We start from the raw sequence: 60,948 nt of genomic DNA on the forward strand, positions 1-60,948 counted from the left end.
AGCCTGATTTTCACGCATTCACCGCTGCCGATTGAAATGCGACCGCTCCGACCCCGAAGTACACAAAACCCCCACCCCCACCCCCGTGTAATTGGCGTTTGCTCTGCAGTCTCAACTTCTTTTGCCAGTGTGAGAAATTGCTTTATCCGCCATCAGGAGAGTTTGTCAGCACAATTGCCGGCAGTGGCGACACAGCACTTTTGCGTCAGCTATCAGTCAAATACGCAAGAAAAACGAGCGGCGGCGACATTTGCACCTCATTCCGACAACAATTAGGCTAATGTTGGCGCAGTGTTCCGTACGTTAGCCCGTGCCAAAAAAAAAAAAGGTGTAAACACGAGGTTTGGAATGGCGCCAAATGTAAGCCATCCAAAAGCGCCTCAGGTGATTTTTGTTGAGTTTTGCTGCTCTTTGACTAATGCTCAGTATCCCAAAGTCGAACGGCTGACAAAAGAGCGTGACTGAAGGGAATCCGCCGAAATTGCAAGTGAACTAATTTGGTCGGATCACTCGTATGTAACATAATAAATACGGAATCAAATCTACCCTTTATCCATCCGTCCCTCTGTTTTTGTACCGCTTGTTTCAGTGGCGGTCGCAGGCGTGCTGAAGCAGGAGGCGGGAGACAACCCTGAATTAGTTGATCTACAATTTATATATGTTGAAATACAGTACAGTAATCCCTCGTTTATCACGTGAAAGTGAAAGTAAGTTTGGTCATAAACAAGAAGTACTGGGCAGGCTAACGAGGTAGCGGAAAGACGCTAATTCGTAATCGCGCTAACACGCGAAAACAGACTTCTGAAGGAATATAAACGAACATTTGGAGCAATACTGCGTTGTCCTAAAGGTTAGACATATGTTTCCTAAATTTAGAAGTTTTATTTTGACTTTTAAATGTGTTATTTTTAATTTGGAAGAAAAATCTGCGATGTAGTGATGCCGCGATAAACTGTATAGCATTATAGTGTCATACTCTTATTCAAAATAATCTTACCATATAATGCAGTGCTAATTGTTGAACGTAACTCAAAACATTACACTAATTTTTTAAGTCGTCCCACATTGGAGTGATGTGTTTTGAGTGTGCGTTTCAACCACATCAAGTCATCACTCCCCCGTGTTGACACTTGCTACCCAACCAAACTCCTTCCCCCCCCCCAAAGTAATGCACCCATAACTTATCGTGCACTTGAAATAATAAAGCCATTAATAACGTGGTGTCAGGAGGCGTGCTTCTGCGTTAAGTGGCTTAGACAGCCTCAAGTCATTTTCCTTGCAGACGAACCACTCTGCTGATACAAATCAGGCCCCCGAACGGCCTTGAGCGGGTTGCGGCCCATGCAAATTCAGCCGGTGCGGGGGCGGCGCCGCCGTCTGCGGCCGGCCCTGACCCACTCTCCGCTCGGCCAATGGGAAGACGTGCTGCCGGGCTGTGATGAATGGTTATGATTACCTGCTGTGAAAGTGTGCTTTTCTGGGCCATCGCTTTCACACTTGGGACTTTGAGCGTGAGCGGGCGGCAGGCTGGCCTGCCTATCGTGCTATGCTTACAGTTGAATCTATTTATATAGGCAATTCTAAACATTATTAGGGGAACATCGGTTACTGTAAACGCAGTTTACAATGAAGGCGATGAATAAACCGATCGATACCATCTTTACTGTTTGCGAGGAAGGGGGGGGGGGATTTGGCACCGCCTCCCACCGATTGTTACTTGCTTAGAGCAAACGTCAATATTGGCCCGGAGAACTCGCACACCTGAGAGGGTTGAAGCTCAGGTCCCGTCTTATTGACTCTCCCGCCACGGTCTGCACAAGGCATCCTGTTTGGAAGAAAATTGCACTTCAGGAAATTGAACCTTCATCACGTGATGTATTTTTCAACACGATAACCCCCAAAAAAGGCATCACTGAAACGCTTCTGGATATTTTAATTTTAATATATGGATTAAAAAATACTGGCAGTTTCTTAAATGGAAACACTGTGAAAATGGCCTCGACGGCGGCAACGGCTGCTTCTTTAAGGACACCTCCAAACAAATGTGCACCCACTGCTGACTACTTTCCTCTTTAGGGATTAATAAAGTCTTATTCTGTCTTATCTTGGGCGCCGGAGACGGGGCGAAGATTTCTTGCCGCCTATGTAAATGTAAGAGCGGCGATAATGCATTGGTGCTGTCACTGTGATAAGGTTACAAAAACACAAATGCCGCAAAATGGCTTCATTGGCAAATGGACACGACGAGCAGGTTCTGAGTGCACGACTAAGCAGCGGCTGATTTAGACCGGTCCAATGGGACGTTTGTCCTCCCAAGGTTCCGAACCCAAAATGATTTTTCTCACAAACGCTTCATTGACTCCGCCCCCTGAGCATCGCTCTCCATCTTGCCACTCAAAGGCCAGCGTGTGGAAAAGGTTAGCGCACCCTGTGACATTTCGCCCCGATGACTTAGCTGACCCTTTATTTGCGATAAATACTAAAGCTGAGTTGATGCCGCCGCGTGTGATCGCTCAGTCACTGAGCCGTCACGGCGGCGGCATTTTCGGAGAGCTCCGTGTAACGCCTCAAATATTTTGGAAATATCCAAGTACCAATGCACCACATTGCATAACAGTAATGAACATAATGAATACGCAGGAATAAAATGCATTAGAAGACGGGGGAAAAAAGTCATGAAAGTACTGCTTTCACTTGGCAGCTGCACTTTATGACCACGGATGGCTGTCATAGATTAAACCATTAAAAGTCGCATTCATTACGGAGCGGTGTCAAAGTCCTAAGTGCTGCGCTTATCTTCCATTGGCTCGTGAAACAGATTGAAAGTTGGCTACTAACTGTGATTCCTTTTCAACCAAGGCCAATTTTGAGAACAATGTACTACTTTCCTATCTAGATATGGCTTTGGTGCCCTCATCTACCTGAAGATATGAAACAAATAAAGAAAATTACAATTACAGCGAATTTGTGAGTTAAATTCCAGAGAAAAACAAAAGGTGAATTTGCAACTTGCGGGGTTACACTCTAAAGCACAGGTGTCAAACTCAAGGCCCGGGGGCCACATCCGGTCCGCCACATCATTTTATGTGGCCCGCAAAATCAAGAGCGTCAACTCAATGTTTCTTGTTAAAATGCCCAAACTCTAAATTGGCTTTTCTTTTAATAACAGTGAGATATTGCAACATAATTTCAAAAATAAATTGGACATTTTTTCAACTTTTCTGTTATATGTGATAACATCCAAACCCATTCATTTATATTTAAGTCATTAATAGCCCTACAAGGGAAACCGTAACCCGTAACAAAAAATGTCTTTGACACCTTTGCTCTAAAGAGAAACAAAGTGACTTCAAAATGGCTAAGAAGAAGCCAAAGAGTCTGATGAACCTGACCTCACAAATGTCAAGTCTGCCATCGTCCATGAAAGAGCCTGTGGTGAATTTCCGCCAGCTTTCTCTTTTTTTTCCAGACAATTAACACGCATATGTTCGGCGGCACAGATGTGGCAAGATGCGACGAGCTGCAAATGATGACGCCTATTTGCAAGGCGGCGATGGCGGCTTGCTTCCAACACGCTTAGGAGGAAGTTGCTAATGCTACTTCTAAATAAATTAAACGCAACGTTCGAGGAACTGAAATAGCTGTCGCTGCTGTCGAGGAGTTTGATGTACATTGTAATTGAGCCTTTTTATGGTACGTCTCGGACGCTTTGGAAATGAATCGAATGTGACGCGAGCGCTCGGCCCCCGCTATTAAACGCGTCCGACAAAGTCATAAAACCGATCGACAAATCCTCAGCGGAAATGGTGAAACATCCAAAGTGCTCCCGCTAAATCTTTGATGAGGGCCTCCGTCTTGTCCGAACATCAACGCAAATCAGCGGCGCCGGGCGGGGTCACGTGACCCCACGCCATCATGTGCAAGGGCCATCGCGTGGGGGACAAAAGAAGAAGATTCATTAAAATCGCTTATGTTGCCTCAAGGGAAATCAACAGCGACAGTGTCTGGGGGCCTTTACCTTAATGCACTGCGGCCGGATATGAGTAATAGGATCGGCGCGGCTTTATGACCAATAAAGTGGGAAATAGTCGTGCTCTTTAGGGACCACCCTGAGAAAATGATTCAAATGGACAAAAGCCATATGTGAGCCCTGCAGGGGACTTAAGTTGAAATGTCACCGAGCATAAACCCAAATTAAACAGTGCAAAGACTCAAATCACCAAGCAAATAGCTTATTAAATGATTTTCTTTTCTTCCTTGAATGCTCTTTTGTCGGAGATCCTGGAGGAAATAAGGCTCGTAATGGCGGTAGTTAAATGTTAAATATTGGTTTCATATATGATTATTAATTAAAAGCTAAGGCTGGGCTTTGTCTGCCGCTTTTAGTGCAAGGCAGCCAGCCTTCTTGAATATTGGATGAGAATTTATTGCAATGGCTCTCTTCTTTTCTTGTTAGTCGTTATTTAACCTGGAAAGTCCCACGGCCGCCGCCTTGGTTTGTGTTTTCAATCTTCGGCAAAAGCACGGCAAAGTAAAGACCACGCTTGTGAAACTTTTCTTTTTTTTAAAGGTTTGGCTGCGAGACAATTAGCCCAGCCGGGAATGCAAATTGAAAGGAAAACGCTTGGGAAAATCAACAAAAACAAACTCAACACGCTTGTCAAGTCGAAGTCGGAGCATGCTGAGACATAATTCGGCAAATTTTCAATGCGGGGAATAAAGAGTAAGCTGTGAGAGGGCTGCCATGCTTTTGTTAGCATTGTCACTTAAAATGAGTGTTTTCTATTGCTTACTAGTGTTCTATAAAAGTTGCCATTTTGTGGGCACAAAGAATAATTTTCAGCATCACATCAGAACAGAGGGTTCAGTTAGTTTATTCCACTTTGCTGAGTAGGCACTGTTCTGGGCTTTTCTCCCCAGCCGGACGCCTCCGCGCACACTTTCCCGCCGCACATTTTCCTGCGGCAGCTTACTTATTTACTTAGTCACCGCCAGAAAGGCCTCATCTCGACACCGGGTGGCCTCCCCTCCCGGCGCTTCCAATTCCCCGCGACGTGAGAAGAGCGGCACGTGAGCGTGCCAATTGCCGCGCCGGCTTCCGCAGCATCCGCCGCCGGCATTTGGACAAAAGGCTGAGCTGGCGCCCAAACGGCTGCTTAATTTGTTCATTCGACGTGACGCGTTTCCTGGCGACGACCTAGCGTGCACCAGGGAAGGAAGGCTTTGATATCTGGCTGCTGAATATTCATCGGAAACCGCGTACCGTAAACACGCGGTCGGTCGCTCTGCTTTGATGTAGCGTGCTGATTAAAAACGGGCTCCCGCTGTCCCGCTAGCATGGCTAACATCCACGATTCACCGACAATTAGGAAAATTGGGATTTTGGTGGCAATTAATTGGACCTTCTCTGAACCTCCTGGATGACAAAAATGTGAATTGCCGTGTGTCCTTTCCCAAAACTTTGAGGCTCATTTTTCAACGTTTGTTTTTCTCCATAATAATCACGTTAACAAACGGGCAAAGCTCACCATTTTTATCTGTTGTCACTTAAAGAAAAAAGGTCTGTTATCTGTTCGGGATTGACTTCCTTGACACGCAAATAGTCATTACAAACCATAATGACAAGCGACAAATCTCGATCATAACATACAAGTCGGGTAGGAATATCTGTGGAAAAATTCCCGAGACCCGACATCCATCAGTCTTTGTTTGCGGGGAAACGTGCGCCGGATGTTCTTGATGTCTGTTTGTTGACGACTTGATAAAGACAAATCCGGCGTGTCTCTCTGGCGTTGGTTCCTTCTCAACAAGTGAAATCCAATCAAGAAAAAACATGATGCAACTGCGTTGCAATAGCGGTACATTCATTAAAGTTACCGGATGAGATCCCCCCCCCCCCCCCCCGTTGAAAAATGTGCTCATATTTAGATCGCTGGCTGTAAATACTCGATTTCAGTTGACGAATATAAACGTCAACGGTAGTCAATGAAAAAAAATCCATCATACACTTAAGAAAGTTGTACTTTAAAGTCGATCTGTCAATCCCGACAGTAGACGTCCCGAGGGTCCGTGGAACATCTTCCCGAGATTCACACGGCTGACCTTGAAGCAGCCGGCGAGAGGAAAATGTTTATGATTAACCGCCGCCAAAATGAAGACGCGCTTGGATGCGGTCTGACTGAGAGCTGTGATTAACTTTCAGCCCTCCCGCACTCGCTCACAACCTCTCCGATGAATTAAATAGAAATGATGGCATGTTGGACTCGCTGCTTCTCAACACCGCCCGACTTTTGATTGATCGACTCAACTTTATTGGACGTCATCATTTTTAGCCACTTTTCGGGCCCCGGGATCGATTCTTTCTTTTTTGTTGTTGTTTATCTCAATGGAGAGGGAAGCGGCCGCCGTGACAGCATGTCAATTCCTCGCCGATCGATGCTTGGCTCAGAGCCGCCGGCCTTTGCATTGTATTAGCATAGTAATGCCCGCTTGACCCTTCCTTAAGAGCAACCTTTGGCGGAGACAAATGGCAGGAGAGCTGGCGTTGTAATGAATTATTCCCTCTTGGAAGATCACATATCAAAGTGCTGAGAGGTCGTGATGTAGCAAACGGGAAATGTTCTGCATCAACTGGCCACGTCGGGACTGTGAACACACAAAGGCGCTGCAAAAAAAAAAGAAAAAATCACACAAACGTCGCCTGTTCATCAAAATGTCACTTGTGATTGTGTTGAAATGAAACACCACAGACAGCACTGAGGCCAGAAGAAAATAGTGCAGCAGTTACTATGATATATATTGTAAAATATTACCGTATTTTCCGGACTATAAAGCGCACCTGAAAACATTTTCTCAGAAGCCGACAGTGCGCCTTATAGTCCGGTGTGCCTTATATATGGACCAAATTCCTAAATTGAAACTGGCCCGAAGCATTGTGTCATGAAATCAATCATAAGTGGCCTGCTGAAGACTATGAATCATGGATCAAAAAGACTATGATCATTATTTTGTGATTATAAAGTAAAGTGTTGCGTTTGAAGTTGAAATAAAAAAGATAAAATGGAGAATGATTTGATTTGGATTAAAAATCTGACACGATGCATTAATGGTGCGCCTTATTGTCCAGTGCGCCTTATAGTCCCGAAAATACGGTGTGTATATATATATATATATATATATATACATATATATATACACAAAATGGTCATTTAAATTAGGACTGGTTTAAGATATGCCGAGAAATTGTGTTGCGTAACAGACGGTCGGTGAGCTGTCATGCTGACATTTAAGCACAGGAGGACTGACTTAGTCAAGTACTTAATATATGTATGGCAAAAACCCAAATGTCTAAAATCCTGCCAGGCGCGATATCCCTCCGGATGGATGTAAATTGGGATCCGCTGCCGTGAGACGAGTGTCAGGAAGCCTCGCTGGGCTGCCACGCCGCATCGCGCTAATATCAGCCGTCACGCGGCGGCAGCACGAACATGGCCGCGAGGAAACTCCTGTCTGGGTGAGGTGCGAAGGGATGAGAGCGAACACGAGTTCGCGCTAGGACGCTCTGACGCCGTCACGATTTTGGCAGCGCCGATGTGCTGTCGCGTGATGGAATTTCTGGAACTGTGGCTTAACATGCGCAAGGAGTAGTGGTTAGCATGTCCGCCTCGCACTTGTTCGGTTCACCGTTCAAATCTCGGCTTACTGTACAGATTCAAGTACGGTACTAGAACCGGTATCTTGCTTTGGGACTTTCAAATGATCTGGCAGCCATTTGTTATTAAAAATTCTAGAAATGGAAAATACTTGTAGGCCATAACCTTGAGCTGCTAAAGACAAAATGAACGATGAATCAAATGGTTGCGATTTAAGGCGGGCTGTTCTGATTTTCTGCTTGATACTTGCATAATACGCCAAGAATGAAGAATTCTCTTTTGAAACTTTCATTTCCTTAACAGCGGTGACTTTTGTGTCGACATTCGAAAAGAGAATCTCATTGCGGTGACGTTGACCTTGCAGTGGCTTCGCCCGTCATCAAAAGTAAAGGAAGTCCCCGCGGCGGTCGCTAATGAAGCAAGTGAGACGAATGTTAATGAAACACCCCCCACACCTCACCCACCTCGCCACAACATACAGGCACCAACCAAGCTTACGTGAGCATGTTTGGTTGAGCATAAATTGGGTTGAAATTTCAATCAGAAAATATTTTGAATTGTCATTCTTTGAAACGCCTTACTGCCATCCAAGTGCACGAGTATTTTTTTTTTAATGTCTGGTCTAATTTTAGAACTCCAGCAACTCTGGGGTAAATGACACTCGTGCGACCGACTGGATTCATTCGGCTAACGAGCAGACGAGTGCATTCGTAAGATGTTTGCGCTCATCCATCCTAATCATTAGCGCGACGTTCATTTCCTGCGCCGTGACATGCGTACATTTTATCAGTTGACGATGATGTTCAAATATGCCTCTTTTTATTTGTATTGTTATTTTTGGGGAGCCGCCGCCAACTCCGCTCCGAGGAGAACATTTGGCAGATTGCCATCTCGCCGGCGGCTTGCTTAGGAAATGAAAGCAAAAACCAAGAACAAGATCTGCCATTTGAAAAGATGCCCGGAGGTAAAGACCTTCCGTCTTTGTGGACAAAGTAGACTTTTTATTATTTTTTTATTATTGCTTGTTTTCCGGAGCTGCGATACGAGCAATTGTGTGTTTATTTTGTCGACTTGAGGACTTGAAATCAGGACTCTGTCCACACAAGGCAGAAGCCAATAGATCAGAGAAGTTCCAAACAAAAGCAAGCCGGCTGGAGTCACCGAAGGTCCGTTGATTAAAAGAGCCTCGCCATGGATCACGAGCGAGGGCTATTTAAAAGCTCATCATGAAATACGAGGCCGGGCGAGGTCATTACTGCGAGGTGGAGGGGGTGTGAGGGGCTTCATTAGACCAAACGAGGACATCTAATCGTCTCCGTGCAATTGACTCCCCGCAGTTCATTGACTGATTCGTCGACAGCTTTGATGGAGACGCGAAACGCCAGACGCGTTGGCGGCGGGGGATGTTGATTGTGTTGATCGTCAAGGACCTTTGGCTCATCCGGGCTCGATTGCAAAACTGACGAATATAAACGTCTACGGTTCGCGAATGTTTTTCAGTCAACGCCGCCAGACGACAACAAGTCACGCTGCGACTTGTTTTCTCTGCGTCGGCTTTTGTTTTACGGGAACACCGCCGAGTCCAAATTGACTTCACGCTGAGACGTGACACACACGCAAAGTTGATTTTCACCTGCGTATTAAATGGAGTCCCGACTCCAAGGTGGCGCGATGAGGATGAGCCATTTCCCAGCTCCAATTTATTACCCTGGTCTCGAAACCCTAATTTGTATTTCTTACCCATGGTGAAATTAAAAATAATGATTTGGAAATGAGTCATCCTTGTGGAAATTGTGAGTGAGAGAGCATGAGAAGGCCAGAATGGAAATGAAAGCATCTCCCTGAATGACCCAGCAGGTCTCGTATGAAGAAGCACACGCACGCCTACGTGCGCACACACAGCGTGGGGGTGGAGGCTAAAACTAACTAGTGTTCCTGGGGCCAAAGACTACAATGACAAAGGAGAGTGGCGGCGGCGGTAAGCCCGGAGATGGAGATGCTAATAAAGGCTCTCCAGTGGATACAATAAAGACAAATAAATAAATACAAAGCGCGAGGCGAGAGCAGCAGCCAAACATTTCAGCGGCAGGCTGCAGGAAACAAAAAAGGAAAGTCTGACTCCGGAGGTCAAATGAAGCATTATGGCCTTCGCTCAGTGACCTAACCTCAAGTCTGTTTTGCTTTCGAACGCTTAAAAAATCGGAGCCACTTTGAGCGGCGTGTGCCGAACAATACGATGTCAATTGTAAACGAGGACAAAAATCAGGGATGAGGTGTGCACACTTTTGCAACCATGTTATCCATGGGTGTTTTTTCCCTGTTGAGTGGTATATCCAACCTTGAAACCCTAAGTTGAAATGATACCAGGCCTAAATAGATGAGGAAGTCTGGCCAAGCCTCTTATTGATGAATAAATTGATCTGGAGGAGGTTGTGTATATTTGAATAGCTCCAAATTGGCTTTAGTCGGCTATCAAACGAAGCGGATTGCTTCTCAACAATGAAGCTCATTTCTACCTGCAGGCAAAAGGACGGCAACCAAAAGTGTGTGTTTGCGTGTGGTGCTAATGAGTATCATTAGCACCACACGCAAACACACACATCTGCAGCAGATCCTTTGTCATGATCATGTTGGCAAAATATTACTGAGGGTGAGCAGACAATGAGAAAAAAAAGGATTTCAGCGCATCCGGGAAACCGTCAGTCGCTTCGGGCGGTTCCCAAAAGCGATTTCCCCCGGGCGGGACGTGATTTTTGTCTTCTTCTCCAGCTTGCGAGTTAGCAAAGAAAGCAGAATGAACAGGGACAGGGAAAGTCTTTCCACATGCTGAAACGTACGGAAGGGAAAAAAGAAGTTCCTTTGAGTTCCTTTGTTTATATAATCGAAGATCGCAACATTCGGGATTCTTTCATCTGAAAACGTTGACGTTTCTACGCCTTTAGCTTCAGTGAGATATTCTCTTCCAGCCTCGATTCTCATTTGCATAGGCCGCACGTACACGCGGGCGGGCGGGATGCTAAATATAGGAAGGCAAACAATATCCGGGCTCTGCACGTTTGCACTCAAACGCGTCCGGCCTGCGAACACCCCACACCAAATATCAACTCACTCATGTGTTCATCAATCTGCGGCACGGCGCCAGCCGGTTGGGCTTAAAAAAAATACCAACAACATTCTTTCCATCTTATTTTTTTTTAAATCAAGGCTCAACATCACTCGGCAGGGACGACAGATGGCAAACGTGAGATTTATTCGCTCGCCCGAGCCGGCGCGGAGCCGCGATGTGACGGATATTTCAAAAGGCGGAGCTGTTAATCTCCCTCGCGGCGGCCTCGGAAACAGCTTCAAGGGGAAAGCGAAAAAATAAAATACCATGAGGCGTTTAAATCTTCCGCATGCTAGCATGGAGGCTAGGCTAGCTCGGATGAAAATGACGAGAGCCTCTGCCGAGAAGGTGTAAACTAATTAAATTGGTCAATATACAAAAAAAGAAGCACATGTTTGGACGTTAAATGCATCAAAATGCTTTATTTTAAGTAAATTCTTTCTTCATCAGGAATTTTACCAACCTGAGCCAGCAAACAAACAACAGCGTGGCCTTGAGACGATGGCGAAGGGTCAAAACGTTTTCAGATGTTTTGGCTCCAACTAAAATGTCAAAGCGGCGGGAAAAGATTGTTCAAACAAAAACGCTTGCGCTCCCCGACGGCCACGATGAGATTCCTAATCGTCGGGAATGGCGAGCGTCCCGTGAGGAGCCGACAATTTGTACCGGAACAGATGTTCCCCGACGGCCGCATGCTAATGGACCGCTCGAATATTCTCCTCGGCGAGCTTTTATGTAGCGATGGCAAAACACGATAGGAAGCATTTTTCGTGTTTGCAAACGTCTCTCTGTCTCGCTTGGCAACCAATGTCAAGTTTTTATTTTGGAGTGAGTCATAGAAATCATTAGCTTCCATTTGCTAAAGAAGACCCCTTGCATATTCATTGAAATATGCAACCGTGGGTGTTGAAAGGCTTGACTTTTTTTTTTCATGCCGGCAGGGCGCCTATTATTTGCTACTAACCGCTGCATTAGCATGCAAATGAATGCACACATGAATAAAAACCAAAATCACGCTACGCTTTAGCTAACGGCGCCGCATGGCCACGTCAGAATGGTGACAAAGCAACTGTCTGTAATTGCTTTGCCGTGTGCTGAGATTGGCCGTCTGCGTCATACTTGGAATATTTCGGGTGTTATTTACGCTAGTGCATCATCGTCATCGTCGGCAGCCACAAATTCATCCAAATGCAAAGCAAGATAGCAAGAAAGTCAGAATGTCATCTTCCACCAAAGGTTTTGTTTCCTGGAAATGCTTTGAATGCGGATCCACAAACTCCATTTTGGATGTTTTGTCACTGCAAAGACATCGAGTCAGCATTTCATTGAAGTCGACTTGGATTTCTTTTAGTTTGAGCGTACTTGAGTCATGCCACTTTGGCTTGCAGATGCCCGAGCGAGGACCCCGGCGATCGGCGGCTCCTCGGGCGAAACCTCGGGCGTCCGCTGATGTCTTCTGACATTGATGGATGCGACCATCGAGGCGACTGACACGCTGGGCTCCATTACATTATATTCAAAGTTTTTTTTGCCGCCTTCCCGTCAAGGCTAATGCTGCGAACGGATGAGACACGTGTCAGCGGGACGGCCGCGTCTCCAAGACCCGAGGTGACGACGTTATTTTTTTCACTTTTTTTCCAATTGTGACTGGATTCATCTCCAAATTGTTGCGTCTTTGCTTTGAGATTGAGGGCCACTGTTTGGGCCCCGAGCTGCCCGCTCACTAAAATCGCTGTCTTGACATCGATCGGAGTCTTCCTCGCATTTTGTTGTGCCTCTCTGACGAATCATGAATTCACATTTGTAATTTTGTTGCAGTTCAAAAATGGCTTCTGTCAAATTATATGATGTGAGCCGTGCCGCGTCGGACAAAAGAGTTGTTTCCAAGCGTGCAGCCGAGTGGAAGCATTGTGTGTGTGTTTCATTCAATAACAAGCCAAGGTCAGGGTGTCCCCATCTTGGGGGTTTTCCTACCCGCCGTGCGCTAAATGGCAGCCAGCCGACATTGTTTTTCCTGTCAGTCGATTCCACTCCCAGTGACCCATCACAGCGAAGGGGGGGGGGGCCGACATGCTGATTATCTGCGATTGGGAGTAAGATGGGAAGACTTGAGGGGGCACGGGGGTGCAGTTGCAGTGTGTCGCATTCATTTTGTCATACTGCTGACTGGTCAGGCTCTCTATTTGGCCCGAGGCGTGTTAGTACGCACTGACATGTCCCCTCGCTCCACCTACCTCTCTCCTAAGTGGCTCATGCAGCCAATGATGCAAGGTCACATCTCAGGTCGTTTGCAGGCGGTGTCACGGAGCTGAGGTGGAATCCAATTCTCGACCTTTTTCATTTTAGGGCACATAATTACAGAGAACATATCCAGTAAACAACAGGCGGCTCGGCGCGAGGAGCTTGTGGGCCAGAGCGTGATGGAGAAGTCGGAAAACCGACAGATGAAGCACGTGATGTTCTGGCGATCGTTGATTGGTTACGATGGAATACAAGATCGGACTCTTCTTCTGTTTCAGCGCTTCATGTCGATGACCGGTAATTGTTTTTTTTTTTACTTTCCTGTAATTACATCTTTACAACTGCGTTAGCATAGGGCAATGATAGACGGCGGCACCTTCAAAAGCAATTTAGGAACAGACGAGGACTTCCATGTTAATTACGCAGCCACCTCTATTTTTGTTCTGCCCTTTTGGTGAGTCTCCACTTTGTGAGATTGTGTTTACATAAGTGCTGACCGAATTATGCTTGAAAGGTTTCTTAAATTAAATATTTGTATTTAGTGTGTTCGGGTCAGTTTGGACCAAACACAATATTTGGGGGGGGGGGGGGATCAAATGTTGAAAGTAAAGAGCCAAATTTTAGCTTTCAATAGATAACCTCGGATTTAAGGCCATGCTGTCTCGCCCGGTGCTAAAATAAAAAGAAGCCGAGTTAGCGCGGCCGGCCGTTTCGGCCATTTTGGTTAGAAAAGGTCGTCCCATCCATCACCGCCACCCATTAAAAATGAAAACAACTTACTTTTTGTTCGTCTAATCTGAGACTCGTGTGTAGCAATGTGAGACTCCTTGAAAAGAAACAATTTTGAGACATCCCCGCTCATAAAGTGAGCACTCATACAAAAACAGACCCAAACAAGCTGAGAGGTTCGCTAAAAGTGTCCCGAAGGTTTCAAAATTAGAGAAAATAAAAACCTTGTTCCGCGGAATGCAACAAAAGTGCTTCCATGTTTGCTCGGCCTTCATGAAATGTTCAAAAAAATTTGGGGATTGGTCACCACCTGCCTTTGTTTCATCGTCCAAGCAGACTTTACCTGCATTTGTCCATCTCCACCTTTTGCAAAAATCCAAGTGCGCCTCGGGTAAGAGCCGTGCCCGCGGGGTGCCACTTTTTCAGCCGGCGGCAGCACTTATGGGCACTAAAGCGGCCGTCGCGGCTCTGCTTGTTGCTAGGCGACCGAGACGGACCTGTTCCAAGCATCTGTGGACTTTTAGTCAAAGTTGAATTTCAATTGCTGTTGCTCAGCAATAGCAAACGACTTCTTTTTAATCATCTCTTGCAAGGTTCAAGCGTATGCTAACCTGGCAAAATCAGACTTGCTCAAAATCAGGTCACATTTTTTACAAATGGAGAGTTTAAAAGATTTAATGTTAAATGTGAGCATTGACATCGGGTATGGGTGAAGTCTTGGCTTGCACTTTTTCTCCTTGATTGTCACCATTTTGTCTTGTTATCGTTTGGCAACAGCTGCCGGTGCACTTTGCTTCTTCCCATTTTAGCAGGCTGCTTATGTGAACAAGGGTCAATCGGAGGACCTCAGCGCTGAATTGTCCATAGATGTGATTGCTTTTGTCCGCTTTTTGCGGTGGGTTATTTGGGCAAACGCGTCAATGCGACCCCGGCTCAACTCTGAGGGCCCTTCGCGGCGCCGGCGCCGCACTGCTCGGCAGCTCATGCAAATGCAATCTGCCCCCCTGTTCTGCTTCACTTCCTGCACACAAAACGGTGGTCAGCGGCAGGACTGAGCCAGCGCTAGATTGGACTTTTTTTTTTTTTCCCTGTTGATGCTGCAGAAATAGCTCAGAACACAGAAAATCAATGGCGTGCTCCTGGCTGGCTCCGGTTGCACAACGACCAAAACAAAGAGGTCGGAGATGATCGCTCGCACCCTGTGGCGTAATCACGGCGGTTCTTGTACTTTAAATTGACAGTTGACTTCTTTTTTGATAAGGTGCAAAATTCTATTTCAGCCTTACGAGAAGTAAATCGGTTTTCTGAGTTGTTGTGTGAACACAAAAGTATTTACTGACGTCAGCTGAGACGCTAAGGAGCTTCGAGCTTGACTTTTGCTTATCCCAATGACCGCTCGGCTGTTCCTGCGCCTGTTCATGAGCCGCCAGATGCTACTTAGGAAAGCTAATGATACTTAATCTTCATTTCCATTGGATGCAATTAGGAATACGAGGAAAAACTCAGTCCAAGCATGCGTGCTGCTCCAGAAGCGGGTCGTCACGCTCGCAACGTCAGTCTAGTTGCTTCCATTGAGCGGTTACTACCAAACGCTGCTAGCAAATTAGCCCGTGGCCTTTACGTAAGCTTAATGAGCACAACTAATCTGCTTTGCCGAAACACACCCGCTCGCAGTTTAATGACAATTTACTCGATGGGAACATTTTGTTTCTTATTAAGTGCGGATGCCGCTCCGCCATCTCTCACTCTGGTTTGTATGAAGCATTTTTTTTTCATTACACTCCAGTTTGCCCGTCATATACGAAAAACTCAAGGCTGTAGCCCGGCAAAGGTGTCTGTGAAGGCCGAATGCATGAAATAAAAATACAAGTGCAGGAAACTCACCGTCCTTGTCAAGATAAGATGTCGTGTTAAAAATGCTGTGCTGTGTCTCGGAAGAGCGCTCGCACTAAAATGCCGCTCGACTGTGTGACGGGAATGCAGAGTGGCAACGGCAAAACAATTGTCAACTGTATCAGATGTGACTGAAGTGCGGGTGCCGTGGCTAACTGCAGCAAGACCGGATGCTGGAACAGGTCACCATGAGCAAATTGTCAACAGGGGAGGGGGAGGGGGGGGTCTCTGCTCTGCTTGCTTCCGCTTCCCGGCGGTGAAAAATTGGAGGAAAATAAATTCACCTGGCCAAAACGGTGGAAAAGATGACAGCTCCCGAAAAAATCTCATATCCTCATAGTTGATCCCAAACTTGCGGATTTCGCAAGAGGGTAGCAAAGCAAAGTGAAACTCCTCAGCTTACGTTGACGTAGTTCCGTGACACCAAACCATGAGTAGCTGACTCTCTCAGCCATTAGCAGAGGATTTGTAAACGAAATCAGTCTGCAGCCGAGCGCTAATTGCGGCGCGGCTTAATAATGAGCGTTATTACAAAGAGCAGATGCTCGCCTCGTAACGGGCCATGGCGTAATTGGATTAGCAAATCGGTGAAATGCAGAGCGATGGGGTCCTTTGGGAAGGGACGTCGACAAGCAGCTTGCGGGGTCGGCGGGTCGCCGGCCCGCGCTGACTCGCTCGCCCTTCTGCCACGAGCGGCCGGCGCACGCCACAGCAGGAAGCGCGTCTCGTTTATTAGTCTCGTCATTAGGCCGAGGGCACCGCGGCGAGACGCCCAGCCCGAGGCCGGCCTGCATGACTTCAAATTGGCTCTGGCCGCGATCGCCAAGATGAGGCCGGAAAATAAAATCGCTTTCGCTCTTTCACATTCATCAAGAGGTGTAGTATGCGCCGCCGCCACCGCGCTTGGCTAGCAGTCAGACGTCGTCAATTACAGGCCACCTAAACAACACTCGGCGAAAAAAAAATAAAAAAATAGACATGATATACAGCGGCCGGCCCGTACGCGACAAGATGGGACGTCAACTTGCCGGCCAGAATGGCGCTCGATGCCGCGTAAACGTCATGGCCGGGTCCAAACGGGGCCGTTTGCACTCGCTGATTGATGGCGGCTGCAAGCATGCACGGAAGCGACACAGTCTTTTAACAGCAAAAAAGTATTGTTGCTTTTCAATTAGAAAAAAACAAAAATAAAAACGAGAATAAAAAAAACAACCTGTTTTAAAGGATGTATTTAAATTACAATAAGTAGAAGCCTTGTTAACATCCCTGTTGCATTCTGGGATGTCACTGGTTACGGCAGAGTGAAGATGAAGAGCAAAGCGATTTTTTCGTTTTGTGGGACTTTTTTTGCGTGATGCAGAAATGACAGCTGAGAATTTATCTTTGCTGCGACCCCATTTGGAATCAAACAATCGCAGACAGACGCTTGGTGTGCGCTTGATGTTTGGCCGCTCGCCGTTTTGGCGGGATGAAAAGGAGCGACACAGTGAGAGAGGAAATAAACAATTAGCCAGGATGCTTTGTGCTGTGCTACTTTAACAAGCAGTGAGTCATCACGCTTCAGCCTCCAGCGTAAACGGACCCGTCGTCCAGTAATGTAACATCTGGGCCAATAGCCTCCTGCTTTATAGGCGTAAGCAAAAGTTTGGGCAAGTTTTTCGTGATTTTCCTTTATAGATCATTGGTTGTTTGGATCAGCAATTTCAGTTAAATATATAATATAGCACACAAACACAGTGATATTTGAGAAGTGAAATGAAGTTTATAGGATTTACAGAAACTGTGCCAGCATCCAGACTCTCATTGGAAGCTATAGGAAGTGTTTAGCGGCTGTTAATTCTGAAAAAGGAGGATTTTTCTGTTGGGGTGCCCAAATTTATGCACCTGCCTACTTTTGTTTAGGTAATGATTGCACACTTTCTGTAAATCATATTACCGTGTTTTCCGCACTATAAGGCGCACCTTCAATGAGTGGCCCATTTTGAAACTTTGTCCATATATAAGGTGCACCGGATTATAAGGCGCACCTTCAATGAATGGGCCATTTTAAAACTTTGTCCATATAAAAGATATACACATTTGGCCGGACTTTGGACACGCCTGCTGTAGTGGCTCAATATTGGTCCATACACAAGGCGCACCTGATTATAAGACGCACTGTCGGCTTTTGAGAAAATTGGAGGTTTTTAGGTGCGCCTTACAGTGCGGAAAATACGGTAACTTCATTTCACGTCTCAAATATCAATGGTTTTGTCTTGTATATGATATATTTAACTGAAATTGCTAATCCGAACAACTAATGATATATAAAAGAAAATCTTAAAAATGATCAGGGGTGCCCAAACCTTTGCATACAACTGTATCTGTACTGGCACGCACTCTAAACGTGAATACTCATGGCAAATGGGCGATCCACGCGAAGACCGTCGGTATGCATCCTTACAAGAAAATGGCGAGCGAGCGTGATAAAGGCGGCAGATGCGGCTGCGCTAAGCATATGTGCTCGCTCATGAATCCAGATTACCTTCTTCTCGTGTCCTTTCTTCAGCCATCTGCTGCCTGCTCCAAACCATCTTTTTTTTTTTTTTAATAACCTGCCGAACGCCTAGTGAGGTTATTTGGATTCCTCTTCCGTCAGATTGAGAAGAAGTGATTTTATTTGCCCGTGCGTCAGCGTGACCTGCAATCACCAATATTTGTCACGCTGCCGCAGAACAGCTCCAACCCCGTGGTAAGCTGTCAGCCGCTCCCATGCTTAATTGGCAGGAGCAGCAGGGGCAGCGGGATGCATTAGCAATCATTCACTGATAAGGCCAGTCAGCGGCGTGGCCTTGCCTCTTCTCATTGTAGCACTTGGAGCCCCCCCCACCGGGAGAGGTCTGGGATGCCAAAGCTCTCTAATGGAGCGAGCCTGCTTTGTTTGGTCACATCCTCAGCAGACGTGATGTGTACCCCCGCCGAGCATGAAAAACGCAAAATTAGCAAGTCATTGGCATTTCATCCTTAGGAGACAGAAACCAAGTCTACAACATGGCACAATTAATAATAAATAAATAAATAAATAAATAAATAAATAAATAAATAAATAAATAAATAAATAAATAAATAAATAAATAAATAAATAAATAAATAAATAAATAAATAAATAAATAAATAAATAACGTATTGGCCCAAATATAAGTAAATATATTTGGGCTGATACAGTAAATAAATAGAAAACAGTCAATAAATAAATAGATAAATAGATAATGTCAAATATTTCAAAACATGTATTGAGCGATCATACGGAGCAGTTGAACATAGAAAAAAATATGCTCGCATGAGCAGTCCATCGAGTACTGAGGTATCAGAAGGAGCTCAGTAGGCCATGACCGCCAACTTCAGGCCTGGAGTGAAACAGCACAGAACCTTCGTGACTCTTAAGCCTTGAACAAGACAAAGTCGAGCTGGCTTCGGATCTCGTTCGCGTTGCCGTGCCTACTCCAAGCGGCGACCTTAAACGCAACGACGACCGATAAACGGCTTTACGCGAGAATTTGTCCACCGCCGCGGACGTCTTAAGAAAAGACGACTCGGGCCCTTTTTTTTCGAGTAATAAAAGCACGCGTGATAACAAACGTGTGAAAAGCAAATCTGGCATGTTTGTACAGCTAAAGCGATAACCGAGGATTAGGCGGGTGCACAGGCGGGTTTACTGCAATGCGGAGTTGACGCTCCGCAGGTGGGGCGGGAATTTTTACTGCACGCTAAACACTTTAAAAGATTAAGACGTTGCGCTGTCAGTTAACACAGCACAGTGCAAAAGCAAAGTCGAAGGCCTCCTGATGAGAGGGACGGCGATACCCACTTCAAGGCTTTTTTACATTTTTAAAAAAAAACCTCACAATCGTCGCATTTCCAAGGTTGTAATTGAGCGAGTGTCTGTTACAATGCACCAAAGTTACGATTTTTTCTCTGGCAGGAATCGAGGCCTGGCAGCGTTTCCAAAGGTTCGCCCCCACGAGAAACTTTTTGCCCAGATTTTCTGCTCAAGTAAACGCGGCGTTAAATCTCGGGTAGACACCCAAGTCTTGAATTTTATTTTTTTTTTTTTTTTACTGGCCGGATCTCCCCACTTAACTGGCATTGGTTTGACCTCGTAAACGCAACGCATCGATCACGTGTTATTAAATGTTTACAAGCCTTGCGAGCGCGGCACTCTTGCGTAAATTTATCACCCTGTTTAAGAGAGTACAGAGCTCCGGAGTGGACTTGAATAAATCTCCTAGGTAGCGGCTGGTTAGGGCAGGCGAGGCCGAGAGAAATGGCGACGGGCACAACAGATCGTTTCCGCTGGTGTAAAAATATATAAATAAAAATGAAATTCTTAAGACCACAAATTGTGATATGGTTGACTCGGTAATTCAATTTTGGAGCTTCAAATGGTCCGAGGGAAGTCGGAAGAAGGAGTCAAGCCAGGAGCATTCATCCAGGATCCCAATAGCTAATGCAGCGCCCACCTCTGAAATCCACCTGGCCGTCACGCGGGTCCGGTTCGGGCCACCCGACTCCCCCTCGCAGGAGTGGGCCATCAGCTTATCTCGCCGGCCGGAGAACATATTTAGCCTCAGGTGTCGACCTGAGCCAGCGAGACACGTAGACGCGTGGGTGGGATTACCTGCACGCCGCTCCCCATTTGCTAATCCCAGATCTGTCCCGCAAAGATTAGGAGTGAGGAAGTCAGCCACACGCAAAGCAAAGAAGTGGCACGCCGCCACCACTTCCTGCCGCACACCTGAATCCGCCCCATGTTTGCTCCACACGAATAAACATCCACGGGATCCAATCGCCTTAAAACGTTGCGCTATTTCCAGCATCTGCAAATGTTGCTCTCATTAGATAATAATTTGTCCCTCAGCGAGGGAGGCAGGAACTTGTTTCTCTTCCCCGTCTGAGCGCAAACACAGCGAACGTGTCATCCCCAACATTTGATCTATTTGATCCCGAGCCAGCGCCTCTGCTTGAAATAAACTTTCTCGGGGATTCCACTCCCTGCGAGATCGAGGCGAGACGTTATCAGTCAAGTTAGCGTTGTGTGGTTGGTGTGATTGGTCTAAAAAAATAATGTCATGTTTGTTTGTGCTGTTTATAGAAATCGTTTCCCAAATGGCATTTTGGAAAGGCGAGCGAGCCGCTAATAGCCAGATTAGCTTTCTGCTGCCATGATCTGGAACAGGAAGGCTGACCTCCAAATTTCTACCAGAGATGTGCCACAACTTGAAAATATTTTCGTAAACGAAAACGTGGTTCCAAAACTGATTATTAGACGAAGCCAACGAGCCTCTAATAGCCCGATTAGCTGCTAAATGAGCGGATCAATGCTGCTAAAAATGAGCTATTCATTTGCTTGTCGGTGCAGAAAGCAACCGGGCCTCCAGAGGAGATCAAACGATCTAAAAAATGTAAACAGACGCCCGACGGTCAAGCTTGCCATGTTTTTTCTCGGACGCAAACAAAGCTTGGAGCTAATGCGCTGGGCCAAACTAGCAGGCTACGCCGTGGGACTCATGCTCCATGAATTCCGAGTTAGAGGACGTAATGAGGCCTGCGGCGCCGGCAGCACTGTGTGAGCCATGAGGAAGCTTGAGGTGGACCCGCATACAGATCAAGGCGCTCGCCGTGTTTGGGAACAATAGCGCCTCTCCGCAGGGGAGCGTCTTGTGGCGGCGAGATTACGCCGGCTGACTCTGACGGATAATAAACGTGAGGAGAGACAGAGCGGGCGAGAGAGGTTGTTTTGTGCCAACCGGAAATCAATACTCTCGAAAGCGCGTACGAGCAAGAGTCGCTCGTAATTAACTCAAGATTACCTCGTTCCGTACGGCTTTTATGGATCTTGCCGGACTCCGTGCGAGTGTTAAATACGAGCAACGGCTGCCGACATCTGAATATAACGGGAAATGGCTAGCGCGAGAGCTTCTGCTTTTTTGGGGAGCAATGCACGCATTCTTTTGATGAAACTCAATTTGGTTGGTTGCTAAGAGGCGAAAAAATTAACGTAATTAGGCGCCGAGGTAACCATCCGTCTTTGTTTATTCATAGAAGCTATTTTTGTTCCGCATCAAGTGCAGAACGAGGTCAGTTGGATTAATACAAGAAACCTTTTTCTGCCGATAGAACGAAGCTATTTACAATTCACAATATTGACACAAAACGACAAAAGCTTTCTTCTCTTATTTGCTATCTGACATCGCCGAAAGGCCGCCCGCCAAGTAGGACCGTGAATATTTCAGCGTGCTCGGCTTGCCCTTGTAATTTCCGTTGGCGTTATTCCTGTTGTCGAGGACGCAGGTGCGCCTCTCCTTCACGCCGATGACACGCGACAATGTCAATTCCGACTGGGCACGCGCTGCGGGCACCGTTGCTACATCGTCTCTTGCAAATTCCGCTGATGGGAAAAAGCCTCACCTGTCGTCTCGCGTTTGATCTAGCACCGCCCCCGTCGCTTAGCGTGGGGGGCTTTCTCTTGACTCACTTTGTGTTAAATAGTGCACTTTATCCTCGAGCGCAACTGGAGTTGACGGTGCGCGTGGGACCAAAACAAGGCACGCTTATGCAGAGTTCAGCAGTAAAAGTTTCATTTGTTTAATTGGTCCCTCTCAATGCATGCAGGAACAAAGGAGAAGAAATTGGAGGAAGACTAAAAAGGCCTTTTTTTTTGTGCTGAACAAAACACCCACTGAGGACTTCTTTGAGAAGAGATAATAGCTGCTAAACAGCCATATGTCACCACAGTAAGCGGGGTCATTTGGCCATCCCATTCAAGCCTTAAACCTCAATCCTCTAACCCTAAGCATTTCCAGAACCCCAGACTCTAAAACGTCAATCCCTGAAGGCTCCCCTGAAGTCTGTGAAGCAAGAGCTGTACGTCACAAACGCAAGTAGGGTCATTTGGGTTTTCGTCGGCCATTAAAATGTGCTCATAAAATTGCATTTATTGAGTGTGAAAAAGGTTTCGAGAGGCTCTGTTACAGCTGGGCCGGCCACCCAAAGAGCCGGCGGCAAATGCCGCCTGCCAGCAAGTGAAACCTTCAGAGCCGTGACTTTTCGTTATGTTCATCCATTAATCGCAATGCTTCTTTTATTGGACCTGCCATTCCGTCGGTAAAACGTAATTTGTCTGTCAATATTAGAAGTTAGCAACTTGGGTACAGGGATAAGAAAATATGCAAAAGAATAAACGGAACCCCGTTTGTAAGCTCCAAAGAAAATCCCGATTTAAATGGCCGTTTGTCATTCGAATGAGTAGCGTTATCTGGATTTTTGTCAGCCGTTAAATGACTGTGGTATTTTGTTCCTAGTCATGTTTATTGAGTGTGAAAAGGTGAGGAGAACGCGACTAAGGTCGAGCCACGGACACAGCCGGCAGCAAACGCCATCTGTCGGGAAGCCGAAGCGTTTGACCCGTGACTTTCCATAATGTTCGTCCATAAATATCACTTTACTTTTCCACGGCCCAAGATGGTTGCGCAGGCGGAATACGGCGAGGCTAGAAAGGTGCATAGGCGAATAAATTTCAACTTTTGCGCTCCCGTTTCACACAATGGGCAAAAGTGAAAAGTTGTCAAGGCGGCAACGGAGCAGCTCCATCGTTTGCTCTGAAATATGTACATCAAATCCATCTTGCTTCTTCCCGCCCTGTGTATCAAATGTCGAGCTCTTCTGGCAGCTCGCTCGGTGCCTCGCGGTCACTCGGCACAGTCGGAACGTCAGAGGTCCGACTTGGATTTCATGCGCGGCTGCAAAAATACACGATCGACCTCATCAATGATTCAAAAGGGGCGACGACACGCAAGCCGCTCTGGGCGTAGAAGAATGGCAGCCGACCATCGCATTCACCCGGACAGAATCGGAGTTGCCATCAGTTTCACAACCACCAAGAATTATCTATCTATCTATCTATCTATCTATCTATCTATCTATCTATCTATCTATCTATCTATCTATCTATCTATCTATCTATCTATCTATCTATCTATCTATCTATCTATCTATCTATCTATCTATCTATCTAGTATCTAGTATCTAGTATCTAGTATCTAGTATCTAGTATCTATCTATCTATCTATCTATCTATCTATCTATCTATCTATCTATCTATCTATCTATCTATCTATCTATCTATCTATCTATCTATCTATCTATCTATCTATCTATCTATCTATCTATCTATCTATCTATCTATCTATCTATCTATCTATCTATCTATCTATCTACCCATCTACCCATCCATACATCCATCCAATTGTCTACATTGTGATGGCCAAACAACCGAGCTAACCAGATGTCAAACACTGACCCAAACATCAACCTTGACCAATAATCCTAAACCCTAGTTCGCCCTGGAATCGAACCAACAACATGAAGCCCTCACTCTATCCCTAAACTGAATTTTAAAACCCAACCAATAACCTACGATCCAATCCCTAGACCCCAAATTAAAAATCTTAACCCAATCCCAATTTTGTCCACCCTTAATGAATTCACAAACACCACCTCACCCTCATCGAATATTCTCCCCAGTCCGCATAGCGACTCGCAGGGGTGCCCACCATGATCACATTTTCACAGCAAACGGATCACAAAACTCTCACCAAGCGCACACATCATGGTGGGAAATGTTGAGACTTGTGCCGCCCCCCCGCCTTCTCCCGCCTCTGGCAACGCTGCGGGGATCGTCCGTAGACACACCGCCATACTCTTCCCCTCCGTCCTTCCACATGCAACTCATTCGAAAGACTGACAGCGGTTACAAATCATTTCAGTTGATGTCCATTTTCTGAAGAAGCCTTTTTCTGGTCTCAATGGAAAGTAACAAGTTATTTGCATCCGCTCGGAACAACAGAGGCAATTAGCCCCGCGGCAGCGATTTTCATAGCTGTCGTCAACAAGTCGTCAGGTAAACCGTCGCGGGAGCAACCCTGCGATCGATAGTCGGCTAACCTTTCCGGTCTTGTTGTTGTTGTTGTTTTTTACCTTAATGGGGAGGAGGACTTGTGCGAGTGAGATCTTCTGGCGTGCATTAATAAATCATCTGCGGGATGGATCCGTGCGTGTTTAGTACCATCATCCGCCTTTATAGGCTTGTTTACTGTTCTAATAGCACTTCAGCGCCTCTCGACGGAGCCTTTGCCCGGCCGGCCTTTATTCAAGAGCTTTGTACTTTTTTAATGGCGGACTTCGGCAAGTTCCTCCCACTTGACCTGCCGACATAAAGAACGGGAACGTCGACGGCAGGAAAATCGCAACGAGAGCTGAAACTGCCGAAGATGGGGGACTGCAAATGAGCCGGCGCTGACCGCAAAAGAAGCTGCAGGAAAGATTATAAAGGCGGGAGGAGGGGGGAGGGAGAGTGGAAGTGGCTGTTTTCGAATTGGACAAGGCCACCAAACAAAACTCTTGTCCTCACTTCGTATTAGACAAGGCATTGGCCTGATACTTGAATGAATTTGTCAATCCGGTTGTGCGTGTTGCTATGGCAACGATGCGCAACCAACCTCACCCCCCCCCCCCCTCCCTTCCAATTGAAGTGGCGGCGGTCAGGGAAAGTGATGTCAACAATATAGAAACCGCACTTGCATTTCCTGGTGAAAAAACCTTAGCCTTTTACTCCGTCCCTCTTTGAGAGTCCAATTAAGCCATGTAGAAAGCGCGGGCGTTCATGTTCCGTTGCTCGTCCGACCGGTTGCCGTCAATCAATTAGTCAGCCAGTCGTGTCCGAGCCGCCTCCGTCGCCTTAGGCCAGCTGTTGAGTCTACCCGTGAATTCGGCCGTTCCTTTGCTCTGCCTCGCTGGATCCGAAGACTTAACTCCATGAATAATGAACGTTTCCCTGGAAAAAAGAGAAGGATGGAGAGGAAGGGAGGGAGGGAGGGGGGGAGCGAGGTCCTTAAGGAGCAACAGCATGATGGAGAGCAGGGAGGGGAGGGTAACTTGTTAGTGTTCCCTCATCAATTAGACCGTGGAGGAGAAATCAACAGGATGGAGAAGCGATGCGTCATGGAGGCGAAGAGGATGGGGGGAATCATTACAGAGAGCCGGGAGGGAGGGAGGGTAGTATGGGTTGGTGGTGGACAAGATCTATAAAGTAGAACGTGCCGGTTGAGGTTGTTGAGTAGACACTAAAGGCGAGCAGGAAGCGAGCCATCTTTCAGTACGACAAACACAATGTGAGCTTGTCATTGCACACGCGAGCAGATTCTCCGGACAACCACAACCTGATCTGAGAATGGCGCCGACCATTTCCGAGTTAGTCGAGATTGCTTTGAATCTGCGCAACTTTTGGCGGCTTGGTGCTAGTCGTGTTGACCTGCATTGCCGTTGCGGGTTTTCCTGTCGCTCTTGCATACCTGTGTCCATTTAGTTTTTTTTATGCGACATTGATGTGGCACAATTTCAGAATTCAATCTTGCTTTAGGGATTGACGGCGTGCTGATTTCTATATTCCCGCAATTACTAAAATTGTCACGCTTTGCGTAGGACGAGGACGACGAAGCTTTCAGCTCACACGGCGAGACCCGGCCTGTCGTTCTCACCCAACATGTTGACGCTCAAGGAGGGAAGTGTTTTTGTCAGCGGTTGAGGCGTTGTTGGAAATCAGCGAGGAGTGCCAGGCGTGAGCTTCAAATGCTGTTTACGCTTCCCGCGAACAGAAGCTCCGTAGGCAGTAGCGTCCGTACGTGATTGGATCGGGTTGTTTGTTTGCTTTTTTAATCTTCTCGCCATTGAATTGTCAGCGTATCTGTCACAGCCGGTTATTTTCTTCCACGGAAATAGATACGTTGGTGGGATGCGATTTTTATTTAGCAATTTAGCAAACAAGTAGACCAACAATCTCTTTTTGTAGATGTGACCAACGCAGAAACCTTCATGCATTAAATCAGACCCACTTGCTGAATAAATGCTCAGACAATTTTTTTTTTTTGGCATGCGGTGAGTTTTTAGTCTGCAGCAGTTGTAGTACCACAGCTGACCTGTGAGAGGCACCACCGTGCCACAGGGTTTGTAGACTGCTGGGAAATGCTCGCAGAAAGAGAAGAGAGTCAGGTTAGAGGGCGCTCCCTGAATGAGTAATTTTTTTCCACATTGCGGTCCGCCGTCGCAGTCGCAATGACAAAAAAAATCACACCTTACGAGAACAAAACAAAATTGGTTTTGGTGAACACTTGTGCACACTACACTACTGTATTTTTGCCTACTCTATTCCTTGATGTGCTACTCGGTGTAAAAAGTTTGTTTCGGAGCGTTTCCCTAAAAGTCTGCAAATTGGATTTTGTGTGTGCGTGCGTGTGCGGAAAATTAGAAAGGGATAACATATCATTTGCTGATCACTATCTCATATCATCACGTGTTAACAGAGAAAGCGACGAGCAGATGAGGGAGGAGATAAAGGAAGAGGTGAGGGAAGATGAAGAGGAGGAGGTGAGATGGAGAGAAGAGAGGAGAGGGAGAAAGAGGCGGGGCTTGAGCGCCGATTGACGCGAGAGGCGACCAGTGAGGAGCCGCAGGAGCCTCTGGCTGGACTCGCTCGTCCCGCAGCCGCCATCCGCGCGCGCACACACGCGGGGAACCAGGCAGAGGACCACCGCAAACAGGGAGGTGATGGACAATACCCTGAGGGGGGGCGTCTTCTGGCTTTTTAGGCGGGACCTCGCTGAGGTAAGTTTATTTTCCCAATATTTCAAGTTTTTATACGCGTGCGTCTGGGAATAAAATCCAAATGTTGCGCGGGAGAACTTGAGGGATGAGGAGGGCAGTGCGCACTTTTCACACCTCATGATGATAAAAGCAGACGCCCCTCATTCTCGTCCTCAGAGTGCGCGCACGCGTGTGTCGAAACGAACGAAAGGTGGGATGCTGACCGCGGTTGCTCGCGTGGTTGGTTGGTTGTGCGCGTGCACGTCGGGAGTTGGAAGATGTCCCACGTCAATTGCTGCATGAAACCAAAGAAGAGTGAGTGAATGCTGCAGCCTCCACTGCAAAGGAGAGAACGCCTCAGTGGGTCTGCGCGCGCGCGCACGCGCTCAACCGCCGTCCCCGGTAAATGTCACGTTGATTGGTTTCCACTCGCTCGTGCGCGTTTCGGCGCAGCACGCAGAGGAGTTTGGTGACTTTGGCGAACGTGTTACATGTGCGCGGACACTCATGCGCACCGCACGCACACAGGACACTCCATTAGGTACACCCGCATCACATCGCAAATTTTGCCTTTGCAAAGAGTCGGTATTGGAGGTTGAGGCTTTTTGTTAAGGCAAAAAAAGAATTCAAACATGGCATTGACAACATAAAAGCAGAACAATCACGTTCAAATCGCATAATCGCACCTTTGATTCGCACTGTGCACAAAATATTATGTAATGTTAGTGTGAATGCTGAAATGTTCAATATAATGGGAGGAATGGGTGTGATTTTTAGATACATGTGACGGTGACGCCATCCATCCCACCAAAATAATCGGAACAGTTGCTTTTAGTCACATAATAGAGATTTAATCAATGCCTGCGCAAACAGCGTTTTGTTAAGAGCTTTAGGCATTCAAAATATTTGCATGACAATTGTTGGGTTTGATGGGTTGGGTTCGGGTTTTGCAACAAAAGGCTTGATTTCATAGCTCAAGCCTTAATTGCTTTGTATTCATTAAAAAAAGCATAATCATAGAACAGAAAATTAACAATTGCCTCACTGTCTCATGTGCTAATCGAGCAGCCATGCTAGCTTGCATTAGCATCACTAAGATTAATTTACAAAAATGAACTAATTCCCAAACTTTTCTCTGTTCAGTTTACTCATGTGTGAGTTTGGGCGAGTTTGCCAATCCATCAGTTTGCCTTTAAAATGCTGGTTGGCAATTTTTTTGTTAGAATAGACAAAATTCACGCAAATTCATGGGGAGAGTGAGGGATACTTTTGGCAATTTTATTTACTTTTTGGATTCCAAATGTTCACGTTTGACTTTTCCGACGCTCGAACAAAGATGTCAATGGTAGAAGATAATCAATTGATTGTGTCATTGACACCCCACCGCCCCAAAAGTTTTGAATTCCCTCTTGATGTGTTTGATGTGACTTATTTCCTTGGCACGGAAATGCCACAAGATGGCGGCCAAGCGCTGCTCACGTCGCCACGATCAGCAAATATTTGAGCAAACGTACTGGCGCCACATCTTCAACTCGCTAAGATCTGCACTGAGGGGGTCAATCAGCAAGACGGCCTCTATTTCTCCTTTCTTGCTTCTCCTTTTCACATCTGCAGAGAACGATCGTCTTTGACATGAACGGCCCTTTTGACTCGGCTCGCCCTTTCTGACAATGTGGGAGATCTTTTGTGAGCCGGCGCGCTGATATAATCACCCGTGAACATTCTCTTGCCTGCAAAGGCCGGCGGGCTAATTAGAGCCCTATTAGGCTTAACCAAGGCAAGGCAGGATGGAGTTGGACGAGTAGACTTGGAGAGTGGAGACTTGCTGAGCGCCGGTGACGTGTGGGAGGTAAAATGTTACGCCGGTGTCGCAACGAGCTTATCCCATTAGTTTTGCTTGCGCGCCCGAGCTGCCGCGAAAAATTCATTTCACTTGACTGGCTTCAAAATCGTCAATCGTCTATGCTGGCGACGTCTACCTGTTGCTATTCTTAGCGGCTAACGTTAATTTTGTGTCCTGACGTTCACACAGAGAAAATTTGTGAGTAGATTGAGATGGTCATCAAATCAGTGGTGGGAATTCCCTGCATATTTGTAGTTTGGTTGAACAGCAAACCACCGGAAGGGTCTGGCTGAACTTGAAAGAGCACGACGGGGAACTCCCGCTTAGTTGTTTCGGTAGCAACGAGCCGAAAATCTGCAAACTGTTGTCAGGCAGAACGGAGTCAAGCAATCTGACAAGGAGATCTTCAGCCAGCAAAGCTCAACCATTGACTCCCTATACGGAAAGAGGACAGGATGGCCACCAGAGAATGCACGTCACGGCACACGGCGGTTATCAGTTCCCATTTTACCGCAACCACATCAAAGGTTTGAATCATTTGGGAAAATCTGCCGAGGCATAAGCGGCAGCACTTGTCCAAGTCGATGGCTTTCATGTCTCTGCTCAAAAGGGGGCATGTTAGCACGCTGTCTGGGGATCTCCAAGCTGTGACGCTTCTTTTTTTGTTGGAATTGCATTCTGGAGTTCATTCCTGGGGAATCGCTGCATTATTGGTTCTGTGCATTAATGGGCGTGCCCCGTTGGGTCGCTGCATCGTGGGAAGAACGCATCAATGCATTACCGGAGTCAGTTTCTTTTCGGATCGATGCGTCACGAGATTTGAGGCGTAATGGACTTGTACCTCTCTGCGTTTCGTCTATTTACAGAGCGGAGACGCCCGTCACCTCAATCCGGTGTCAATGGACTCCGCTTTCAATTTGGCAATTTCTGATTGACATGGCGACAAATGACACTATTTGTTGAATTTGTCTCTCTGGTAAATGTCAGTCATGCAAACTCGCAACTGCTTTTGTTTTTTACTCACAACTAAACCAAGGAGCCCCGGGACCATCCGCCGTCGGGTCGATACGGCTCCGAAGCCACGCTGACCGATGATCAATGACGCCAGCGTGTAAACAATACGTGGCGGCTCCATTTTAACACGGAACTATTAGTGTCACGTAAACAGCACATGCTGCTGATGAGCCTCCTCGCTTTCTCTCTGCATAATTGCCCCTCCCCGTTTTTTTTATAGCTTGATGTGTGTCTTTTCCAAACATGCAAAGTGAGACACAGCCCGACGCGCTGCATTAATAGTTAATGTCCTAAGAGATGAGCCTCATTGTGTTTTTTGTGTCTCTCATTGCAATTGAGGCCTTTTAAATGACTTAAAGGATTTGCCGTCGTTATGTAACCGCAGCACATAGCTGCTCGCCATTCTGAAAGCGTGAAGACGTGTCCAGCGTGTTTGTGTGTGCGTGTGTGTGTTTATCAATTTCAGCACTCCTCCGGTCCAGGAGAGTGAGAACTATTGCATAAACTGCTCATTTTCATGATTTACATGTTTCATTTCCTTTTTAAGAGCATGAATAAATTGGATTATGTGGTGGTGTCGTCCCAACGCAGCAGAGGCGGAAAATTGCAATTATCAACAAATCACTTGAGGAAGGAAATCATCATTTAAAAAAAACTCTTCACGAGGATTCCGCGTATCCATTTTCAATAGTGCTGATTCTGTAACGCTGCTCAGTAGGAGCCAATGGACACGATCTATTGCGGGGAAAAAAAGGTCTAGTGCTGATCCAAAACACAACCCTCTTTTGAAATTTTTATTCCAAACCTTCAAACTGTAGTTCTGCCCTATAATCGGAATGCTTAATTTGCAAACGCTAACCGGAAATTCCAACCCCATAGACATCCGGTCTTGTCTAGTAATCTTAATCTCAGTTGATTTCCTGCAAATTACGGTTTTGAGCAAGCAACGTAGCGCGGCACAACGCCAATCAAACCTGTCACTGGCCGCCCGACTGGCACTCGACACGCAAGAACGAACGGAGGCGGTGTAATTGGAGCAAAGCCGGCGCTCCGTAATAGGGCGTGGGAGAAGCAGCGAGCGCCTGCACTAATTCAAAGATGGCCGAGGGCGACGATGGCGATCAGGATGAGGATGATGAGAGCCAGTGAGGGGCATCCACTCCCTACTCATTCCATCCTTAGTCCAGTTCAAACGACAATGACATATAAGACGCTGGACTGAGCTGTTATTTCCTACCAGTGTAGCCAACGTCTTAACTCCTTCACTGGCAGCCATATTTTAAAAAATCCTACAAAGTTGCTTGTTTAATTATTGAAGATGTCATCCTGACCCAGAGAGAGGTTCCTGCCATGTGAGATGATGCACATGATGATCCAGAGGTGCACCTTCACATGGCCCAGAATAGCAGGTGTGATGTTACACCTTGGATCAGGTTCTGGAAGGACATTTCAAAAGCAAAAAAATCCTAAACTTCTACCATCCATCCCCGAAAGTGTTAATTGTCTCATCAACCCTTCTCCGCCGCATGCGAGGTGTCGGATTAGCGGGCAAAAGGCGGGATTTGGGTGCCGCTCTACCTTTGCGGACGACAATCCGGACGCAGATTACACGTGTTGTCGAGTGTTTATCCCCGGCCGCTATAATCCCACGCAATTTACCTTCCGTCAGGCCGCAGCTGGCGTCGGCAAATGGGCCTTCAACAGGCGAAGCGGCGCCTCCTTAACGTCGTTAACAAGTGTCATCCGGGATTAGCCGTGGTGTTTAAACCAAAATCTAATCAACACATATATGAATTATTTATAAACACAGGGAAATAATTCAGCCATTATTGCCGAGCAGCGTGTGGCGGTTGCAGATTACGTAGCAGTCGACATTTGTATCTCGTGACAAAATAAATATTATAATACACAATATTTTTCCAAAAGAAGCAAAGAATTACCATATCAAAACAAATTCTGCATCAACAACATTCTACTGACAATGATTTGTAGTTTTTGCTTACTGATGCCGTTTGATGATGTCACTGTCCATTATTATGGGATGCAAACATCAACAGCCTTGGCGCCTTACCTTTAATAGAGTGGCGTCAGGGATCATTTGATGAATGACCTTGGCCGCAAGCCATCAGCCAGCGAGACCCAAGATCTCGGACATCTTCACTAGATACCGCCGCGCCGGGTTCGTGACAGTCCATGAGATCTGGACGAGACTTGGATGAGCAATCGTGTGTTTTTTTTGCTCTCTCCTGCAGGATATCCATAATGCCGTCTGGGATTAACCGTTGACGTCATCTGGGAAATTCCATAATGTAAAAAGTACTTTTTGGACCATGCCCTCTCCTGGATTTACTAGGACCGCTCTTCTCCTCGTTGGGATTTAAAGTTTTGCCTTGGGAGAGTTGGGCAGCGGTGGCGGCCGCGCGGAAATTTGGCTCTGGGAGCGCCGGGCTAATCTTTGGAGACGCCACCGCCATGAGGATAGCCGGCGGCACGGGTGGGCTCTACCCCGTCCTGGTGGTCTGCCTCTGCTTCATCCAGAGGGCCCACGGGGCCAGCCACCACCCGCCCATCAGGGCGCTGGCCCGGAACCAGAGCAAACTGGCCAACGGGGAGACGGAGGTGCACCACAGGCCCAAAAGGGGCTGGATCTGGAACCAATTCTTTGTTTTGGAAGAACACATGGGGACAGAGGAGCAGTACGTCGGAAAGGTAAGCCTGAAAGCTTGAATCTATTTGAGTAGCTAACAAGGCTACGCTAACTAACGAGGCATTTCTCTGTCTACGAGCCAGTTGTCGCCATCACCATGCAGGAATTGTCAATCACGACACGTACATCCTGCACTAACAGCCCCGAGTGCTTTGTGCGTTGTTTCGGCAGATTTATTTCGAGGGCCAGAAGACTTGCGATTCGCTGACGTCTTTTGTTTTTGTAGAAGTGGCCCGCACGCTGTGCTCAGGTAGCTTGTCAGCATATTCCACCTTCTTCTCGTCCTGTGATGTGGAAATGCGACTCCGCTTTGTCGAGCTTGTCATTAGGACGAGCGGCAGAATAGCCATGTTTTATTCCGCATGATTAATGAAGTAGCTCCTCCACGTGATTAGAACCCGGGAAACAAAGTCATGTTTGCGCTCTCGCTGGCAAACGAAGCAGAGGACATCGACATTGCTCGGAATGTCATTTCCAAGTTGTCCGCGGCTGTGCTGGAAAGACACTCGTGGCTCCTGACTCGGGCTGGCGAACCACGGGGAGTCGCTTAAGTCCTCTTGCTTTGCAGATTGCTCGCCCTTATCTTCACCCAAATGTGAAAATGTGTTTCTCCACTGCACTGATCATTATTGGAGGCGCTCAGGCGCAGGCTAATCCCCTCAACTGCGCCGCCAGAGCCGGAGAGACAGCACAGCCATTGCACATATGTCTGTATTCCAGCACGCTTTGAAAGCCGGGAAGAAAGAAAAGCGGCACCATGTGCTTGGCAACTATCACTTTGCGCCTCAAAAGTCTGTTGATTGAATCGACGGATGCCGGGCATCCTTGCCAGCCGGGGAAAGCCGGAAAGGAAGCTGGAAGCCAGTTTTTTGTTAACGCCATGGGAAGCGCAGAGAAAATTCAGGTTCACCACAACAAGCCAATTTAATTCAGGAATCAACATTGAGTCAAATTGTCCTAATGCTTTTGCAGCCAAAATAACTGCCAGGTCAGTGTGAATAGTCCAAAAACAAAATGAAACATCAAAAACATGAAGCAGGGGTATTCACGTTTATCCACAAATGCTTTGCCAGAGCCGTGCAAAAGCCCGCAGTGGATACAGCCATTAAAAAAAAAGAGGACATCGAATTGCATTTTGGCCAATCAGTCCACCCGTGTTCAGCTAATTGCCGAAAAAAAAGGAAACACGACAAGATTGCTGACCAATGTTCCCAAAATGAGGACAAACGCGACATCAGCTTTGATGTAAGACTTGCAAGGTTTGGAGTTGGCTGAGTCAGCGCTGGCCACTGTGAGGTTTTTTTTTGTCTTGTTTTTTTTAACATGCCGCGAGCCTCGACAAGCTGGCTCTGCAACTCACTCTGCGGTCTGCCGCTCGCTGACTAAGTCCAAGCTGCGGTTTCCCAAAACACTCTGCAATCACACTCCCGAGAATTGACGGCGCAGCACCGGAAAAAAAAACATTGTGGAAGACTGCCGACCTTGTTCACCACACTTCCACTTATTTATGTTAGCTCGCCAGGCTAGCCAAAAGATAACCCCAAATTTAATTTGCGAGCGGGTTTCACATATGTGAGGTCGAAAAAAAAAAACAATTGAGCCACTTTGAGCACAAACCTTATTAAGGAATCAATTTGACATGCGTGTTGACATAGACGAGGCCTCCAGATGGTGAGCGCAAATAAAACAGAGAGGAAATCAAAAGCTAACGATGTGAGCCGCCGCTTGAGTGGCCTGTGGGGCAAGAGGACCCTCAATTAAGCCAAAGATTGCTTTGGCTACCAAGCCGAGCTTTCTCCTGTTTGTTTTGAAAGCTCCGTTTGCCCTTTTGTTTCCGAGGCGAATACGCATTTCCGTCAATGATTGGCAAATTTCGGGCCAACAAATGGCGCCGCTCGACTTTACAGTCAGTCAGTGGTTTTGATGTGCGAGGAAAAATCTGAATAGAATGACATTTCCTATCGCCTCAAAGTGGAAATGGGAATTTCCTCATCAACACCCGCCCGCATTGTGCATCCAGCCTCTAAACGCTGATTTAAAATTCTCTTTCTTCTCGCAAAACGCATCAAGTCCTCGCGAGTCACTTTGTTGTTGCGGAGAAACTCAAAGGGTGAAGAAGATGGGCTGCCACCGGCACCCAGCTGAGATTTGCGACAAGGAACAAGGGCCTCCTCCCCCTCCCACTCCCCTTCTCTTCCTCCTGACGTTTCCATATGCGCAGCCAAAACACAAGTACTTTTTTTCTTCATCTTCTTGTGTTGTGCTGCGTTGCCCCCCTTGCACACGCCGCGATGTGACAGTTGCCTGATTCTGTCACAGGGCAACGCGTTTGAAGACGTATGAATAAAACATAGCCGGCACCTCCTCGGCAAGGAACACGAGACAAGACGGAGGGCGACGCACCTCACCCGGCGGGACTTTAGTTACTTTAGCAACACTGAAACAAAATTTAAATCCCAAGAAGACAAAATCAAATCCAAGCATAACTCTGCGTGCTTCTTCTGCCCAGATGATTCATTTTAGGAGGCAGATTCAGCATTTCACTTGCTCAAACGAGTTTTTGCCAGTTCCAATTGTGTTTTTTGGAGAAACGTCTGCCAGCTTGGTTCATCCGCCCGACACCGAAACACGCCGGCTCGGTGACGGAGCTGTCATTCCCCAAATGCATCCGGCCTCCCCTGAAAGGTGTCAGTGGGGATTAGGGGACGCCTCGTGGGGATTAAAAATGTTCTTGACAGAATGGCCGCTTCACTTTGCTTCTTGGTGACGGCCCGCTGAGCGACGGTAAAATCGTGCAGGCAACATCTTCAAAGTTGTGCACACACTTTTTGCCTCCCCCGTGTCAACCCACGCATATTTACCAAACTCCATTTTTGTCTGGATGTGTTGCTCCACCGTTTGTGTAAATATCCCATGGGACGATTAAAGGAATCTCTTATCTTATCAAGCACTGTATACACCTCTAATAGGAAGTAATATTCCTCTAATGTGCCAAAATTGCTTTTGCACTGGACATAGACTCAAAACTGAGAACGTCTTAGGAAGAATGAAGGCTTGCCGTCGTTTTCTTCTGTCTGGTGCCGATAGGAACATAACTGAGTATGTAACAACCTCATTATGGCGACACGATGACTCATCTCGTCAGTGCAAGCGGCAGACGATGATCGCGCTCGTCCGTCCTCTCTGTGACCCTCGGACAGACGCTCATTTGTGGCCGGCCACAAGCCCGGGCTTAGCGTGAGGGCGGCGAATCAATTGCGAGCCAGCCGCCGAGACGTCGGCGAGCCGATTGAGAGGCGGCGATCGGACAATCGACGTGGAAAGCAAGTAATTAAATCTTCTTGAGGGAAGTGGAAGAGCTGAAATAAATCAAAAGTGAAGCCACTAATTGCAAATATGAAGACATCGTACGTATCCGCAAAAAGCTCGCCCCACCCTTTTCTTTACTCTTAATAAACACGCTACGGCATGACATCTGAGCAACAAGGACAATGTGATGGCAAAATCGGATATTTCCAAAGAATTTGGGAGTACCTATAGCAGACAGGTGTCAAACTCAAGGCCCGGGGGCCCGCCACATCATTTTATGTAGCCCGCGAAGACAAATTGTGCATCAAATTTGTCAGTTTGTTTTGTAGCTTTTACTGTATATAATATGAGGTGCTTATACATTTATTTGGGTTGACAGTCATAATGGCCCTACGAAAGAAGCTATGACTACAATGCGGCCCGCAAAAAAAATGAGTTTGACACCCCTACCATAGCAGTATGTAGCCTGTATGCACTTCCATGGCGACACCAGCCAGGCAAAAAAAAAAAAAAAAATCCGACATCATGAAAGTGACGCTCTAACTGCGGTCATCTGACTCATCTGTGAATCATCATCCTGTTTGGTATCAAACATCCCTTGGTCAAAATGATCCACAAAATGTGTGAGCCTTGTGGTCGCGTTTCTTGAATGATGACTCTGAAATGACGCCTCTTAAATTGTCACTTTACAGCTAAGTGCTTTGCAATTCTACCCAATCATATGTTGTTGTCCAGCAATCCAGTTTGTTGAGTCGACTTTGAGTCGTAAGCCCGGATCGGCCATTTTTATGGCCTACTTATCCCTTTTTGCGACTGAGGCGCTGGCGATGATGCCGCTTTACGAGAGGAAATAACGGCGGCCGGCGGAGAGTAGATTCACCACGCACGTGGATGAGACAGATGGCATCGATCAGAAGCGCAGATGACGACAAGCGTCCGGCCGGGTGTTTGGCACCATGGCGAGTTTGAAGCGAAGGAAGTCGGATAAGTGAAGGTCGCGGAGGATTTGATCTCGTCGTCATCATTTTGAGGCGACCGAGCAGAATTTGCAAAGTGATGTTATAGTGGCCAAATCTAATCAAAAGTCATCGTTCCGTCTTAATTCCGATAGATCCTGTTCTATCGGCTCAAATTGTTCCCTTTTTTATTTCCTCCTGTTTCTCTGCAATGACTTTATATCCCCATTGAAAGCTAATAACATTCCGCTGGACACTTGTGAAATTTTCCGCATGAGCAAAATTAATCACCCACATGTCAGGCTCCCTGCGCGGGCCAACGATCGGCGGGATTTAAAAGAATGCGGCAGAAAGTTAGCCGCCGGTCCATTTTGCTTTCAACTGTGATTAAGGACGTAAACAAGCACAGTGAGGTCAGACTCATAAGTGCGCTTTTGGGGAATTGTGAGAACGCAGCGCACCACCGCTCATGATGACTGGCGCTAATGACTAGCTGTAATGACTAATGCGAATGATTAGTGCTAATGTTCCTTACTTGTTAAATAACTCTGATTTGGGGGAGGGGGGTCTCATCAGTGGGCCCGTATTCCCAATTTGAAAAGAAAGTCAAGCTTACACACTTGAAGTCAAAAAGAGGAAGTTCAGCAGGCAACAATAGCCAACAAAGTTAGCCCGAGAAATAAAAGCGAGGATGCTACTGTAACGTTAGCCAGCTAGCATAACCACAAGGCACCGCTCGTTCAACTTGAGTACCGTTAGCATTGGTCAGTGAGCATAACTATTTGCTTATTTGTCAGGAACACGATGTAACATGACCCAGGTAGCCTTGGGCAGCTAACATCATCGTGTAGTCCCTTTATTTTCCACTTGCTTGGACATGACCACGGTGCGCAGGTGACTCAGCCTTGGAGGCACCGCCTGGTTTGCACCTCCACGCTGAGCCGAGCCGGCAGCCAAAGTAGTAATTACTCTCTCATCTGGCCCTCCGTCACACCATCTTGCTGCTTTTCGCTCGCCTTCCCCTCTTTCCTCCTCTAAGTGCCTTTCAAAGAGTGAGGAAGCCTCAAGTTTGATCTCCAGCCCATGAATAATTTACGCGGGCCGCACCAATGTTTATTTTCCGGGCCCTCCAAAGACTCGCGGGAAGCTCGTTAGGGATGAGACGGAGGTGCGTGGCGAGGAGCCAAAAGCGCCACCAGGAAGAGAAATGCACCAGCATGTTTGAAAAGCCACATATTTCATGTCCAAATAGAGAGCAGGCAAACTTTGCCGCTCCGAGGCTTTGTTGCATTTTTAAAGCAGAGGGGCCGAGGTATTTGGACACGAGTAAAAAGTTCAAATCTTTATTTGTTTTCAAAAGAAATCATTTTGTGTTTTTTAATTTATAATCCATTTAGCCCCATGAATTCAACTAAAATACCAAAAAGCCTCCAAATGTAAAAAATGGAATGTTTGTATTTAATTTATGTGAAATAATGAAGCCATTTCATTAAAAAGTGGTCAAAGTACTCATGCCAATTCTTGGCGCATCTTGGCAAATTAAAAAACGGCCCATGGGCCTTCTGCAGCCCGCCCCCGTTCGAGACAGTTTAGGGAATAAATGCATTCATCCTGTGGTATCAATTAGAGCACAACTTTTCAATAAAGCCCCCTAACACGACTCCCCGAGGATCGTCTGCGTGCATGAGAGACAGTCGAGTACGGAGCAGTGTGTCGTCTCAGCTCGACGTCAGCAGAATTATTTGTCGGAAAGGTGCTGCGGGGTGCCGCTGAGTTGACGCCGTAAAAACAATAAAGCAAAGGGACCCACGCAACTAATGCGGCTTCACACTGGCTCATTTAAATAATTTCTTTCTTGCGTTATCTTCACGATTAAAATCTGTTGCCAGGTGTCTTATTAACACTAAACCCCCAAAGAAAGATTTCTTGTTGAAATCAGGAAGTTTGGGGAGCCCCTTCTCACATACAGTAATCCCTTGTTTATCGCGGATAATTGGTTCCAAAAACCGCCCACGATAAGTGAAATCCGCAAAGTACGGTCACCAACAAGAAGTACTGGGCAGGCTAACGAGTTAGTGGAAAGATGCTAATTCGTGATCGTGCTAACACGCGAAAACGGACTTCTAAAGGAATGAAAACGAACGTTTGGAGCGATACTACATTGTCCTAAAGGTTAGACACGTTTCCTCAATTTAGACATTTTATTTTGACTTTTAAATTATTTTTTAACTTGGGAAAAAAATCTGCGATGTAGTGACGCCGCGAGTCGCGAGGGATCGCTGTAGTACAAAAGAAGCATTTGAACCCTCTCTATTTCACTTTGAAGAGAAAACGGCCACATTCTCCTGACAATCCAAAACGTTGCTCGCGAACTTGAGGAAGAGAAGTCCGTGTGGCATTTTTAAACGGCAAATTTTTCACACCTGTCTTCACAAATCCATCTACTTGTCAGTTGTAAGCCTCGTGACAGCTGCTGCTCACTTTTATAAGTAAATTTACTCACGTTGCCCATATAAGTACAACGGGCAGGCCGGTGTGTCATTTCATAATGGATATCAACCCTTTTGTGCTTTTTCTCTATAGATTTTGTGACTTTGGCATCAATTGTGTCCAATTTGATGTCAATAAAAACAAACTTGAGTCCTGGTGGTTGTCACTTAATAACAGCATCATCTGTAAGAACGTCGGATTTGAGGAGAAAATGGACGGTAGGAGCAGAAAGTGAATGAGCTCCAATGAGCCCTTGGAGGCTCGACTTGTAATCTGGAGCTTCAGAACCATCAAAACACTTCTCATCCTCAAAGTTGAGCCGGACAGACTTTTGTGCTAGCAAGGTGGCGTGCATCTTGGACTGCTTGTCATTCTATTTTCCCCTTGCAGCTTCACTCGAACTCGGACAAAGGCGACGGGACTGTGCGCTACATTCTGAGCGGCGAGGGTGCGGGGAGCATCTTCCTGATCAACGAGGTGACGGGAGATATCCACGCCACCAGGAGCCTCGACCGGGAGAAGAAGTCGCACTATGTGCTACACGCGCAGGCCCTGGACCGCCACACTGAGGAGGCACTGGAACCAAAGTCGGAATTCATCATCAAGGTCCAGGACATCAACGACAACGCTCCGCAGTTTCCCGACGGACCCTTCGCCGCCACCGTGCCCGAAATGTCCGATGTGGGTAAGTCAACAGAAAATGGATTGTTGCGCAAGTCGGAATAGTAGTTTCAAACAAGTCGTTACCCGATTTTTGACTTTCTGGACCTGAGTTTGCCACTTCTGCAATTCAGGTACTTCAAGTCTGCCTCCAGTCCCAAATCTGAAAATGTGTCAACTTCAGTGAGTCTGGCTCCGATTCCAATCATTAGCCCGTCTGTGGTTGTTGATGCTTGCACTCAGTTTGAGAGCTGAAAGCCGTTGCGGGACGTAATTGGCCAGCCACTCTTCGTGCCTCCCGAATGGGAAGACCTTTGGAAAGCACTCTAACAAAGGGAGGAAGTCCAAGAAAAGCTTGCCCCCACCTCGCATGCCTGGTGTGGCGAACGCATCTATTTTTTATTCTCCTTTTGTTCTTTCGTAGCGGCCAACAAAAGAGGTCCTCTTCTCGGTCCAGCGGCTTCATCGCCTCGTAGCGAATGGCGTCCCACGTTGTACGAATTTTTAAAAGCTGCACTTGCCACTATCCCTGCAAAGCAGCCTCAAAATACACAGCGAGGAAAAGTGAAAATGTGTTTCTTAAGGGCTTTGAGAAGGAATTGGAGGAGAATGGAGGTGGCAAACATGACGCAGTCTGTTTTGTTTTTAAATAAGAATTTCATGCGTTGACGGCATGCTGTGAATGCCTCCTCTAGAGTAGACCTTATATTTCTTGTTATTCTGTGTCGCTGAGCCTTTAAATCTTCCATCTGTCCGTGGCGGTGCAGATCACACATTGCATAGCAAGTTTTTGTGCTCACAATGCAGTCATTATAAAAAAAAAAAAGTTCCGGAACCACTCTGATGGCAATTCTGTTGAAGTAAACTCCTTGCCGGGTGTCTTTATGATGACAGCCGTACATGAGGACGCCAGGAAATGGAACATTCTATAAATGTGGTGATTGTATTGAAAGAGGGATTAGAACGCAACCTTGAGGCACACCATTTTGAGTGTATTCAAACACGTAAGTGTACCTAATGTTGTGGCCAGCATGTATCTTCCTGCTCCAAGTGGCAGTGTAGAAATGAAGCCACGCTGAGCAAATGTCTATTAATTATGCAAACATCAACAAAGCCGCCGGCGCTCTGTTAATATACAGTCGATACGTGGCAGCGCGCTCTCGTGTGTATTCGTGCAGACAAGGCGACAGCGGCTCCCGTGTAAACTCGCAGCAAAAATGCTGCAATGGCTCTTTTCGTGTGAAATGCGTTTGTCAACATCCGCAAACAAATTGCAACGCCAACATCAATTTGGGATTGGTTGGGCATCCAGGAGCAAAATCTCCTTTCTCATTTGTTGGCAACCTGCTCCGTCCTTGACTCTCGCTCTAGTCTTCACAAGAACGATTCAAGACTTGCGTAATATCCTTCTGCCAGTGGCAAGTCACTTCACTATCAAAACACACTCGACAAGACAATTTTGGCGTTGCGGTCGAGGCGTCAAGGAACGAGCAGTACAGAACGTTGCAACCACTTCCACCCCATGTGCTCGAGATCTCGTTTGCATTTGCTTGTGACTTGTTAGTTTGCTTCCCCCCATCCCGTTGGATTCCCCTTGACTGTCGGTGGCTTCATGCTAGCTAAGCTAACCGAACCGGTGGTAGGCCGCTGATGACACAAGGGAGGAAATCAAGGGGCATGAAGGGGGAGGTAATTAGCTGCGTCTCCCCGGCCAATGCTAATCTCCGTGACAGTAGCTGCTCTTAATCGTGCGTCTCCAATGCCTTTCAGGAGATGCAGACATTGGGGCGTCTCACGTCTTCCGGGGTGAGCTCAGGTGCTAATGGCTGCTCGGCTATGTCACGCTTTTAGCGCTTAGCTCAATAAAAGTGGGCGAAAACGACTCTGGCTGGAAAACAACCTGTTTGTTGGAAACCATTGATGGACAAAAAAAAAAGAAATCGGTCTTGGCATTTCAAGATTACAAATAGGACACAATGAACAGGTTTCTTTGGTGTTGCAAGAGTCCATTTGATTGATTGATTGATTGATTGATTGATTGATTGATTGATTGATTGATTTTTCGGTTTTTTTATTTATTTATTTATTTATTTATTTATTTATTTATTTATTTATTTATTTATTTATTTATTTATTTATTTATTTAGGCACGTCAGTGCTGCAGGTGACAGCCACCGACGCGGACGACCCCACATACGGAAACAGCGCCCGCATCGTCTACAGCATCCTCCAAGGGCAGCCATATTTTTCCGTGGACCCCAAAACAGGTAAGATAGCTCAACAGTACAAATGTGTTCAGACCAAAGTAGATATACTCGTAAACAGTTAATAACAGTGTGAGCATTTGAGTGTCCTCAAATGTAGGGAGAAAAGGTTCAGCGTCCTCAGAAAAAGAAATAGCCAATAAAAGTACAAAATTGAAGCCAGTAAGAAAACTATTTGTACTTTGTGACTTGCCGCCAGCACCATCAGAAAGAAGCTCAGGATGAGACCTCGGCTGCAGTGCTACACCGAGCACAACAATAATAAATATAATTATATAAAGAACCTTTTCCAGCCTGAGAGGCAGATTTTAAGTGGCGAAAAGCAGCAGGAGCCCAAAAAGATGTTTTTGTGCGCAGAAAAGCGATTAAATGTAAATGGCGTCCTTAAGTGGCTGCCGACTGTGCGACGTGAAAAAAAGCATCGTCACCAAGCTGCCTCTTTGTCATGTCTGCCGTTAAAAAGATGAAAAAGCGCGGCCGACAAAGAAACAAGTGGTGGTTTTCCGGATCAACCTGACCGGCCGCACTCGGGAGCTCACCTCTCATGCGTAGCCATCGCTTTCCATGACTCCTTTGCATGCGCTGACTCAACGACTAGTCCGAACCGTAATTCTCGCTGGGGGCGTGCGAGAGACTGGGCACGCGATGGAAGGCCAGCTGCACATTGCACACGCACACACACACACACACACACACACACAAATAGCCTGTTGTTTTTGCCACTGGCCATCCACCCTCATCCCTCAAATTAGCACGCATGGAAGTATACAAGAAGATGCGGAGGAGGAAGTGGAGCTTGCGTGCCACTTTGTTCTCATCTTGACGCGACCTCTTCGTGGCATCCCGTTCCTCGCCTTGGTCCGCTTTGAAATTTGATGGACAGCAGCATGTTGATCCAACTTTAAAAAAGTCTCAAGCTTCAGCTTTCACAAATTCCAAAAGTCGTAGCAAACATCACTTTCAAGCAAGTCACTCGGTTGAAGGCCAATCAGAAGCCACATCATCAAAAGGCTCTAGTTGAAAAGACGACCGACTTTGGTGCGGTGGTAGCTCGAAGCCATCATTGAAAATGATTGCACCCAATATTGATCCAGACTTAGTTCATCTCACCAAAACACTTGCATTGCGGCGACTCCGTTGTCACGTAATACGTCTTCATTTAGCCGGCCGCGTGTTTCTTAATGTAGCTGAGTCACAAAGATGTTCTTGCCTCACTGTGACGTTCATTAAAATTTTAAAAATGTCGCAGATGCTTTGCATAGTTTTGTTTATTGCCATGTCAGACATTCTGTGTAATTTAGTTTTGTCAAAATTGAATTTTAAAGCATTTGCCCACCATATGGAGTAGCTATTGTTGTTCATGCTAATAAGCTAGTAGCCTCTTTGCTAATTGGCCTTAAGGAAGTGCTTTGTTTGCTCAGCACGATTGTGCCCTACTCAAGCTGGTTTCAAGTCATGAAGTCTGACTCAGTCTTCATTCCAAATTACAACCCAGAATGCAAGGCAACTTGCACAATGATCAATAAACACAATTACATCCGTCTGAAGCTGCCGGTCATCGGCTTGTACGCTTCCTCACGGCAGAAGCTCATCTTCTCTTCTCGGAGAACCACCCCCCCCCCCCCCCCCTCCCCGAGGCCTCCCGCCTCCTAAATAGGCTAATTTCTCTGCTGATCTGGGATTTGCCCGCGTACAAGTTTACCGAAGGATCTGACACAGATGGAGGCCGCCACACTTTGCCTCAAGCATCGAGCTGACGTGCTATCAATCAACCAACTTTTTTTTTTTTTTTAAGGATGTCATACCATGCGAGCCCTCGATCGTGTAAAGCTAAAAAAGAACTTTGATTGCCATCTCGCTTTAGCCGCCAGGGCGCAACACCCACGGATAACGTGGAATTGGACGGGCCGGGATTTCCGAAGACGGAGATTGAAGGGCGCTTGGGTAATCTCCTCTAATCCTTTTTGTTCACCCGGGAGATTGTCCTGCTTTAGAAGTTTGCAGCCAGACAAAGAGGTGGATGGCGTGATGGTATCAGCGTTAATAGAGCAGGGAGGTTGGCTAAGAGGCTAACCACCTCGCTACGTCAAATTGGCCCCGATTCAAGCGAGTCGACTCCTTCTCAATTATTTTCTAAATGAACCCACGGCCCTCGGCAGAGAGCTTGTGGGCGGCATCAGTGAGTTCAAAGCTCACGTTACCTTGTTTCCATCCTCTGTGAAAACTACAAGGGCGCATTGTGGCACAATTCCGCTTCAGTGAAACGTTTTTTTGTTCAGCAAAGGCAACGGCTGGCAGAATCGATGTCCATTTCTTTCTGACGGCATTTGTTCTGTTTTCTTTCTGTTCGCTACGAATAGACTTCCAACGCTGTTAGCTAATAATTAATGGGAGTCCATGCTGTTTCTTGGCATTTCCATTCTCGAATGTGTGCAGCTCCAACTGCGTCTTAGCATTTGGAACTTTGCAAATTTGTTCCTCTAATTCAGTGGTTCTTAACCCTGTTGGAGGTATCAAATCTTGCCAGTTTCATATACGCATTCGCTGAACCCTTCTTTAGTGAAAAATACAATTCTTTTTTTCAAATTCAAGACATACCGTATTTTCCGCACCTAAAAACCTCCAATTTTCTCAAAAGCTGACAGTGCGCCTTATAATCAGGTACGCCTTATATATGGCCATCATTGAAGGTGTGTCTTGTGCCTTATAATCCGGTGCGCCTTATATAAGGACAAAGTTTTAAAATGGGCCATTCATTTAAGGTGCGCCTTATAATCCGGGCCGCTTTATAGTGCGGAAAATACGGTAGCTGTTTTTTACTGATGCACAGAATGAGCCATGCATGAACTAACAACACTGACTTCTACCGTTGCCTTTGCGAGATTAGTTCAGATATGCGTCATCACACGATAATCGATTGAACCCAAGTTAAGAACTACTGGTCTAATTGATTAATTGGTTTCGTACTTTGGAGGCAAGAAAGATTGTGAGTGCCGTTTAATGCCAAAAAATGGCCGTGTGCTTTTCTATCATTGGTCGAGATCCTGCCGACCGGTGACGCAGCGTAAACCATGAGGTCATGGGTCACTGTGCATGCAGTTAATTAGGTCGGCAGCTTCTGGAGTGCACGGCCGCACTGTGATCATAATGTTGTGAGGAGTGGAATAAATAAAGAGGCGGAGAGAGAGCGAGAGAGAGAAAGACAATTACAGTCTTTTGAGCTCAGGTGTAATAGTTGTTCTTTTTGAAGACCATAATGCGGAAAATGACATGCTCTTAAGAGACATGAAACACACAATACATCCTCCATTACGATGAAAAATGACCAGGCAGACACTCAAAAGGATGCCAGAATTGAGCGGATGTTGACATTTCCATCCTGAATGAGTCAAACAAATGCACAATAGAAGAAAATGTCCCATTAGAAGGTATTTGTTACAAAAATCATCATTTTGGGATCGAGTCAATGGGTAATATCAAGCTCACAAAAGGAATAATATGAAAAAAAGAATCCTAAAAGGGGGACTGACATGGTTTTGACATTTATGACCTGGAGTTTGCCGAGACGCGAGTGTAAGGAGGCCGTGAATACACCTGCTGCAGATGAATTAAGGCTCTCGCCATGAAAAGCCTCAAACAGAGCTCGTGAAGTGCACCGCTAAATCAAGGCAGCGTCCGCTTTTTGCACTTTCTCTCTTAGAAGGATTTCTTTTTCCAACACGTCTACGTTAGTGTCATTTTAAATGTGAGCCACGGGTAAAAAGATCAAAATAAAAGTCCTGCATTCAATGCTGAACAGTCATCGAACGTCACGAAACACGAGGCGAAAAGCCTTTCCGAGAAAGGATGAAGGCGGCTGACTGCAGTGATTGTATTTCATTTATCTTTGTTGATCTTGCTTGTGCTTCAATTCTAATTACTGAAAGTATGAAAGCACTCAGCGGAGCACACTCGCTAAAACGGTGAGATGCACCTTTGAAATTCCACCAGGACTTTATTGTACAGAATGCAACAGAATATCTGTGAGTCAGGACCACAAAATCAAAAAATAGGTGAATTTCAATTCCAGCAATTGAAAAGTGACAGATGGTTATCGAATTTGCAAGTGAGATACGACAATCGAGTTTTGTTTTGTCGTAGGGACCATCAGGACCGCCTTAGCCAACATGGACCGGGAAGCACGAGAACATTACATCGTGGTCATCCAAGCCAAAGACATGGCGGGCCAAGTCGGCGGCCTCTCCGGATCCACCGTGGTCAACGTCACGCTGACCGACGTCAACGACAACCCGCCAAAGTTCCCGCAAAGTACGTACGTCGTCCCAAGTTGCTCCGACAAGGAGACCCCGTTGTTACGTCCGATCTCCATCCGCAGAAAATTATCAGCAGTACGTCCCGGAGTCGGCTCAGGTCGGGAAGCCGGTGGGCAAGATTAAAGCCAACGACGACGACCTGGGCGTCAACGCTGACACCAAGTACAGCATCATCAACTCGGAAGGGGCCAACATGTTTTCCATCGGCACTGACAAGGACACCAAAGAGGGAATTATCACCCTCAAAAAGGTACATTTCTTTGGATTTTGTTCCCCAATCCGCTGAGCACGTTTCAAGCTTCAATCTCGCCCCGGCAGCCATTAAACTACGAGAGGAAGAAGACGTACACGCTCCACATTGAGGGAACCAACACACACACGGATCCTCGCTTTTCCTACCTGGGCTCCTTCAAAGACATGGCCATGCTCAAAATTACCGTCGGGGATGTGGACGAAGCGCCTGTCTTCTCTTTGGATTATTATATCATGGATGTGTACGAGAACTCGCCCGCCGGCACGGAGGTGGGCGCCGTCACGGCCCGGGACCCCGACAGCAGGAACAGCCCCGTCAGGTCAGACTCGAGTCCTTACTCGCATTACCCGACCCTTCTACCTCCAATATAGAGTCGAAAACAACATTTTTCAAAATCTCCAACCTGACCTAGTTCCTTACCTGAACCATAACCCCAACCCCGGGAATCGGAAGTAATTCTCATGCATTCACCTCAAATTGGTCATGCCAATCTCTGAACACTGCCATGAAAGACTTGCACTTCCGTACTCCCATGAATATTTCCGTGAATGATTTCTTTGTTTCGCGGTCGAAGGAACCGCGGGCGATACAACTGCTTAGCACATTTGTATGCGCTCTAAATTCGGGTTTGTGAGGCGGCGCAAATGGAAGAGACAGATAGCGGCCCCGAGGCGGCGGACTAATCCGAGGTGTCGCTACGCACAGGTATCTGCTTTTTTGACACTCGTGCATGCGTTTCGCCCGCAGCATCCAGCCGCAACGTCGCTAATGAGGTGACGTGCTGCCGCCGCTATTCTGCGGATGGCTTCACAGCCTCTTGGAGAAGGCAAACTTTCCAAATAGAAAGGGTCATCTATTGCTTCTTATTTGAAGGCCTCCCGGAAGTGACCTTTCTCTGCCTGCTTATTAACTTGGGGCACTTTGGCGAGCTCCACCGAAGGATTCCAAATGTGACCTTGAGCATCTAAAGTCCCTTTTCACATTTCCCCCGCGGTATCGCTGTTGTCTCATCCCGCAATGGCGGGCTCAAGGCCGCTTGGCAATTTTCTGGCTTGGTAGGCGGTGTCAAACGTTCTTGTCCGAAAGGAGATATAACTGTCTTTAAGTCTCACGCAATCTTCAATGTCATGACAGTCAGGGTGGGGACGGTCTTTGAAAAGACTTCTACCCATTGCACGGTTACGTCCTTCTAGTTTTGGTGCCTGTCTGGCTCAGGCCAAAATTGGACATCCTGATCATGTATCAAGTGTGAAAGCCAAAGAGTGGATCTGAGCTATCTGGCAAGTGATCCTGTCTCGCTTCGGTTTTGGTCTTGTGGAAGTGAGCTCTGTCTCTTTATCAGTACACGCCACTGTGACTCGCTCGGCACTTTGAGCTGGGCTACCCTACAATTGTTTCGGCATCCTGTCAAAGGGTGTGAAAGGTGATATGCTGCCCTTTGCCTCTTTCTTCTCAAATCGACCGACTCGAACGAGATGGCAGAGTTCCGATGGCTGACCGATTGATGTGTTCAGGTATTACGTGGACAAAAAGGAGGCGGAGCCAATCTACTTTCGCATCGACGAGATCAGCGGCACCATCAGGACTACGCAGCCGCTGGATCGAGAGGACACGGCCTGGCACAACATCACCGTGATGGCCTCGGAGGTCGGTAGGTACCCGGCGGGTAACACGCCGCTCGCGCACTCTTGATGCAACGTGATGATGCAATCACCAAAGTGGGTAAATATGGACAATCTGAAGCGTGAAATTTTCAATTGCCTTTCCTGAGGATGAAGCGCATCATTTACACATTGATTAGAGTGCATTCATATGAGATCAGGCGAACTCCTCTTGATAATTGACTAGCAAAATCAAATTAGTCCCAATTGTCCAATGTCCTTTCATACAGTAACAATTAATTAAATGAAAGCAAGCCCCCGCTAACTTTAGCTATCAGATAACTTGTAATCACAATTAGGCAAATCCCCTGCCAAGAAACACAGGTAGCGCATGCTAATGTTTCATTATCTTCGCCGTTGCTCATTTGCATGCGGCCAGGCGCCTCGGCCTAAAAAAAGGAAGCCCGTCTGTGAGTAAAAATGTGTCAAAGAAGCCTCAGGTGCAAGCTCACAAGTGCCAATGTAATCATGTGCTAAATGCAACAGCAGCACCGGCGCGAACGACCTTGGTCAAAGAAAACCACAATGAGCACACCAGGAAAATGATGTTAAGAAACATTTTCTTCACTTTTTCCCTCGCGTTGAAGATTACGGTCATGATAGGAGGCAGGTGTGACATTCAAAAAAATATCACAGCTAAGACACGATGGAAAGTCAGACACAGTTTACAGGATCACCGAAGGCGCGGCTAATTAATTGACGTTTCTTGAGTCTACAAGAAGGCCCGCTGTCACGTTTTGCTAAACAACTCCAGGAACGACAAAGCCACCGAGGGAGGTTTGAGTCCCATTCTGTCCATTTTCACTTTAGCTTAGCGATCGCCACTCATCTGCCTCGCGCAAATATCAAGGCGGCCATCTTTTAGCGTCCAGGATGTTAGCGCAGCATGCTAACGATGGCACGGCTTGAACTTTCTTGCCTTGCTCTTTGTGGCAGACAATCCAGGGCTCCTCAGTTCCATCCCAGTCACCGTGCAGGTGCTGGACGTCAACGACAACGCGCCGCAAGTGGCCGCTGCCGACGAGGAGGTCGTCGTCTGCGAGGGCACCAGGGCTGGACAGGTGGGTGTTGATCTTCAGCCGAGGCGGCTCACTGTTTTTTCGTTTTTTGGGTCAATTTGTTAAAATCAAGTTGTCTTGCGGCAAATATTTCAATTTGATATTTTTGATCTGATCCTAAAATTAAATCCTGAGTATGGGGGGATAAAAAGGCTAACTAATAATGATCTTGTTTGTTTTTAAATTGCCAATGAAAATGGGACAAACAAATGACACAAATTCTGGCAATTGAAGCTCCTTCCAATTTGCTCTAACTGCTGCTTGAGTCATTTGAATTAAGCTTTTTTTTGTGTGTGTCTCCTTTTCTGGAGATAGAGAGCAATCAGTCACACGAAAATGGCTAAGAGGCTGCCGGAACAGAAAGACTAAAAATATGAAAACCTCATTTCTAATTATTTGAAGCTAGTTGGGGAGAAATTTGAATTATAGTTTGCGCTAAAAGACGCAGCGGCGGCTTTACTGCAGATTAAGTGCGAGGAATGACAAAAGCTCGGCTGCACTCGTTCAAGAAAGCGAACGGCGCTTTGTGTGTTTGCCGTCACGCAACGTGGAACCTTTTTGCGGGTTCATTAAGAAGATAGCCGCCATCAATTTTTCGCAACCTGCCGTTCAACCGGAAAAAAACTCAATGATGAACAGAGGCCAAACTAACCAGTAAAGCCACCTTCAAGATGGCGTTTGTTAGTCAATCACAGATGGTAGAACTCCGAATTGGACGGGAGATTTGCAAAGATAAATCTGAGAGGAAGCAAGCAGACCTCTCACTTAAGGAAAATAAACTCAGCCGGCGGCTTGTTTCTGTCCCGAGGCGGCTGCCACCGGTTGTCACCAATTAAAAGGAACTCAAGTCAGTCCTCGCGGCCGTTCTCGGTCTCGTCCCAGCTAACGAGCTTGTCTGGTGTCAGGTGATCCAGACGATCGGCGCCGTGGACAAGGACGACTTTGCCAACGGACAACGCTTCTCCTTCGCACTGGCCAGCCAGATGCCGGTGAATCCCAACTTCACCCTGAAGGACAACGAAGGTAATTGAGCCATGCCGTCGCTTATGTTTGCATTTCTTATGAGTTCCCGGAGGCCTGCCCTTCCCTACGCCGGCTGGGGGAAAAAGATGGCTTATGTGGGCTTGACATCTGGAGGCCGCGTCTGCCATTGAATCAAAATCAAGTTGTTACTCGTGCCTGTGACTTTGGAATGACAAATGGGAGTTAGATGAAAGATATGTGCGGTCACGATTTTGCCTTCGAGTATTGTTCTCGTGAAGGGAGAAAGACGGAGAAGCAAAAGCGAAGCTAAGATAAAGGCCTCTAATTGAAAACTATTCTCATAGTCTCAAATATTTCTCATATCAGCAATGTTGTCTGTTTTTACAATAGTCCTTCCATTTTGACTTTTGGGGGCTGCACAGCAAATGTTCCCGAAATGACCGAAATTCAAAGTTAAAAAGGAAAAGGCAGACATATTTTTTCGTATTCGCCGGCCGGGGTGTGTGCTCGCATGCGCTTGTCAAATGGATTAGAGGCACTCTCGCTGCGCTACTCTCCCCCGAGCGCCGACATTTGTGTGGTGCAGACGGAAGGTGTTGCCATGGCAACCCTTCCTGCCCAACACCTCGCTTTAGGTGGGACTGCGGTGATCAGACGTCTCGCGCTCACGCACACTCAAGACCGCTTTGGGGCTAGCGTTTTGGATCATGTCTTTTTTCCTGATTTACATTCGATTTTGTTGACATTTTTAAGTTGTTCTCGTTCACCTACCTCCAGTCCAGAACATTTTTATGACAATAGATGAATTTAATCCTTCAATTGCTACTGTGTACGACAAGATAATTTGATACGGCTCAGCACCCCGCAGCGATGTTCCTCACGAGGACACAAAGACAAAAGTCTCTTTACGCTTAGCCGAAGGTCATGGTGCCGTCCTCCGCGGACGTATCCTGCGAGGTAAAAGCCAGACAAAAATAACTGCTGTGACTTTGCAATTCAGCCAAAGGTAAATCCAATCAAAAGATGCGTCAGATCGGAAGGGCCGGATAATAAATGTCTCAGCCGGCTCTACTTGTTTGTCCTCAACCTGAAAGTGATAAAGACGGCGCAGTCGCATGCTGCTGCTTACAAGCGTTGTGCCACAGTCTGTGGTTTTGAGTCATGCCAGTCGAGTCTGTCCAAAAATGTCAAACTGCAGCTGCGTTCATGGCGCTAAGCTGCTTCAGCTCCAGCGGAGCCTGCTCGCAAGCGGTTTTCACCCGCACTGGCACAAGACGGTATTAAAGTGCTCAGCCCACGAGGATTAGAAGTCCGTGGGCCCGAGCCGCACGATGCCGTCCACAACCGCCGTCTTGTCATGAAAGTAAGCTCCTCTCACACCGCGAGCGGCTTCCTCGCCGTTCTCTTTTATGCGGGCGTTAATACAAAAATAAATAAATAAAAATGAAGCGGCTCTCTTGTTGTGCCGCAAAGAAAAATCCCTCGCAGTCATTCACACCGCTAAATCTCTCATGACCTCCTTTCTGCTGGGTGAGACTCCGACGAGGTGTTTGAGTTTTGGCTCGCGCGTGCCGACCGACGGGGCGAAATCAAATCAAGTGGCGGCAAGGACGAGATAAACGGAGGAAGGCTTTGAACACTACCGCAAATTTGCTTGCGTGTAGATCTTTGACGATTTCCAGCGGCCATCGTTGTTGGACCGGTTAAGGCGGACAGAAACGTTTTCGTCCAACACACAATTCGGTGAAAACGTCATAATAGCGAGGAAGGTAGCCACAGAGGCTGCCATGCTTTCTCCCGCTGCTTGATTTCAGTCACTTTAGAAAAGTTGACTTTTAAGAGGAGCCATTAGTGACGTTTCTCTTAAATGCCAACGCCGCGTTGTACTGAGAAAACGTCTTCGAGCTCGGGTCAAACGATGCCGGCAAATCGTGCACCATTAAAGCTAAGCGCTTGCTGACTAACTAGCAGAGATGGCAAAAGTACCGATTTAAAAAAATAATGATAATAAATAAAAAAAATGGACCTCAACTCTACTTAAGTACATGTGAGATAGTCTCTGAAATAAGTACAAAAGAAAACTGGAGTTTTACTTAAGTACAGTTAAAAAAAATACTTTTGGGATTTTCTTAAATCAATGTTCCATTATGCAACTGACATTTAAGTACAAATAATGCAGCGACACGTTAGCAGACCATCATACTCACAGGCATATATTCTTTATCCTCTCTGAAAATAATTAAATTGTCTGTATTATACTGCACTCACACTGAAGGAGCAGTATAATATTCTCTGAGTTCTTATCTATGATCACTTTATGTTTTGATCAAAATGATAGTGCCATCTTCATATTGAAGTATTTCTTTTGAAGTTTTGAGTGGTGCAGAAAAACTTGGTGCTGAATACAGCTGTCCAAATAAGGCATTTGCTTAACTGTATCTTTGTAAAAGGACAGAGCTGTTACGTGATTAGTTTCTGCCGAGCCAATGTGATATTTTTATCCTCCCGACTAAAGCGACCCCCCACACCCCCCCACAGCGGAGGCCGTCGTGTTCCTGCGGCGCTTTAATGTCCGCTTCAGCACGTCCTGGAAGGGGAAAAAAGTGCTCAGTCCACTTCAGTGAGCTCCCCCTCTCTCTCCCAGGCAAACGTGTCGTGGGACTTCATTTTTCATTCTACTCCGGCCGCTTGCTCGCACACCTCAATCCTTCGTAGCTGCTTTCACCGCTTTTTCCTATATTTTTTTTAATACTTTGCTGTGCCTGGCGTGCCGCTCAAACATGAACACGCTGTTCTAGTCCCATTTGGGGAAAATGTCAAAATTTTCTCAAACAGCGTGACCGGTCCCCGTCAATGATGACACACAACACGCCGCAACTTCCCACACGACAAAAATGTTGCCCCCCCCAAGCCCTTGACAAATATTCCCACGTAAAATTCACAAGAATAATTTTGGCCCAGAACTTATTTTAATTGTCATATTTCAATGTTTCGGAAAAAAACAACATTTTTAGAACCCACCTTAGTGGAAGACTCAATAAAACTACCCATGTGCGTTCTACAAATTGCTTCTTGTTTTCCCAGACTGTTGGAGTCTAAGTGAGACGATGATCTGCTTTTCGGTGTCGTTTTCTGGCTTGTAAACAGGCGTCTGTTTTTTTTTTGTGTGTTTTGGAAAATAGAGCTGATCTTTTCTCAGGTCCGCTTTTGGCTCTCATGGCGTCTTCAGTTAGGCGGTGTGTTGTCCAGCTGGTAATTGGACACGTGTGGACAGCACATATGTAGCCGGGGTCGTAATGATGATGGTGTCCTCGTGCTTCCAGACGCTCTGCAGGAAGCCAAGTGCAACGCAGACGCGCTGAAAAGCATTAACGAGGTTCCCAGTCCCTCTCAAGAACACACTCTGCCTCCTGGCTGATTACCTGTGTCTCGCACACACACACACACACGGAAGACGTCCCAGCACCACAGATGGCCGTCACGCCGCAGCGTTAATCAACAGGCACGCAGCTCTCGCCACCCACCTGCGCCTCCTCCCGTCTTCTCGTTGATCTGTGCTGCCTGATTTGTGCTCTGTGAGAAGATGCGCACAAGTGTTTGCCAAGGAGAGGCTGAGGACAAAAGGGACCACTTAGTTCATCGGCACCGGGATGCCGAAAAAACAGCGAGTGTTGTCGGTGAGCTTTCATGGACTGACGGAGTATAGATTTTAAAAGATGGCTGAATTCATTCAAGTTATTTGTCAAATGTGCTCTAACACTTAGGTCACACATCTGCCACACATCTGCCTGCATCCCCAAGTCTTATTTGCATCCGCCCCCTCGCCACCTGACCGCCAACCCGCCTGCGTGCTGATTCGCTGATACGGCGAGTCAGACTTAATAAAGCTTGAAGTACGCGTTGTCGTTCCCGCTGTCCATCAGAGCAATTATTCGCAGAAGATTGGCGAGGGGGGCCGATCTCGCAGCAATGTGCATCCATCCAGATTACTTTCCATTTACGCCCGCTGGCGCACCTCGGATTGGGAGACAGCCAAACGCATAGACAAGCATTTACACTCCCAATTGGACCTCTCGACATTTTAAACCGGAGAGCGCCTGCAGGCTACATAAGGTCCGCTTTGTTCAGTAAGCCGCTCGACTGAGCAAGATCAAAGGTCCTGTATTCAAAAAATAATTGTCATCTTTTAGGGCTATATGTGCCTTTTTTTTGTTGGACTTGACTGCAGTACTTGCTACGGAGTGTTCTGTTGGCTGGTGGGCAGTGGTGGTAGCTGCTCGATGGTTGGCTGGTGTTCCACAGGGTTCAACTTTGGGGCCCCTTCTGTTTTCATTGTATATTCTGGCCCTGGGTTCCATTTTAAGAAAGCTTGTTCTTGTTTATTTATTTATTTATTTATTTATTTATTTATTTATTTATTTATTTATTTATTTATTTATTTATTTATTTATTTATTTATTTATTTATTTATTTATTTATTTATTTATTTATTTACCGTATTTTCCGGACTATAAGGCGCACCGGACTATAAGGCGCACCTTCAATGAATGGCCCATTTTAAAACGTTGTCCTAATATAAGGCACACCATTAATGCATCATGTCAGATTTTTAATCCAAATCAAATCATTCTCCATTTTATCTTTTTTACTTCAACTTCAGACGCAGCAAATTACTATATAATCACAAAATAATGATCCATAGTCTTGTTGATTCATGATTCATAGTCTTCAGCGGGCCACTTATGATTGATTTCATGACACAATGCTTCGGGCCAGTTTGAATTCATTTATGTTTAACACTTTTTATCATTGTTTACTTACCTGTGTACAGCAAGTTGTAAGCAGCTGTGTTTTTTTGTAATTTGAGCGGTGGCATTTCGCTCGTTTCCATGCTGCAGACAGCACGGCGAGTATCGTGGCCCGGCGGCGGCGCTTCAACCACCTGACGCAGGAGATGTACGAGCTGCCGGTGGTGGTGTGGGACAGCGGCGAGCCGTCCTTGAGCGGCACCAGCACACTGACGCTACACGTGTGCCCGTGCCAGCGCCACGGCAAGATCCGCATGTGCCAAGGCGAAGCCTTCCTGTCTTCGGCGGGCCTCAGCACCGGAGCGCTTGTCGCCATCTTGCTGTGCATCGTCATCCTGCTGGGTGAGTCGAGACCAAGTTGTCGTCTGACTACTTGTCTGAATTGAATCGTTACCGGAAGAATTTGGAACATCACGTTACTAAGTTACCGACATCGCCGCTTTGTGCTGCTAGCTATGAGCTGTCGCTACATCTGGTTTTTGGGGGACGGCGTCTATTGTGAGCGTCAAAGAAGAAGGTTGCAGCATGTAAGGACGCGGGGTGGGGGAGTTAGAATGAGGCTGGCAAGAAAGAAAGAGGAATGGGGGCAGGAGGAGACACGGAGGAGCTTGTGAAGGACGACATGAGGGGAGGACAAAGGAGACGGAAGGATGGAGGGACGGAGTGTAGCATCACTCACGACTTTGGAAAGGCCGTTCCGAGCGAGCTGGCGTCCACGTGATGTTTCAAGTGCGCCGCGTTGGCCTTGTCTCAGCCACTCCGCGTCGTGTTATTGATGACATCGCTCTGTTCTCAATTTGTTTCCGTGATGACCACCGCTGCGCTCATAAAGTATAGAAATATTCCACAGTGGGACAAAATGGTCAATCAGACAGTCGTGGATTGTTGAAATGCTCCTCTTGAGAGTTGCTGAAGTTGTCGGCCATTTTGTACAATAACAACGAGAATGACTACAAACAATACGCAGTAAAAAAAAAAAATCTTTATAGCTCATTTTGGTAGCTATTAAAGAAATAACAAATAAAAACCAAATTGACAAATTAGAAATAATTCCCACGCACACGATCAAAAAAACCAAACGACTTAAAACGTCTCGCCCCTTTTGTTCCCAAAGTCGGAAAAGTTTGAGAAGCGGCGGCTTATCTTGCCTTCCCTCCGCAACAGTGTCGTCATCTTGGAGAATGAAATGTGTTTTTTAAACACAGTCCAGACGCCTCTTATCTGTCACTTTGTCAAAAATGAATCTATTTTCAGAGCCGGCTTTTGATTCTGACGAGTCGGATCGGTGCGTGCGCTAATGGAGCGAAATCAAGTCTCTTTTAGATGCGGCCGGCGCTACTGTAAAAAGATGCCGTTTATTTGAGCCTGCCATGGCGGTGACATGTCAGACATCAGAAGGAACACAATTAACGAGAACGGCACAGAGAACTCGTATGTCAAAATGGCCTTTCAAGAATAACAACTCTGCTGCTTTGCATCTGCCCGCCTCCACCACTGACCCAAAATGTCCGACCCTTGCGAAACATCCTAGCGGAAGCCGCGTCGGAAGCGTCTTCCAAAACGCGTTAATGATTTACGACCCCGACATGCTCGGCTGATTTTTATCATCCCATTTGAAGAATCGAATGAAAATGCGCATAAAACAAAATCAGCGTGTGTTTACGAGCGACGCCGTTTGTGTTGTGAATGAATGCTCACTTCACGCTGGCATTAGCATGAACAACGCAGCAGCTGGGCCTTAACGGGATCGTATCCAGTTAATTGAACACGCAACTCACATTTATTTACGGGACACCGTCGATGATCCCCAGAGAAAAACAACAACATAAAACACACAGACGTATAAAAATGTAAGATGCCAATGTACGGCCATTGCTGCTTGTCCATCAGGACTTCGGTCAGTCCCTCAGGCCGGAGTTTAGTTGTTGATTTGTTTCATCTTGTGTGCTGCAGCCATCGTGGTTCTGTTTGTGACGCTGAAGCGCAGCAAAAAGGAGCCGCTCATCATCTCGGAGGAGGACATCCGCGAGAACGTGGTCACTTACGACGACGAGGGCGGCGGCGAGGAAGACACCGAAGCCTTTGACATCATCGCCCTCCGCAACCCGGCCGCCGCCGAGGAGCTCAAGTTCCGGCGGGACGTGCGCCCTGAAGCCAGGCGGCTGTGCGGTGGCGCCGCCGGACCCCGAGGCCAGCGGAGCCCCTCGCTGCACCTGGACGAGGTGGACGTCCATGAGTTTATCAAGCAGAGACTGGTGGAGGCCAACATGGACACCAGCGGGCCGCCTTACGACTCGCTGCAGACGTACGCCTACGAGGGCCAGGGTTCGCCCACGGGCTCCATCAGTCCTTTGGACTCTCCCGGGATTGGAGCACGCTCCGAGGAGGACAGTCACGACCTGGACGGCTGGGGGTCTCAGTTCCAGAGACTGGCGGAGATCTACGCCGAGGCTCAACTCAATGTGAACACTTAACTTTGCTCCACCAAACCAGACTGAAGACCTTTTGGAATCAAGTCAAGGATGCTAACAAAGAACTCGTTTTTTTTTGTTTTTTGATCCTGGCTCCTTGGCGTGGAACTACTTTGAGGATGAGATTCGCACAAGAATGAACAACACTATGGGGGAAAATGAAAGGGATATTTTCCTTGTGTATATTTTTTATTGCTCAATAAAGTTGCGATATCCACGTGGGTGGATGTTACGTGAGAAAGTGTCTGCTTGCCGAATGGTTTGGGCTTCTGTTCTTTTGAATTCACGCGGCCTTTTAAAGGTCACGGGCCGTCATCTGGACGTGTCCGCTTGTGTTGGAGTTAATTAAGGAGACCTTTTGACAACATGGCGGAAATATTCCAACGGGCCGACCTAATGACGCTTTGTAGGGAAGTAGCGGGGGCAATGTGGCGAGCATGTGTCCGACCGAAGCTGGCGTGCAAACCATCTTTATCGTGGGCCGCATTGGATTGGAGGCCTGAGGAAAGATTACGACGCTTGGAGGAAGTCCCCGTTCACGAAGATATCGTGGATGTGTTTCTCTCCAAGATATAATCCAAGTGATATGGCAAATGTTTCCGCTTTTTTGCACTTTCTGAACGTGGAAAAGTGACCTTGAACCTAGGCAGGCTCAAGCCTAATTGCCTAATCTCATTTGTTAGCATAGCATTTGTTCAAGCCACACATGTGGTGCCATTCAGGAAAATCAGAAATGACCCAAAACCTAAATCTCGTGGGTCATCGCTGCTCCCCGAGGAAATTTGCCAGAATGTGCAGATTGCACAATCCTGGCCTGATGGAAAGGAAAACAAAAGCATTTGCAGACTGTTACTTTTAGGTTTGTTTGTATGTTAAAGAGCCTTATCACGTGACAAGAAGCAAGTGTTACAGATGTAAATACTGGCCAAATGTCTGAGTTTTCGTTTACTGATACAAGACTTCACAAAATTATATAATGTTTCAGATCATTAATATATATTTTTAATATATTCAGTGGGATTATTTATGTATTTGTTTCTTTTTTTGTTTATTTGCCCGGTCTCGGCTGGATGACGTCACTACCTCAACCCCGACGAGCGCTCGCATTTGACTTGTCAAGTTTCATTTACTGATATGAGACGACTAAATTATATAACGTTGTTTCAACTCAGATACACTACCGTTCAAAAGTTTGGGGTCACAAAATTGTTTGAGTGACCCCAAACTTTTTAACGGTAGTGTAAATATTATTATAATAAAATATTATGAATTAAATATTATAAATTATGTCTTATATTTGTATAAGATTATATATAATCTATGAATAGAAGTATACATATATATTATAAGATTTTTTAAACAGAAGATTATATATATAATCTATAAATAATTATCTAAATAGATATATACACCACCGTTCAAAAGTTTGGGGTCACCCAAACAATTTTGTGACCCCAAACTTTTGAACGGTAGTGTAAATATTATTATAATAAAATATTATGAATTAAATATTATAAATTATGTTTTATATTTGTATAAGATTATATATAATCTATGAATATAAGTATACATACATATTATAAGATTTTTTACACAGAAGATTATGTATATATAACCTATAAATAGTTATCTAAATAAATATATACACCACCGTTCAAAAGTTTGGGGTCACCCAAACAATTTTGTGACCCCAGACCTTTAAACGGTAGTGTATATATATTTTTTATATTTAGTATGATTATTTATGTATTTTGTTTCTTTGTTTATTTGCCCTGTTTCGGCAGGACGACGTCACTCAACCCCTAAACCGGAGCGAGCGCTCGCAATTGACTCATTCTTGAATCTTGCCAATTGATTCAAGATGAACAAAGTGTTCTTAGAGCAATTGAAACGAGAAGAGCGAGCAGGGGGAGCGACATTTGGGTAAAGAAAACCGAATGTGTTGTGGAAAAAGAAAGAAGAAATGCAGCCCGAAAATCATAGAAAAAAACGTGAAATTGCGGTAAGTCGAGAAAGACGAGCAAGTTGACACTGTGCATTGCTGGATTATTGTTTTCGTTTGTGGAAATCAAAATTGCTTATTTGCTTCGCTGTGTCACTACTATTTGGTATGGATAAGTTGCCAAGCGTAATTTGAAGTCAAGCCCCAAATTGTTTGCTGGTTCTTTTTGGGCTCATTTGCGTGACGACGCTTTTGTTTGGCGAAAAGTTTCATTTCTTTGCTTTACAAAAGCCGATGACAGGCTGCTGAAAAGAGAAGCGTGCTACTGATGAATATTTTAAAGCCGTCGCCTTTTCTTTTTCTTTTTTTTTTGTCTTCCCACGTTCTGGTTTTTGTCTTCTGATTCGGGCGTGTCACAAAGAACGCTGTCGTCGTGCCTTCTCTCAAAGTTGAGTTTGCTGTCGTGTTGCCAAATAATGTGCATGCAATTATTATCCAGCTCTTTTAGCTCTTGACCTATTAATGTTTCGGGTAGCTTTGGAATGCATCAGTCTGACATTTCTGCTCACAAAAAGTTTTATTTTTCAGAGAATTAATTCATTCTTGTTAAAGCAAACCATTTCTGTGTAAAAGATAATTAAAACGTCTTTCCTCCCTCATTGATTTTAACAGAATATCAGGATTTCAAAACACAACTTTTAATCATATGGAATTTTTTTTACCTGACCTAGATATTGCTTTTCTTTCTGTCATTTGAATCATGATGACACTTTACATTTTGACTTGTGAAGCTCATTTTTCCCAAAACATAATGATCCAATGAGCTTGCTTTTCTCGCATGGATGCAGTTGCTATGGGAAACAAAATTAATGTTTAGTTTTCTTGCGGTGATGAAGTTGGCGTCAATGAGAAAAAAAA

At 46.3% G+C, this 60,948-nt stretch overlaps 1 protein-coding gene across 1 annotated transcript; it reads left to right on the plus strand.

Annotated features, from left to right (window-relative positions):
- Positions 1-27,195: 27,195 nt before the first annotated feature.
- Positions 27,196-58,263, plus strand: LOC133143981 (cadherin-18). Its single transcript, XM_061266314.1, has 12 exons — positions 27,196-27,318; positions 32,407-32,863; positions 40,007-40,301; positions 42,424-42,543; positions 46,681-46,848; positions 46,916-47,103; positions 47,172-47,425; positions 48,621-48,757; positions 49,704-49,828; positions 50,731-50,848; positions 55,708-55,959; positions 57,571-58,263. Exons 2-12 carry the CDS (start codon positions 32,627-32,629, stop codon positions 58,089-58,091), a joined length of 2,415 nt encoding a protein of 804 aa, XP_061122298.1. The 5' UTR covers positions 27,196-27,318; positions 32,407-32,626; the 3' UTR covers positions 58,092-58,263.
- Positions 58,264-60,948: the final 2,685 nt, after the last annotated feature.

This window comes from Syngnathus typhle, linkage group LG19 (assembly GCF_033458585.1).
Source record: "Syngnathus typhle isolate RoL2023-S1 ecotype Sweden linkage group LG19, RoL_Styp_1.0, whole genome shotgun sequence".
Classification (NCBI taxonomy): domain Eukaryota; kingdom Metazoa; phylum Chordata; class Actinopteri; order Syngnathiformes; family Syngnathidae; genus Syngnathus; species Syngnathus typhle.

Bases quoted from the DNA above. Each gene is read 5' to 3' on its own strand.
- LOC133143981 (XM_061266314.1), top strand. From the start codon at position 32,627: ATGAGGATAGCCGGCGGCACGGGTGGGCTCTACCCCGTCCTGGTGGTC. The intron at 42,544-46,680 runs GTAAGATAGCTC...GTTTTGTCGTAG, and splicing joins TTCCGTGGACCCCAAAACAG to GGACCATCAGGACCGCCTTA. The intron at 47,426-48,620 runs GTCAGACTCGAG...TGATGTGTTCAG, and splicing joins AGCAGGAACAGCCCCGTCAG to GTATTACGTGGACAAAAAGG.